This window comes from Arachis hypogaea, chromosome 17 (assembly GCF_003086295.3).
Source record: "Arachis hypogaea cultivar Tifrunner chromosome 17, arahy.Tifrunner.gnm2.J5K5, whole genome shotgun sequence".
NCBI lineage: Eukaryota > Viridiplantae > Streptophyta > Magnoliopsida > Fabales > Fabaceae > Arachis > Arachis hypogaea.
The window spans coordinates 44,296,911-44,368,999 of NC_092052.1; the positions used below are offsets into that span (position 1 = coordinate 44,296,911).

At 35.6% G+C, this 72,089-nt stretch overlaps 2 protein-coding genes and 1 long non-coding RNA gene across 4 annotated transcripts; 1 reads left to right on the plus strand and 2 right to left on the minus strand.

The window, feature by feature from the left end:
- Positions 1-13,981: 13,981 nt before the first annotated feature.
- Positions 13,982-15,012, plus strand: LOC112766155 (lectin). The gene has a single exon (XM_025812029.3). It carries the CDS (start codon positions 14,058-14,060, stop codon positions 14,775-14,777), a length of 720 nt encoding a protein of 239 aa, XP_025667814.1. The 5' UTR covers positions 13,982-14,057; the 3' UTR covers positions 14,778-15,012.
- A 681-nt stretch (positions 15,013-15,693) lies between these two features.
- On the minus strand, positions 15,694-19,442 carry LOC140180948 (uncharacterized). The gene is made up of 3 exons (XR_011875195.1): positions 19,258-19,442; positions 18,852-19,023; positions 15,694-16,232 (listed from the first exon to the last, which is right to left on the minus strand). It is a non-coding gene; the product is annotated as an uncharacterized lncRNA (long non-coding RNA).
- A 12,258-nt stretch (positions 19,443-31,700) lies between these two features.
- LOC112766928 (uncharacterized) lies at positions 31,701-47,627 on the minus strand. 2 transcript variants are annotated; one of them, XM_025812822.3, is made up of 6 exons: positions 47,005-47,627; positions 46,737-46,835; positions 45,995-46,036; positions 45,748-45,877; positions 32,079-32,180; positions 31,701-31,912 (listed from the first exon to the last, which is right to left on the minus strand). In XM_025812822.3, exons 1-6 carry the CDS (start codon positions 47,233-47,235, stop codon positions 31,854-31,856), a joined length of 663 nt encoding a protein of 220 aa, XP_025668607.1. In that variant the 5' UTR covers positions 47,236-47,627; the 3' UTR covers positions 31,701-31,853. The 2 variants fall into 2 exon arrangements, 1 of the variants encoding a protein (XP_025668607.1); XR_011875194.1 differs by lacking the exon at positions 45,748-45,877 and having other exon boundaries at positions 47,005-47,395.
- Between the last annotated feature and the right edge of the window lie 24,462 nt (positions 47,628-72,089).

Here is a 72,089-nt window from a genome sequence, read left to right on the forward strand (position 1 = left end):
ATGCTACCTGAAATAAATCAAATTGTAAAACAATTCAAAGTAGCATGCATGATGGCTGAAAACACCTAAATCTTGATTTAATTCAACCAATTCACATGCAAATCACTAAGAAAAGATAAGAAGGATGCTCACGCATCATAATGCAGTGGAGTGATTCTACTTGCCACAGTAGAGTGATTCTACTTGCTCATGAGTTAATGAGAATGAGTAATTGATAAATGAATGGGGTTCATGAGCCTTGTAATGTATGAAACAAGTAAGCAAGATTAATGTTAACTGAGTTAAGTTGTCTCGGCAAGGACGGTGGTTTAATCCCGCTTGTTCGTGGTTATTGTGCGTATGCGGGGATGGTGGTTTTATCCCACCTGCAGTGAGAATAGAGTTTTTATCTTGCTCACGTACTAATGAGTTGTGTAGCAAGGACAGAGGTGTGATCCCACTTGCAGATTGGATTGTGTAACAAGGACGGAGGTGTGATTCTGTTGGCATATTGTTTTGTATTTGGAAAGGGCAGCGATTTAATTCCACTTGCAGATTGAGTTGTAAATGTAACACGAGCAAGGATGGAGGTATAATCATGCTTGTTCGAGGCACCCAGTCCCGCTTGTATGTTTCGGGCAAGGATGGTGGTGTGATCCCCACTTGTTTATGGAACCTATGGGTAAGGATAGTGGTTGAATCCCTCTTATCCGAGTTGGATCTGGCAATATAACCAACCCGTGAGCTAATGGCCAGTAGGACAGGAATACATCATTTGAATTTATTTGACTTGTTTGGATTTGCTACTTGTCATGGTTTGCTTAATTGTTTATACACTACATGACTATATACTAGTTGTGTATTACTTGTCTGCTTTGCTTGTGTATGTATATCTGAGAGGTCCCTCATGATTGTATCGGTTGACATTGAGGGCTGTTTTGTTTGAATGTTGGAAGATTATGGAGAATTGTGGAAATAAATGAGATGAGAGGGTTAGATTAGAATCCCTTAAGGTAGTTGCATGATTATGGATTAATGTGAACTTAGGAAATGGAAATGGTGAAATATGGAGTTTAAAAATGCTTGGTTGCATTTCCTATTACCTTGTATTTATTTGGTATTTTTACCATACTGGAAACCATGGGTCTGGGGTTCTTATTCCGTATATATCCACTGTTTTTCAGATGCTGGTCCTGGTGCTCCGTAGTGAGTTGGAGTTTGTCTGAAAGACGGTGATATGGGATTTTACAATCTTGCATAACTACCGGCAAGAGCACTAGGTCGTACCAAGTAATAAACTCACAGTGAGTGAATGTCGATCCCACGAGGATTAAGGAATTAAGCAAGTAATGATTGATTGAGTATTCTAGTAAGGCAATTCACAGTGTGAGGATGAACAATTGATAATAGAAACATGAAATGTAAATGACTTAAGCAATAAGTAAATAGAAGTAATAAATAACTTGAAAATAAAGAGCATAAATGTAAATTGCTGGGAATTTAAATTGCTAGAATGTAAATACTGGGCAGGTAAATTGCAAGAAAAGTAAATTACAAGAATGTAAAAGAAGTAATGTAAATTACAATTAATTGAAAGCAATTAATAAAGAAATGGAATAAAAGAATAAGGGAAGATCATTGGGGTACAGAGATATTGAATTCTCTGGGTTAAATAGCTTTTCATATCCACTTCAATCATGCAATCATTGATCTCTTGGCAAATCATAAGTGATTAAATTCCAATGTCTTGGTAATTCAATCTCTCTTAACTTGATCAATTGCCAATGTCTTGATCTAATTGCTCATGAGAAGAGATGAAGATTTGTCTCTGATTTAGAGCCACACAATTCCATGAATCAACTCATGAGTTGATTATATGTCACATATCAATCCCGAAATCCAGAATCATCAAATTGGGAGAAAGAACTTCTAGCTTAATTCATATGCCCTCTCTTAAGTTTTCATAGGATTCAATTGAGATTCAAGTTATCTTTTAATAGATTTGAATCCTTGGAGTGAAGAACGAAGATTCTTTCTAAAGAAACAAATAAAAGATGATATGAAGATAAAAAATAAATCACAATTGATCCATTAAATTCAATAGAGCTCCCTTCCCAATGAAAAGGGAAATTAGCCACCCATGGCTTACAAACTGTGAAAAGTTGAATAGAAGAAGAGTGGAGGAAGAGAGGTCTCCATCTCAAATTGATCCTCTATTTATAACCTATCTAAATCACGAATTCAAATGACATTCAAATTACATTAAATTCAAGAATAAATTGAAATTGTATTCTTGGGCTTGATCCACTCTTTTTAGCCTTGGAGAATTGAAGAATGAATAAGGAATTTTTTAGCACTGGAGGTTGGTCTAAGGATGAGCCATTGAATAACATGCAATATAAGTTGAATGACATATTTTTCTTCTCAAATACTAGCCCAAATTGGCCTCTGTTTTTCTTGTTGTGGCACACCAAGTGATTAACATGGGACGCGTGCAACATTGCTTCAATTCATAGCCCATTTTAAGCTTCTGTTTTGCTTTAGCGTGGGATGTCACAAAACTGGCATGGGACGTGGAATGGGGTCATGCGTACGCATGGGTCATGCGTACGTATAACTTTTCTAAATTTACCACTTGTGCATATGCAAGATTTCGCTTATTTTAATAATTGAGAGTACGCACGGGGCATGCGTACACATGAATGTCGTTGGACGCCATGAGGACGGGAAAGCTTCCAGGCCCAAATGTATTGATTTTGGTCTTTGGAAAAAGTGTGTCCTTGACTTTCAAAGTGTGCCCTTTATTCCAAAGCATGTCCTTGGATTCCTCCTTTGTTCTTTTGATTCTTGTTTCATTTCCTACACTTATAAAAGCACACAACAACACCAAAGAGCATTGATCAAAGCACCAAAGATCTCAATTAAGGAAAAGGACAACAACTAGGACAACAACTCTTTGAATTCTTTGACACAAGTTCACCACAAGCATTTAACTAGGACAACAACTCTTTGAATTCTTGTTTCTTTCTTAATCTTCCTAGTAATTGATGCTCAGAGTCTTAGGCCTTGTTCTTTGTTTTTCTTTTTCTTTTTCTTTTGTTGTTACTGCTTCTTGGTTATATATATTTTTGAGAACCTCCATAATACTTCTCTAAACTTGATTTTATGTCTTAGAGCTCCTATGCAAGTATTCACAAGCATGAAGTCCCATTACACAATCACACAATCAAAACCTCCACTTCTCTTAATCTTTGCTTGCCCCCAAATTTTTAAAAAATTCTTTTAACTTTTTCCTTTCAAAAACATTCTTTGTTGCATACTTATAGATATTGGGTAATTTCAAGAGTAAGGTGGCATGAAAAGAATTGAATCATGATTATTAATTAAGGACAAGAACATATATAAAGAATTAAAGCTCAAAACAGAGTTACCCTCTTTTTGTCCTCCTAGGCTATGTTTACATAGCCTCCATGCCAAACTTAGAATGATTGCTTGACCTCAATCACCAAAGAACAATGGTGGTGATAAAATTAGAATAATCATAATTCTCTAGTGAAAGCAAATAAGTGATGTAGCACTTTATTCAAATCAAATAACCAGGGAGGGGAATGCTCCAGAAAGTCCCTAGATGTGACACAAGTACCTGGAAAATTTAAAAACACAAACTAATCAACTTCTTCAAATTAACACAATAAAAGCATACTAATTAGAACAAAACAAATAAAAGAAACTACTATTTAATAAATTAACAAATTTATTAGTAAAAAGGATGAAACACCCACTGCAAAACTAAGAAACAAAACTAATAAAGACAACTAAAATGATGCATAAATTCACTAAGAAATCCATAGAAACAGATTGAAAATGGAAGCCACAATCAACCAAGTAAAGCATGAAGCTCGTTATGCATGCATGCACAAAAAAAGCGAATGAAACACAACATATGATGCACGGGGAACACATTACCGTGCCACGCCAAAGACATGGAGTGCCACGGCAAAAGATAATGCAAAAAGCGAATGAATAAATGAGTCCTCAATGCTACACGCGTGGAACGGCAAGCCCATGCCGTGGGATACCAAAAGCAATGAATGAAGTTAATGGCCTCATAATGCGTGCACCAACGTTACAAACGTGGGACGCCCTAAGTGTGTCGTGGAACGACAATTGCAAATGTAACACCCTTGATATTGAGATTCATGTTGATCTAGAATTTCTCAATAAATTGAATCACTTCATTGCAAGCATAGTCTAGACCAACAATGGATCCTCCATCAAAGTTTAGTTTGGTTGTCACAAATTCAACCCAATAAAAATAACCGAGAGTATTAGTCTTGGGTCGTTCTCCCTAAGAATTACAATTGAGTGCTCAATTATTGGTTATGAGATTCACGGGATGGGTTGATAAAACAAGAAATTAAAAAAGGCAAGAATTTAAAAGACAAGAAAATAAATCAAGCAACTAAAGATAACAAATAATAAAGATGCATTCATGGCAAGGATTGAGAACCAAGGCTTTCTATCCTAGTCATTAATTATAAAGCAATAATTACCAAGAGCTAGTCCTATTTTGTTATCTCCAACATCGGGAGAAAATCAAATAAGCCTAGTTAATCCTAATCCATAAGTAATGTTAATGGAAACAAGATTAACTAATCACTCTAGATCACCAATCTAAATTGGGTATTAATGATTCAATATTACCTAATTTCTCCTTCCAAGCCAAGAATGCTCAAAATCTACTCTAAACCTAAGCCAAGCATTTTATCAAATACTTGGAAGGCATAAAAAGAAGGTAAGGTAAATTGCAAGAAATATAAATTCTACAACTACCCAAAGCAAGAAAATAACAATAGAAACTCAATTATACATTGAAGAAACATAAAACATAAATTGCATTGATGGAAACCAAAACTAACAAAGTTCATAGGCATAAAAGCAACGAAATAAAGAAGATAACAAGTGAAAGTAAAAGAACAAAGATGCAAGAACAATAAATTGCAAGGAAAAGTAAATCAAAACAAGAATTAAACCTAAATCTAAGAGGAAAATTAACCTAAAAATCTTCATTCTAGAGAGAAGAGGGAGCTACTCTAATTGCTCCCCACCCCCTTTCTCCTTCTTGATTTTGCCTCAAATACTTCAGAATTGAGTTGGATTTGGGTCTTAGTAAGCTCAGAAATCTCCCCTAGCATGTTGCCTTTAATGAGGTCACGTGCCGCTTGTCACACGTACGCATCAGTCACACATACGCGTCATCTGGCAACTTTTCTTATCACGCGTGCACGTCAGTCATGCGTACGCATCACCTTGACGAGTTTCTTCTTCATGCATACACGTCGCCTTGAATTTTCCAAATCCTTATTTTTCATGAATTCTCCATCTTGCATGCTTTTCTCTTCACTTCTTTGATCTATTCCTTACCTCTTAAACCTGAAATTACTTAGCAAACATATCAAGGCATCGAGTGGAATCAAAGTGAATTAAATTTAGCAATTTAAGGGCCTAAAAAGCATGGTTTTACTATTAAGCACAATTTAGGAGAAATTCACAAAATCATGCTATTTTATTAAATAAATGTGAGATAAGTTGATAAAATCCTCTAAATTCAACATAAGATAAACCACAAAACTAGAGTTTATCAAACCTCCCCACACTTAAACTAAGCATGTCCTCATGCTAAAACAAGAAAGATAAGAAAGGGGTAATAACATTTATTCAATGCAAATAAACTATCTAAATGCATCCTATATACATGCATGCAACTACTTTATCAAAATAAATCAATTCCCAAGAATACATATGTGAACACAAGGGCTAAAGCAATCACAATCAAATCAAATCCACAATTGAATTGAGTTATTGAAAAGAATTTAAGAACTTGCAAGAAAAGGGATGATCATAGGTGAAAACGTGTAATTGAGCAATCGAACCCCTCACCGGATGTGTATCCGCTCTAGTCGCTCAAGTGTATAGTGTTTATTCACTCAAAATTCTCCTCTAATCATGCTTTCTAAGATTTTTTTTTCATCTAACAATCAACAGTTATTCAATGCATGCATACAAATATCATGAGTACTTCTTAAACGTTGTAATGGGGCTAGGGTAAAGGTAAGGATGCATATGGTCAAGTGAGCTTGAAATTTGCATCTTTGATTAGCCTAAGCTCTCACCAAACACATATAACATCCTATATAATTCTAATGCAAACCTAACTACCCATTCTTCATTTTTTCACACTCACGCATTCTCTTTTTTATCACAACACATATGCATTGATTATTATTGAACTTTCCTTTAGGGAATTTTGTCCCCTTTTTATTACTTTCTTTTTCTATTTTTTTCAATAATATAATATGTACAAAAGATGAATGCATATGGTTTAAACATTTAATGCATGAGTATCTTCCCAATTCTCAAGATTTTCAATAAAACTACAAAATACACTTTTATCATCCAATGTTCCCAAGCTTCTCCCACTTGAATGATACACACTCTTACTAGCCTAACCTAATCAAAGATCCAAACAAGGGACATTTATTGTTTTCCACTTAGGGGTAGTGATGTGCTAAAATTAAAAACAAAAGGGATTAAAATAGGCTCAAAGTTGGCTAACAATAGAAGATAAAAGGGTAGGCTATTTGGGCAAGTGAGCTAAATGAAATGATGGCCTCAATCATATAAATACATTCATACACCAAATAATAGACATAAAGAATCAAACAAATCAAAGATTACAATCATAGAAAGAGAATAATACACACAGGAATGAAAATAGTGATTATATGATGTAACCACCCAATTAAGCTCAAAAACTCACAAGCTTATGTGTTCTTCGCTCAAAAACATGTTCCACATTATATAATTCAAGCAAGTTCAATGAAAAAATTTTTTTACTCAAATCAATTGTGTAACACCCAAACTATCAAAATGTCACGCTTCCGGTTGCGCCACTCTAATAGCTCAGGTATTACGACGACTCTTAAAATATTTAAATACTAAAATATGAGCCTGTTAAAAACTTAAACCGTATTTCTCAAGATACCGCTTAAAACAAAACACAAATCCATACTTACAACCATACACATACATATATATAGTATTAACTTACAAGCTTTACATAAGACAAATCATATCCCTCTTACAAATTGTGAAAAGTTAAAAGGCGAGGGAAACATACATACTAAAACAATACAAAAAAGATATCGTCTAAACAAAAATGAAATAAGCTCTTTTGAACTTCGTCGTTCATAACCTGAAAGAGAAAAGACCTGTAAGGGGGTGAGAATGTCGTCCTCGCTGGTCCTCACTATAGGGTTAGAGAATTTCTATAATAAGATACGTAAAATAAAACTGTTTTCATAATACAGTGATCGATGCTCGTCTTATGAATCCTTTTAAAACCAACTATTAATAATCCAAACGATTTTCAAAAACCTTTAGTTAATTGCCCAAAATCTGAATTTATATTTGAATTTGTCAAAACTGCAATTATACACATTATCTTGTAACATATCATGACAAGTACCAAAGAAGTAATTTCATCAAACTTACACTGACCCATCCAATCATAGCCTCCGGCCCAAATGTAGCCAAACCACATCACATCCTCTGGCCCGACACAAAATTGATCAACACCCAATTCACCAAAATCCGAATCAACAATCAAAAACAAAAATAATGAGGTTCAAACACAATCAAGTACAATTACATCAGATATAGCAGTTAGCAGTTACACTGAATTACTCACATAGGCATACCAAGTATAATATGCACGGCCAAATAATGTCACATAAATACATATGATGCATGCCTTTCCTACTGGCTGTGAGCTCACGCGTCGGTTATGCTGCCAGACCCGACTCGGATAAGCGGGATTAAACCACCATCCTTATCCATAGGTTCCATAAACAAGTGGGATTAAACCGCCATCCTTGCTCGGAACTCGCAAGCCGGATTAAACCACCTTCCTTGCCTCCACAGTAAGCGGGATTAAACCACCATCCTTACTGGGCACACAAAACAATATGCAAGCGGGATCACACCACCGTCCTTGCTAAACAATTTATCAATACGTGAGTGGGATAAAACCACCACCCTCACTGTAAGCGGGATAAAACCACTTTTTCTCAAATCAATTTCCTTTCTCAACAAAGTCACTTTTTGCAACATCTTTCCAAAACTCCCAAACGACTTCAAAACCATGCCAAATTAAAAATCTCTTCTGAACTACTCAAAATCATTCATTTTCAAACCATTCGCTCAATAACATTAAAATCAAAAAATTTTAATTAAAATCCACGGCAAGGTCTCAAGACATTAGGGGAAAAACAACCGACCTCATTTTCATAAATTCAATAAAGATTCTTAAAAATCATTGTTTCCTTAATTTGAGTTATTCAAAGGAAGTTTCTAAACCAAATCAAAACCAAATCATGTAAATTAAAAAAAAAATTCCAAACCAAGTTAAAATCCAAAACCAATTCCAATTTCATTCTTGTAAATTCATTAAAACTCCTCTGAACGAATTCCTTAAGTCCAATTCAAAACATAAACCCTTTTTATAGATAAAATCGACCTTAGGACATAATATTTTTCTTAAGTGATTTAAAATTGTAAAGTAATTCTTTTTCTGAGTAAATTGAACTCAAGACATATGTTTTTTCTCAATTAAATTAAATTCAAAACATACTATTTTCTTAATAAATCAAATAATACGATTTCTCAAATTTAAACTTTCTAAATAACATTTCAAATAAAGTTTTATATTTTATAGAAAATTCGGCAGCACCTCCCCTAAAACTTGGATTTTGCCACCCTTTTTGGATCCCAACTAAACCAATCCTCAACTCTTTCCAACAAGTTCAAGACCAAATCAGTTACCAATAAACCAAAACTCAGAATTTCAAATATTAAAAATCCTTTCAAATCAAACCAATCAGAAATTCCCAATTTAACAAAATCAGACAATATCCCAGTCAAACAAATAATGAAATTCCTCCAAGACAAATCAAACAATTCATAAGACTTACATCATCACCAGAAAGGCATTTCTCATATCATATCTATTTATAAAAATTCAAATTTTAAATAAATTAGTTTTTAGAAAAGCCCCTACCACAAAGTCGAACTCCTTAAAGGTTAATGCGTCAAGAGCCATCTTTCTATTCCTAACTTGCGGCAGCAAGCTCATTGATTCCCAGACAATATCAACAGCGACAATCAAGGTTCACAGCAATGACGACTTATCTGACGTAAATTGGGATTAATGCGAAATGGATATTAAATGAAAGTAGAACATAATTGTTAATAGAGTATCGCAGTAACAAGAACGAAACCAATTAGTCTAACCACGAGAAACGAAGTGAGAAGGCCTCGCAATAGCTTTTATTTTTTATCATACAATTTCCGAAACTCAACCCTGAGATATTAACATCGCGAAATTCTCAATAATTTATAACGGAATACTAACAGTGAGGGTTTGAAATAAAATATACTTATGGTAATAGTAGAACCGACCAGCCATAACCCCAAATTGACCCGGCAGCAGCTCCAATAGCGGCCAGAAGCTCCGGTGGATCAACTATAACAACCATGCAGTGTCAAAAATCTTGAAATCCAAAATAACAGAAACCAAAATTAAAACCCTTACCGGCAGTGTTCCCCGGCGATGGCAGCTGTGTTCTCCAGCGGCAGAGTCTCGGCTACCCACCTCTAGCAGCGATGACGGCGGCTAGGCACAGCGGCGACCCCACACGTGACGGTGACAGCAACGGCTTCACCTCCTCCCACACGCATCAATCTCCCATCAGTCTCTCTCTCATTCTTCGTGGGATCTCTCTCCAGCTCCAATGGCAGCAACGGCATGGACATAGCAACAGTGGAGACGGGCTTCACCGCGAGGGCGACAGCGGCGACATGGGCCCCGCAAATACAACGATGAGCACGAGGGCAGTGGTGGCTTCTACTCCCCTGTACGCTCTCTGCTTCTCCCTTCCATGGCTCTGGTTCGTGCTTCTCCTCCTCCAACGGCGACACATGACGGCGCGGCGGCAGTGATACCCGCCGACGCCGTCCTCCCTCTCTTCTCTTCTCCTTCTCTTCGCAAGCCTTCCCTTCCCCAAGCATGGAACGGAAATTTAAGAGAAACTAAAGAATGCATGAACTAACAATGGATCAAAGGACAATTAATTCTAATTAGAAGAAAACAAGATCAAAACTAGTGAAAATGTGATTAATGCATAAAAGAGCCTTGACTTAAGAATGAGAGTTATCCTTGTCATAACCATAACTATGGCAATTACAATGAGTTAATCTTACTTCGTCAACCCTAACATCGAGGATAAGTTAAGTGAGCATAATTGGCCTTAATCCACAAATCCCAACTAACTTACTAATTAACTTAGTAAAAAGCTAGCGTTAGAAAACAAGAGCAACTAACATCCCAAAATCACCACTAAATATTGGACTTTATGACTCTAGTATCCTAGATACTCATTTCCCAAGCCAAGGAGTGAAAATCTACTCAATATCCATAATTGGCGTTTTCACAAACACTTGGTGGGCATAAAAGCAAAACATAGCAAATTGCAAAAGATAATGAAAACTATATCCAATCTATGAACAAATCAACAATAGAAACTCAATTAAGCATATATAAATCATAAAATACCAAATTCATCTATAAAAACTCAAAGATCAAAAGTAATGAAATTAAACCAAAGTAACTTCAATTATAAGAAAATAAGAGTAAATGTAGTGTAATTAAAGAGAGAATTAAAATCTACTTACAATAAGAGCAAGCTATAATCCAAGATCAAAATTGAGAATGTAAAATTCTACTATAAACCTAAATAAACCCTAGGAGAGAATTTTCTAAAACTAAACTAAATCTACTCCTACTCCTAATAATGTTGTGCATTGTGTGTAATAATTCCCTCCCCATTTGTTATGGAGTGTTGCCCCTTTGATATAGCCTCCAATTTAGCTTCAGGAACTCCAAAATTGGGCCAAAAGGCCCCCAAAATCGCGAGTCACGTGACTTGTTAATGAAGTCACGCGTCAGGACTTGTGTGTACTCACAAGATGGTGTGCGTACACACACTGCGATGTGTGCATCTCCTTTGTTTTCTTCATGAAATCTCCTATTTTGCTTCCTTCCACTTCTACCTAGCCATTCTTGCCTATTGGACCTGAAATCACTCAACAAAACATATCACGGCAGTGAATGGAATAAAATTAATTCTCTTATTTCACAACCAAATTTGTGCACTCTTAATTGCTAGTCCGAGGGAAGATGACCCGGGATTTAAAACTCCCTACTATTTTGGTTTGTATTATGAGACATTCTTTATTCTAAACTTGGATTGTGAGGATTGATCATCAGTTTGGACTATGATTGCAACAAAAATCTATTGAGAAAATTTAGACCGGCATTAAACTTTTTCATCAATACACTTAAATGCAACCGAAAGAATTTACGTTGAAAACCAACTGACTACTTTACAAAACAACGACGTTCTGGTCCAGCTAATAACCGAAAAACTCTGCCTCCAAACTCACCAATAATTAATACCTAACAAAACTATTTCAAAGCCACTATATTGGTTGCAACTATCCTAAGTAATTACCATAAGCGGCTTCTTAATTGGGTTAATTTAATACTGAAACTAAAAAAAATAACTCTAATCTCTCAACACGGGTCATAAGATATCAATTTGATCTCTCACACGAGCCATGCCATAGTCCTCTCCCATCTGATCTCTCACATAGGGTGTGTAACAGCCCTCTAACCTATCATACAGGCCGTGTGATAGCCGTCTGATCTCTCAAATGGTCCGTGTCAAAGCGAGCCGCTTTCTCACACGGGTCGTGTGACAACCATCTGACCTCTCGCACAGGCCGTGTTAAAGAGAAGCACTTTCTCACACGGGCTGTGTGAAAGCCCATGGAACCTCCTGGGTGTCCCGTCTAATAGAACTAACATCAAACACAAATTAAATTGATAAAACCCTAAATCAAATACAAATTAAATGGATGAAAGCCAAAAATTGGCTGTGTAAAACTGCTCCATGTTTTTTTCCACCAAACTCCGTTAACAATTGAACTGAAACTCTAAAATCGTCAAAATCACAAGTATTGATATAATCGTCTAATCAAATCTTGAATCTCAAAATTGATTTCAGCCAGGTAAAACAACAAGTATCATAAAATAGCGGAGGGTCGGAGATTACATACCTCAAAGGGAATAACGTAATCGTCAGGGGAGTCAACTATCACATCCTAATTTCATTGTGGCACTGTAATTTTGTTGTGGCATTGAGGAGGATAAACAGTACACTTAGCTTTACATTTCGTAGAGAAAGAAAAAAGAGAATATATTCTTTGGGTACAAATCAAAATGGACGGAATTTAAGTTTTGGGGAGAAACGAGTTTTGAAGGAAAAAGGTCAAGAGAGAGGTGAGAGAGATCAGTTTGGTGAGAGAGAGGTGAGAGAGTGCGTCAGAATGGAATAAACCCATCAAGGATAATTCAGTCAAACACCAATCACAATACCCTACGTATTCATAGTTGGCAGCTAACTACGTATTCTGTTGGTAAAATAGCAGAGATTATTTTCAAATTATACATTTTACATCTTCTTCATCCTAACTCTCCAACCTCCTTCAGCACCATTACCCAACCCTTTAACTCTACTTCACATTGCACACTCGTCACTCTTTCTTCAGGTGCCCATTCCTCAGCCACGCCAAAATTAATTCCGCAAATCGAAGAAGATCAAAACTATTGCTCTTCGTTCCAAAACAACTTTGACACAACACACAAGTCTAGCCATTACCGCAAGAACGATAAGACTTTTCTATTCCAACTGTCGTGCTTAAAGGTCTCACATTTCTCCTTTTCCTGTGACCAACAAAAACGTCATTATGTTCCACTTCCAATTCCATTTAAAATTAAATATGGGTTTGGCTTCAATGTTAATGCTAGTAGGTTGAAAAATTTAAGCTTTCAACGACTTGCTCAGCATCACGTAAAGGATGGTGATGGTTGGGTTAATAAACATGTTTTGACTAAGAAATTTAGATATGGTAGGGACATCAAGGATGTAAGGCCTCCACCGGTAATGTTGCGTTCACCACTTGATGATTATAAAAGATCAATTTGTCCGATGATTTATGTGACAAAATGTTGGATACCCATAGTGAAATGGAAAAAATGATAATAAACTAGTTTGTAAAATTTTAGAAAAATTTAAACACGTCAACTCTAAAGTTAATAATAATTAGTTTTTTTTAAGGTGGAGTGCTAGGGGCAGTAACTTTTGTGATTTGTAGCCATCAAATAGCCATCAATGATGATTTTAATGGTGTGAGATTGGTGTGAGATTTCATCTAATGGCTCACTTTTCTTTGCTGGTTACATGCTGGCCAGAATTTGAAAAAGTTGCTGGCCCCTAAACTTTTTCTTTTTATTATAGAAAACTAAGAAAAAAAACGCAGAATATTTTATAAAGTAGATATAATCTTTGAAGATAAACAAAGAAATAAAACACATGCTTTTATAATAAATATTATGTTCTGATAAATTTTTTTTTTTTTGAAAGAAACAACTTTTTAAAATAATATATAAAAAAATACAAAAATTTATTGACACAAAAAAACATAATTTTGTGGTGATAAATATAAAAATTTAAAATAATTTGTCATTCGAGTTCCACTGGAAACAAGTATACATATAACATAAATGTATTTTTTATAGGCCTTTATTTTTTAGAAAAACTAAAAAATTTACAAAATTTATTATTTTTAACCAACACTTTTAACTATTAATTTAATATTTTTAGTTTAAAGGTCTAACAATATATTTTTAATTCACTTTTTTAAATATTACCGAGTAACTACTTAAAAAATAAATAATTTTTTCTTACCCGTTGCATTCCACTTAAATTTTTTTAGAGATTCTTTGTTGGTTTACTCTTTCCACCGCTATAAAGACAGTGGAGGGGCACTAAACCTTTTATCCCAAACTCAACACATTGCAAACCATATAGTAAAAATCATATCCAACAGTCCAAACCATGTCTTCTGTCTCATTCACCTTCAATAAATTTGAGCCTAACCAGGAAGACCTCATCCTCCAAGGAGACTCGTCCATTTCAAATAAAAATGTCTTACACCTCACCAATGTAGACCAAAATGGATTACCACAAAATGGCAGTGTAGGCAGAGCATTATACTCTGCCCCTATTCACATCTTTAGTAAATCTGCTTTGGCATCAAGCTTTGAAACCACCTTCACCTTTAAAGTCTCACAAAACGGATCCAATGCTCCCGGTGACGGCTTTGCCTTCTTCATCGCTCCGACCGACACCACCATCCCTCCTAATTCCGGTGGTAAGTTCCTCGGTCTCTTCGACGGACCAGGTATAATAACCGATACAATTGTTGCTGTTGAGTTTGATACCTATGTTAACCGCGAGATTGAAGATCCCGATTTTATCCACATCGGAATTGATATCAACTCTATCAAATCATCTGTGACAAACAAGTGGATTCTCCAAAGTGGAGTGGTAGCCACTGCAAAAATATCATATAACTCTGTCTCAAAGAGACTAAGTGTTATATGTTCATATCCAAATGCTGCTCCAGTAACACTTACTCATGATGTTGACTTCAGTAATGCCGTTCCTGAATGGGTTAGGGTTGGGTTCTCAGGTTCCACTGGGCAATACGCTCAAGCAAATGATATTTTATCTTGGTCTTTCAGGTCAACGTTGACCACCAACAACATTGTGTAAGAACCACCATGGATGTGTCATTGTTGTGATTTCCCATCTTTTATGTTCCAATAAGGACAAAATATAGTCCATTGTTTTCTTTTGAGTCTCTGTTGCGATTATGTTGTTTTGTTCGGATCCAGTTCTGTTATATGAAGAAAAAGTTTCTAGGATTATTGGGGTATCAATATCATCTAAGTGCTATTATTGTGTTTTAAGCCTTCTTTGATCTATGAATGAAAGCTACTTTATGAGATTTTGTCTGACTTATACAAACATTAAATGCTTAAATAAGATTTTGGTACTCATAAAATTGTTGGTTAAGTTTGGTCCTCATAGTTATCTTTTCGATACTATTATTATTATATGAATGAAGTTTTACAAGCATATAAGTTAAATCAAATTGGTTCAATTAACTTAATGACCTAACAAACGCTTCTAATACAAATATGAATTCACTCATCTATTGCTACTACGTTTACTTTTTTGTTTCTTTTTCTAATTATTTTTCTTTTACTATTGTGCTGTGTGTTTTTGGCTGCTTCTTTTGTGTTGTTCTTGCTTCTTTTTCTTTTATGTTTTGTTTTTTTTTTCTCCTATTTTTTTTAACAGAATAAAAAAGAGAAACAGGAAAAACGTATAAAAAAAAAAAAAAGAAGAAGAAGAAGAGAAATAGAAATAAATGAAGATGATGAAGAAGGCAATGAGTAAGAGAAAACAATGCAAAATTTCTTTTTTTTTTTTAATCCACAAACTTGTGTCTTTTAAAAAAAATTAACCATTTTTTAAAAAAAAATTTCTCCCCAAAATTAAAAAATGTAAAACAAAAAATTCAATAAAATATATAAAATTTTGTGAAGTTGCACACATAATAGTAGTTTTGAAAAAAGAGGTTGCGGGTTCGAGTCTCCTATCTTTGTTAAAAAAAAATAAATAAATAAATAAATAAATAAACAGTAGTTTTGAAAAGGGATAATCCCAGAACGAAAAACCATACTCTAATTCTATATTCTTACTACCTAGGTAATGGACACATCTATTGCCTTTTTCTATAAGTTTGTACCAAACAAACACGCCATTCCTTCTTTTTCAGCTCATTTATCCTTCTAACCAGGGAATTTGGGTGTCTTTCAAGCTTTTTACTCCTGTTCAGCAGATTATTATTCAACGTTACGCAGGTCACTTCCTCACAAAATCCTTCATCCACCTTGGAGCTATCTTAGGCAAATCACTCTAAGCTCTCAACTACGGCCCAATTCCTTTCTCTGAAGTTGATGTTTCCTCACTTGGGCCTCCCATTTCACTCCTTCCCTCTTCATCAGTTGGCTCTCTTGGGTCATTTGGGCCTTCCTTGAGGTATTCTTGCCAAAAGTTTGCCCAATTCAATTGCATATGCTCAACGTTGATTTTGACTTCTAAACAACTTGTAATTGCTACAACAATTTCTGTCCAAATCAGCCCCAAGTAAAATCCAATCTGTCATTGCAATTTATATGTAAATAACAATTTTTTTTTTCTTGGTGTACATCTATCTGAATAACGTATCCAATATAGTTGATGCCATTTACCAACAGAACAAAAATGTTATTTTTCTGGAAATTAGGACACATAATTCATTAACTTTAATGTTTTATAAACCTAAAAACCCTTAAAATTGATTCTGTTATTTATATAGGAGCACAAATCATCTTTACTATTCAAATAAAGATATGTGAAGTATAGAAAAACAAATCCTCTTGACCCAACATAAGCAAGAATATAGAGGATAATACGGGACAAAGTATTTCACGTTACAAAGAGTCCTAGAAAAAATTTCAACTAAAAAATATAATATGAATAATCTAACCTAATACAAATATCATTAGTTAATTCTACTGCTTGATTTCATTCACGTCTCATAAAAACAAGTCAAAATCTACGCACTTGAAGGCTTTCCCTTCATTCATCAACCAACCATTATATCGGAGCATAAAAAACAATGTTAAAGAAACAGAAAGTCATGGAAACAAATTATCCAATGGACTTATGACATCAAAGTTGCAAGATCTAGCATAGAGAAAACATTCATAACAAAAGATATTACTTTTAACAACTTAAACTCTCATGTAATGTTTAGTTAGTATCTATATTCACAGGAGATATAGATACAATAATATATATTCCTCGTGACAAGAATAAAACACATAATTTTTTACTTTTAAGAATTAGAAAAACAACACCCATTCACAAATAAATGGTAGCAACAGATTAACACACTAATACAACAAAAAAAAGCATAAAAAATTGAAAAAATAGAGATAGCACATCAAGACTTTAATGTAGAAAATCTCTTTAATGTGAAAAGTAAAAATCACAAGTCACCAAAATTAAAAAAATAATTTCACTATGATCAAAATAGAAAACAAGAGAATCACAAATTACTGTACAAAATACACATACAACAAGCTAAACAACTTAAACATCAAATCATACAAACAAAAACCAAAAAAATGAAAATATCACAAAAACAAAGTTGATACTGTGTGACTAGTATCTCCAACTAGAATAGGCTCTCACTTTCATAATACAACTTCGTGCTAGAAGTACCATAAAAATATCTCATTATCCATTTTATAACATTCCAATGCTCTATTCTTGGGTTTAAAACAAAACGGCTAATACAACACTGCAAAAAATTTGGTCTATGGTCACAGCAAAAAATTGTGACCATAGATCTATGGTCACTATTTTTTACTTTAGATCACAGTTTTTTCAACCGTGACCTATTCTGACGTAGCCATAGATCTATGATCACAGCTTTTTTATCTATAGTCACTGTTGTAGTGTTTTCTATCTGATACTTTAAGCCACATTTTTTAACCGTGACCATAGAGTAGCGTAGAAACCATGACCATAATTTGTTCTATGGTCACAGTATTTTAAATCGTGACCACATCCTAATCTATGGTCACAATTTTAGCGTGAGCATAGTTTATTTATGGTCATGCACTCATGCTATTTTAAAACCGCGACCATAACTTACTCTGTGGTCACTCTAATTTTAAATCGTGACCATAGCCTAATCTATAGTCACGGTTTTAGTGTGACACTTTTTTGTAAAACTGTGACCTTAGCCTAATTTATGATCATAGTTTTAGCGTGACCATATTTTAAAACTGTGACAATAACTTACTCTATTTTGTAAGATTTTTTTTACAGCATAATCATATCCAAAAATTATGATAATCACAAAATAAGTCTAAAAAAGACAAATTCAAATAATCTAAATCATAAAATTTACATTATAAGCTAGATATGTTTTCAGTCTAAACGACACAAATCAAAATATATTATAAAGTCTCATAAAAAAATACATAAGACATCAAAATATTATATTTGGATAACTAAAGTATATAAAAAATCCATCCCATGTCATATTTTTATAAAAAATTATATTTTCTTCACATCACATCCTCGTACTAACAAAAGAAATAAACATTTTAATAATATTCACGTTCACAAATAGACCTGTCATAAAGGTTTACAATATACGAGAATAAAAATAATCTGCAGATAATAACATCTTAAATATCAATTTCTACATAGAAGACTTAACTCAGAACAGACAGTAGCTTCTATCAGAAAATAGAAAAAAAAAAGGTTATAATTTATGAGGTACACTTGAGTGCAGAGCTAACAAATATTAGATCATATCCTCAACTTAGATGCTTTTTGTTGCTCACTTAGATTTAGTTCAGAAATAACAAAGTGAAATGGCTCTTGTAAACTGCTTACATTTTTACCAACTGTACTGTGTACTCATAATGCAATGTACACTAAAGGATCATAAACAGCTATATTCTAGGAAAGACTTACCATCTACATGGTCATGGTGATGATGAGTAACAAAGACCACTAGTCTTCTTGGCAAAGTAGTAACAACTTTCTCTAACGGATGATTATAGAGTCATAAGTTACGATTTAGTAAAACAAATTTGATAATATAGAAATTAATTATTAGTCCAAGCCACAGATCCATAAAAGAAATAGGAAACAAAGGAAAAATAGAAAAGCATGTTTACACATAAATTGTTCAATAGTCATGTGAAAGTATACCTCTCCATGGAATCTTGATAAATATCCTGGATCAACAATTAGTGCATCTCCACATGCAATAAAATTATTATCCTCACAATCATTTGAAGCATTTATAGGTGCAAATACAACCAAGTTTGTTGTGATAAAAGGCTTTGCTGTTCTACTTTCCATAGGTACCAGGAGGGTACTCCTGAAAATGGAATGAGTTTTCCATTTTGAACCAGCATATAAAGAGAATGACTTTGAAAATTATAAGAAAATAAAAAAACAACCATTTGTATCTATAAACTTTATGAATGCTGACAAAAGTATCTATAAACTAAGAAGACTAATATTATATCCATGAAAGATGAGTTCTACGTAACAAAAATACCCAAATCATAATTTTTTTTATTTTTTAATAAAATTTTTAAATTATCCCCACCTTTTATCTTCAACCTCAACTCCACCACCAAAATAACAGCGGCCAACCCAAATACAATGGCGAAGGCGCCAGAGCCCTCCGCCTCCACCTCCACCACAGACAACGAGGAAGGCTGCTGCCGCTCCCTTTCAAAAAAAATTAATTGAAAACATCAAATCAAGCATTTATTCTGCACCTTGATCATTTTTCTATGCTATTCTATAACTTGAATTTTTTAACCAATTAGAACTCGCTTCCAAGTTCCAATGGAATAATTCAATAAATCCATAAATCAAAGCAAACATTCCTATGGTTTCTATTTACATACATCAACCGTAATTGGGGATATAAAGAGGTTTAAGGACATGAAAAAGTGTTGACAGTATTATAGTTTTAAATTTATCATATATAATAATGACATTCCTTCATTATGATTTAAACCTCTAAATGGCAGACCTCACATTACAGTTGAAAACTAAAGCTAGTATTGGTGCTCTTACGTTCATACTTTGTACTCATCAAATGACATTGGTGGTGATGAGGCTTCTTACACGCTGAAGCTTCGGAAGGCTCTATCCCAGTTTACTGTTTCTTGTTAAATTTGGAAACTCCTTGGAGGGTCCCATTCCTGAAATTTGCCCCAAGTTGCAAGTTTTAAAGCTTAAAAAAAAAAACTGACTTTTTATCAATCTGACAACATTGGTGCAACATTATTTCTTTTTTTTCCTCAAAGTCTAGTAGCATTTCATTGGACGTTTGCTTATAGAAAATTAACTCTTCCCATGTCCACATGGAACTCTTCTTAAAGTCCTCAGTGAAAGAGTTAAGTGCAGGCTTTAGACTCAATTTATGATCAAAACACATAATCCTAACAGATGTAGTTTTCTTGGCATCCAACTGAAACTAAATATCATCACCAATATTCAATCTAGAAACACCAATAAGGAGGATTATAAGTCACAGACTTAACTATCTAGATATAGCCAACAAACACATCTATCTAATAAAAATATTAGCAGTAAAATTTACTTCATTTTAATAAAACAATCAACAATCTATGGATATTATTAACAGAGCACAATCATTGTTACGTATTATTTCACATTCAAACTTTGAGAAGCCAATGCAAGTGGTGTGATAACAACCTCATTAGCTCTTGGTTGCAATACAAAGAAAGTGCATCATAATATCAGGCAATAGCTGCAGTGCAAGCAAACAACTTAAAATGTTAAAATATTTGAAGTCATAATACCATGTACTAAAATATAATTCAATGACAAATAGATGCACTAAAAAAGGGATTAAAAAAAGAATTGAGGTAACAACTACCCACCCTTGCTTCTGCTTTTGACTTTACACGAAATCTTTACTAAAAGTCTTCCAAGATGATGTCAATAAGGGATCAAATGCTTTGTTCAGGCTTAAGGTACACACATTTCATAATAGCTTTTATTCACTTTCTAATGATAGCTTAGAAGATCAATGAAAAATATTCCTCTCTTTTGATCCACTTTCATAGCAGTATATGCTCCTTTTTCTATAGAGACATTTAAGCTAGCTCTAAAAATTTATTCATATAAACAACTTTTCACAGTTTAAAAAGTTAGGAGAGGACATTTCCTATAATCATGTAGTAGAGTTAACGTAAACATGGAATTCTCAAAGTTTGATTTGAAAGCAATAAGAAAGAGAGGACTAACCTCGCCAAAGTAGTTTGGATGGTGAGAATATTTCCAGAGATCAGAACTGCACCAGTTTAAAAGCACAACTTCTAATAATCTGTCGTACCTCCAAATATTTAACCTATAGCCCACAAATCCACTCTATCACGTCCTATATGAAAAGCCATAATATATTAACAAAAAAGAACTATCTCATTGGTAAATTGAATACTAAATTTGTAGAATATCTTACTTGGCGACCATGAGGCATTGTAGGATCAGGCAAGGAAAATCTGCCTCGTACTATCACAGATTGAAAAAGCCATAGAGAAAAAATACAATCTTGCCAGAAAAAAAAACATAAAGATACCAACATGAGTATACACACCAACTCATATATTCTTTTGGGAATTTGGGGGCAAAGATGGTGGCATACTAATCCAATCAATAATAATATGATCTCAGTTTTATAATAAAAGAATATATCACATTTACCAACTACATTACTTCAAAGAAACATGTTTACATTGTCCAATGTCCACAACATACACTCGTTTCATTAGTCTATTACAACAAGACAATTCTAAATGTAAATTAAAAATTAGCCTAAATAATTTTGCAATTAAAAATGTAAATTAATAGTTAACAATTGCCAGAACATTGTCCACTTATAGAGGTCAGTTTCTTCCGGTCTTAACCGACCCTCTTTGACTTTATGGTGATTCAGTCATAAATTACTAGTATATGTTATTCACCTTCAATCGTTTGAATTGTTCTCATCAAAAGCATCAAAAAAGAAACAGTTATTGAGAGAATCTCTTTTCCAAGAGTTTATTGTTCAATTGTTACCAAGGTTTAATATCTAAGGAATAAATAAAAAAAGCTAGATATCATTGACTAAACATTCCAATTCTAAATTAATTTGAATCATTTTTGTTTTTATATCATATATATTATTTACAACATTTCTTTTTCTTTTTAATTTTTTTTACACTTTACCACATCTCTTATAGCAAAGGACAAGTTAAATGTTTTTCTAAGAAGTTCCTTCCATGATACTAATGCAAAAACAGATAAACAAACCCATGAGAATGAAACTTTCTACCACATGCCAATTAAAACATAATAAGTTAGCAACACATATGATAACTCTCAATGACATAGAGATCAAAACAGAATTAAAGAGTAGCAGAAACTTCTGCTTTATTTAATAAGAAGCATCTCAAAGGTATTTGCTAAACGCTAGTAATAAACCAAAAGGTATTTTTCTGTACCAAAAAAGTGAGCAAAAGAAATAATTAAGGATGAATAATAATAATAATAATAATAATAATAATAATAATAATAATAATAATAATAATAATAATAATAATAAATATGAACACAAACATCAACAAAATAAAAAAATTTAAGTCTAAATTGTTAGAAATAAGAGAGAGATCTGAGAAAAGTATTTCGTGTATTATTCAGGTTGATGAAAGGTACAATATACAAGGGGTATATATAGGTGCTAAATGAATCAAAGTAATAAAGGCATAGAATCCTATAATTAATATACAGATATACTATATAAATATAGATGATATTAATTGGTCTAAATTGATGCTAATGATTCTCTAACATCCCCCCTCAAACTCAAGTGGGAGCTAAGGATACCAACTTGAGTTTGGATAACAAAGTCCGGAAACGAGTCGGGTGATGAGCTTTCGTGAAGATATCAGCAGTCTGATCTAGTGTTTCAACAGCAATGAGATGAACAACATCAATAAGGATACATTGCCAAACAAAGTGACAATCAATCTCAATGTGTTTGGTGCATTCATGAAATACATCATTATGGGCGATCTGAATAGCACTGCGTTTATCACAAAAAACATCAGTAGGGGACGACTGAGGAGCACCCAGATCCTCGAGAAGCCAACGAACCGAGATAACTTCAGCAGTGGTGTCAGTGAAGGCACGACACTCAGCTTCTATGCTTGAGCGAGCAGTGAATGTTTGCTTCTTAGCACGCCAAGAAATGAAAGCGTCGCCAAGAAACAAACAGTAACCAGTAGTAGAACGATGATTAGTGGGATCACCAGCCCAATCAACATCGGAGTAAGCCTGAAGAGACAAAGAGGAATGGGCAGAAAAATAAAGGCCATGAAATAGAGTGCCTTTGATGTAGCGAAGAATGCGAAGAACTGTCGCATAGTGAGTAGTACGAGGAGCTGACAAGAACTGGCTAAGTACATGAACCGGATAGGCGATGTCTGGTCGGGTGACAGTCAAGTAGACGAGACCGCCAACTAACTGTCGATAGAGAGTCGGATTATCCAAAACAGTGCCATCCATAGGGGTAAATCGAACATTAGGCTCAAGAGGAGTAGACTCAGTGCGACTATCTGTAATCCCAGTACGAGCAAGAAGATCTGAAGCATACTTAGCCTGAGAGAGATAGATGCCATCATCGGTGGAGATGACCTCGAGACCAAGAAAATAGCTGAGAGAACCAAGATCTTTCATCTCAAAGGTTCGAGAACCATCAACATCATCCCCAATAATGATCATGTCATCAACATACAAAAGTAGAAGAACAACTCCACGTTTGCTTTTACGAATGAAGAGGGCATTCTCATGAGGGCTAGAAGTAAAACCAAGACTGCATATGGTAGTGCTGAACTTGTCAAACCATTCACGAGGAGCTTGCTTAAGTCCATAAAGTGCCTTGCGAAGGAGACAAACCTTATTAGAAGGACAAGGATATCCCGGAGGTGGTTTCATATAGACTTTCTTTTTCAAATCCCCATTAAGAAATGCATTCTTCACATCCATCTGACTGAGAGACCATTTTTTAACTGTGGCAATGGCAAGAAGAGCTCTAACAGACGTAAGACGAGCGACAGGAGCAAAAGTCTCTTCATAATCAATACCATACTCTTGCGTACAACCTTGAGCAACCAAGTGGGCCTTATAACGGTCAATAGAGCCATCAGAGTGATTCTTAATCTTGTATACCTATCTACTGCCCACAACTTCCTTATCAGAATGAGGATCAACCAAATCCCAAGTGTGTGCTTTTTCAAGTGCCTGTATTTCTTCCCGCATTGCTTGTTGCCAATTTGGGTTTGAGGAGGCTTCTCTGAATGACTTAGGTTTATGTTGATGAAGGATAGTAGAAAAGCAATGATAATCAAGAAGATGAGGAGGTGGATTCTTTACCCTAGAAGAACGAGCGGGAGGAGAAGGCATGACGGTAGGAGCAGGATCATCATCCGGTCTGGAATCATCGGGAGATGGAGAAGGTGGAAGAATAGGAGACTGTGGAGGGTCACTCGAGATAGAATCTGAAGAATCATCACTAGGAAAAAGATCAACATTGGGGTTAGTAAACAAAGGTGACTGAGTAGTAGGAATGGACTCAAAGGATGAGAACCGAGAAAACATGTGGTGCTCCCAGAAGACAACATGACGAGATATACGAATACGTTTAGAGAGAGGATCCCAACAACGATAACCCTTGTGTTCAGTGCCATAACCAAGGAAACAACACATACGAGCCCGAGGTTCAAGTTTACTATGTTCATGAGGCTGAAGAAGAACAAAACATACACAACCGAAAACTCGAAGAGAACTATAATCTGGGGGGTATGATAAAGATGCTCAAAGGGAGTAACATTACCAAGAACAGAAGAAGGGAGTCTATTGATAACATGAACAACAGTAAGAATAGCTTCACCCCAAGTACGCTCAGGACACGAAGAAGAAAGAAGCATTGCACGGACGGAGTCAAGAATGTGACGGTGTTTGCGTTTAACTCTACCATTTTGTTGAGACGTACCAGGACAAGAAAACTCAGACAAAGTACCCTATCTTGCAAGAAAGGCTAAGAGTTTAGAATCACAGTATTCCATAGCATTATCACATCGGAAAACCTTAATGACTTTGGAAAACTGAGTTTTAATCATAGTAGCAAAGTTGATATAGATTTGAGGTAACTCATGGCGATTAGTCATTAAATAAACCCAAGTAAAACGGGAATAATCATCAATGAAAATGACAAAGTATCGAGCTCCGCCCATAGAAGCAGTGGGAGTAGGCCCCAAACATCAGAGTGAATGAGATCAAAAGGAGAGCAAGCAAGAGATGAATTATGGTGAAAAGATAAAGCAGGTTGTTTGGCAGTTTGGCAAGAAATGCAATCAAAAGATTCATTTGGAACCTGACCTAAAACACCCTAAGACACAAGAGGACGCAGTTTTCCTAAGGAGGTGTGGGCAAGACGTTGATGCCATAAGTGAAGGGTAGAGGGAGAAGAAGCAGCACAGAGATTTGGTACAGGAGGAATATGAAGATTCTCGAATTCAAACAACCTTCCGACCTTACGTCCAGTCCCGATGATTTGTCCCGTCTGAGGATCCTGTACACGACAAACAGAAACAGAAAAAGTGACGTCAAAACCCAGATCAACAAGTTGACCAACAGAAATAAGATTGAAGTTTAATTTGGGAATATAATAAGTATCAGGAAGATTAAGAGTTGACTGGGATATAGAACCCTTGTGTGTTGCGTGCAAGAGGGAGCCATTTGCAGTATTGACAGAAGGTCCATTCATAGTGGTAGACATAGACGAGAAAATATTACACAACGGAGACATGTGATTAAAGCAACCCGAGTCAAAGTACCATTTAGAATTACCTAGAGTGGTCGATAAAGCAGCAGGGGTATTACTAGAAACAGAGAGAAGACGCTGAAGAAGAGATGCAATATCAGATAGAGAGATAGGAGACGAGTTGAGTGGATCAGGACGTGGTGGGCGTGTAGGACAGGCAGTAATTAAATGTCCCGAGAGCTTGCAGTAACGGCAGAACAACTGTGAACAATGGTAGCTAATATGACCTGTCTGGTGGCATGTGCGACATTCAACAGAAGGACAGTCGGGGAAGAGGTGCCCAGAACGGTTACAGTTTCAACAGAATTTATCCTTTCTGTCGGTGGCAGCAAAAACATCTGGCTTTTCCATGATAGTGGTCACAAAGATCAAAGAGAGGAGAGAAAACGGCAATTTCGGAGCAGAAAATGAGAAATCAGAGTACAGAATCGGAAAGAGCTCACCAAAAAATCTTAGGGAGGGTCCCGCTTGGCTGCCACGTTAGTGCCACATCAGCAGTGACATCAGCGCCACGTCAGCAGAGCAATGACACGTGGCGGCGTCTGATAGGAGCGGCATGCCACGTTGGTGATGAGGTGGAATGCGGGTGGGCAATCGGACTAGGTCGGGTCGGGTCGGGTCAATCGCGGGTTGGCGGGTCGCTAGAGAAGCTGACGGCGTGACACGTAGGCGCTCCAGGATCGTCTGATCAGTAGCAAGATCAAACGGCTACTGAAGCATCTGGGATGAGGAAGAATCAAGGTGGGCAGGGAGCTTCCGGCGGCGCGTGACGGCTCGTCCGGTGGCCTCAGGCGACGATTCTGGCAGCGTTGGAAAGCTGACAAAGAGATGAACACAATGATGCCGGAGGTGACGAATCAAAGTGTCAGAAACAGATCGAAAAATGAGGGCAAAGAGGCACAGGTGGAATCTGGAAGGAAGATCAACCTGGTCGTGGCAGCGTCTTTCGGCGACACGTGGAGGCGCGTCTGGCGGCAGATGGCGACAGTTTTGGTTGCGATGGAATCACGGCGACAAGACGAACAAGATAGTTACAGGAGTGACGAACCAAAGCGTCGAAAAGAGAACGAAAAAAGAGGCCAAAGAACACTGTCGGAAAGGAAAAAAAAACAATGGGGCTATGAACTAATATTCATTGAAAAAAAAAGGCCTAAGCTCTGGATACCATGTTAGAAACAAGAGAGAGATCTGAGAAAAGTGTTTTGTATATTATTCAGGTTGATGAAAGGTACAATATACAAGGGGTATTTATAGGTGCTAAATGAATCAGAGTAATAAAGGCATAGAATCCTATAATTAATATACAGATATACTATATAAATATAGACGATATTAATTGGTCTAAATTGACGCTAATGATTCTCTAACATAAATTACTAAGAAATCTAAGTCCAGATACAATCCAATTTGTATTAGAATAATAAATTTGATTTTCATTTTTTTAAATCATGAAAACTATACAAAAGCATCCCATAATTTCCATTTTAATCCATTTACCAAACTCTTTTTTTTCTTCTTTAATTTTCTCCCTTTTTAAGCAAAAAAGAAAATACTTTTGAAAGTATTAACACCAGAAACTGAAATGCTGACAAATAAAGTATGCAAAAAATGAGTAAAACTAAAGGTGTATAAGAAAAATAAGTATACAAATAAATAAAAATGGTACACTGATGGAGTAAATTGATGATGATATCCATGAGACAATTAGATTCAACCAAACAAAATTAGTATAAGATGAAAATAATTCACCTTCCTTTATCCTCACCAAGTCTTGGAGACAATACAACTACTTTGACATAAGAAGATGAAATGCACTACCACAAAATAGAAGATACATGATGGAGCGTTAATAGCATGTGAAACTGTACAATAGCTAAAACTGAAAAAAAGGGCGTCAGCAATCATCAAATTGGATTTTCAAAAGGCCTATAACAGGGTCAAGTGGAATTTTGTTGACATTGTGCTAGAAAAGATGGGGTTCGATACTAGATGGAGGGCATGGGTTGCAGAGTGTATTAGGTCAGCATCTATCTCCATAACGGCCAATGGGTCACCATCGAAACCTTTCAACATGGAAAGGGGGCTGCGACAAGGGGATCCCTTGTCACCCTTTCTTTTCGTCCTTGTTGTAGATGTCTTGAACATGATGATTGGGGAGGCAGTAAGAAATAGGAGAATATTCCCTCTTCTAGTCGGAAGGGATAATATAGAGTTATCGCATCTGCAGTTTGCTGATGACACTATATTGTTCTGTCCACCAGAGGAAGAAACAGTGAGAAATTATAAGAGACTCTTGAGGTATTTTGAAGTAATGTCTGGACTAAGCATCAACTTTGAAAAGTCTAGCTTGATATCGGTAAATTGTAGTCAGGAGTGGGTGGATCGGATGTGCGAGTTATTAGGGTGCCAGGCGGCAACTCTTCCAGTGAAGTATTTGGGTACTAATCTAGGGACTAATCCACAATTGGTAAAAACATGGAAGCCAGTAATAAACAAGGTAGAGGAGAAACTTAGTCTGTGGAAAGCAAAGGTCCCCAGTAAAGTAGGGAAGTTGGTTCTCATTAAGTCGGTCATCAATAGCCTACCTGTTTACTATCTGAGTTTGTATAAAATGCCAGTTGCGGTGGCGGAAAAATTAATTTCATTGCAACAGAGATTCTTTTGGGGGAAGGATGATGGAAGAGCTGGGTTGGCTCTTGTAAAGTGGGAGTTGATACAGGCACCGAAGAAACTAGGAGGGCTAGGGGTGGGAGATGCCATGGTTTGCAACACTGCCTTATTGTTCAAGTGGTGGTGGAGATTTTCTAAGGAAGAATGCCCATTATGGAAGAAGGTTGTGTGCTCGTACAATAATCTGAACCCGAACCAGTTGTTATCAACCCAAGCTTTACCAGTAAAAAGGGGCCCGTGGAAAGATATATGTAACCTGCAAATAAAAGAGCAAATTGTCAGACAGAAGATGATTGATGGACTTACTACGGAAGTAGGAGATGGTAGAGCAACCAGATTTTGGGAGGATACATGGTTACAGTCGGGGAAGTTAAAAGACTCCTTTCCGAGGCTTTTCTTGATTTCAAATAACAAAGGATCTGTAATTGGGGACTATGGATTTTGGGATGGGTTAGAGTGGGTGTAGAACTTCCAATGGAGGAGGAAACTCCGCCAATAGGAGAGTGAAAGTTTGAATCAAATGCTAGATATCTTGCACGCTGTGAGATTGATAGCAAGTGTACAAAATAGAGTGGTGTGGAAATTTGATAAGGAAGGCATTTATACTACTAACTCATTTGTGCAGGTCTTGCAGGAACATACTTTGAAGGATGATATCCTTAGATACAAGTACACAAATAGAATCTGGAAAGGACTACTACCCCCTCGAGTGGAGTTGTTCACTTGGGTTGTGCTAGTAGGTCGAGTTAACACAAAGGATCATTTGAGTAGATTCGGCATTATTGATCAGAATGATAATGTTTGTGTAATGTGTAACAAGGACCTTGAATTTGTGCAACATTTGTTTGTTACGTGTGAGTATGCTTGGCAGGTATGGTGCGCATTACTTATGTGGATCGGGCTTGGTGTATTCCAGGATCCATTAGAGAACTCTTTGAGAGTTGGAAGACGGTGCAGTTGAGAAAAGAGGAGCGCAAAACATGGTTAGTGGAATTTTTCTCCGTGATATGGAATATCTGGTTGTGTAGAAATGAACTTATTTTTCAGAATAAGGCAACGGTCGTGGTGGAATGCATAGCTAGAACGATTTGTAGCTCTAAGAAATGATGTGAAACAACTTCATGTGGTTGATGGCTTTGTCGGAGATGACATAGGAGTTGCTATGTATTTTTTCTGTTTGTTGCTTCACCTAGTATGTTGAGCTTATTTTGACTTTCAAAAAAAAAAAAAGAAGATAACGGCGGATAATTAGCGACTGGTTTGGCAACTGCCACTATCTGGTGGTGTTTTTGTGATTTTAGCCGTGCACGGTAGAAGCGCAGCTATTTTTCTTCCTCTTTACCTTAGCCCACTTTCCTCCTCTTTTTCAGATTTAGCCGTTACGTCACTAACTCTATCGCATTACTTCTCTTCTTCCTCCCTCTCCTACCCATATTCCATATCTGCGTCGTCGTGACTCTACCTCCATTGCACCACTTCTTCTTCTTCCTCTCCATTGTTATTGATGCCGCCTTTTCTTATTTCTATCAATCGCTATTGTGTCGCATCTTTACCTTCATCGCCAATGCTTCATCTTTTTCGCCTTTGTCTCTGCTTCCTTTATCTCCATCTTCGCTCCCTCTTCTCTATGCCCCTCTCTTTTCTTTTAAAAAAACATCTCTTTATTAATCTTTGTTTTAAAATATTATTAAATTATTGTTAATACGATGTGTGTGTACGTATGTTTATGGCTTGATTAGTATCCATGTCATACGCGACACAATAAATGTTGATCTCTCCTCCGTTAATGCCAACGTCGTCGATGGCAGTACCTTTTTCAAGGTACCCTAGATCCCTTGATCTCTCTCCATCATCCTTCCCTTGATTTTTTTTGAAAAATAAATTTTGAATGTTTTTGTGATTTGATTACTTATAGTTGTTGTTAAAGGATGATGTGATTATGGTTGTGACAGTGGAGAAGGAGGAAGGTGGGCTGAAGGGATGGAAGGAAGTAGTTGATGTTGATGCCGTTATAATGGTGATAGTGGTGGCGGTATGGAGTAGCAGAGAAGAGAAAAGGTGATTAAGGTAGTGGTAATGGAAGAATGTAAAATTTTGAAATTTAGGGGAGATATTGTGGAGTGAGGTTGAAGATAAAACATGGGGTAATTTGAAAGTTTTATTAAAAAGTCAATAAAACTTAGGATTTGGGTACTTTTGTCACAGAAAATCCATCTTTTATCGGTATGTTTGTTTTCTTCTTTGACGGTACTTTTGTCGGCGTTTACAAAGTTCATGAGTACATATAGTAATTTTCCATAGATATATTATCCCCCAACTCGACAAGTTAACGACTTATTTGTCGCAGATCTAAACTCAATCAATTTAAGTGTGAAAACCAACTAATAATAATTTCTTAGTAGAATTCAACTAGGGAACTAATTATTTTTCAGTCAATATCAGCCAACTTTTTAAAAGTTATTCTTTGAACATAAATTTTAAATCATAATAAATTTTAAACTTTAAATTTTAAATTTAAAAATAAAATTAAAAAATAATTTTACAATAAAAAATAATTAATATTAACTACTTAAAATTTATTTTTCTATTTTTAAAAATGATTTTGACTTTATTCAAAAAGAGAAGTGCTAATGGATACTGAAATTCACTGTAATAATTAATCTTCAACTAATGAAAGACAAAACACAAAAATAATAAGATCTCAAGTGTAATTTATTACTCCCTCCATTTTAAAAAAACTATTGCTTTTATTTTTTGATTTATTAAAAAATTAATAAACCTAGACATACTCTTTATTTCTATATACCTTAATTTTTCAATCAACCTAAAATAGAAAAGCGACCGTTGAAAATATTTTAATTTGCAAATCTTCATGTAGAATCGCACAAGCAGTTTCGTTTGGAGTTTGTTGGTCACAAATATAATTCAAGCTATTTCGTTACTAAATATAAATTCCACTGAATCTTGCATATTGGAAAAATAGCTAAAGCTAGAACGAAAATTATTGATAAACATTATAATGCTACTAAGAATATGTAGTTTAACTTATAAAACATGAGCACCTAGTTTAAAGGTCTGCTATAATACATGGACACTGATACAAACACAATATGATATGAGATATATAGACACGTAAATTTAAAATTTTTATAAGACATAGAAACACAACAAATATATAAAATATAAAATATTGTTTAAATAAATTGTAATAATATTTTAATATTTTATTGATATTAAAATATAAAATATATTTTTGTTTTAATAATTAATAATATATATTATTTATAAACTTATTTTAAGAATACATGTTAAAAATAAGACTGAACACGTTGACACGTGATAGTATTTAAGTGTTCTAAGTGTGTCTAGATAAGAATTTTTTATTTTTTATTAAGACACGATTGAACACAAAAAACAGCGTATCAGACGAACGTCGATGTGTGTCGTGTCTAAAATATATCCGATACAGAAACATGATAAATCAAAAAATTATCCATCCTTTATAGATACTCTATTTTTTAATATTTCAACAACTTTTTTTTCTTTCAAAAATTACAATAGTAATTTATGCAGAAATTAAAATTGTATCAACCGAAAGTCCTTTTGAAGTTCTCTAAATCCATCTCCCATTTTCATATATCTTTTTTAATTTTTTCAATGAAACTCATCATGGTCTTCAAACTCTCATCATCTGGAAATGAAGAGAGAAAAATATTCACATAACTGGAGGAGTACATATATAACATAAGATCACACATTTGAATGATAACCTATACAGTATCAACATGGATTAATACATACCAAATACATAATAGAAATAAAAAAATATATATGGCAATTTATAATTAGCTACGTACCTAATCTAGGTATTGTATGTCCTTTTGGATGGTGAATAACCACAGGCTCAACACAAGATTCTATTAGTTCACTCCCATATTGCCTCAAAAAATCTGTCTCCCCTGCAGTACGCATGAAAAAATGTCAGCAATTTTTTTTAAAAGAAAACCTTAACGAAAAAGAAAATACTCCATATATATAAGCCTACAGGAAAGACACAAAATCCTGGTACATAATTATTTTAATAAATTGTAGTTTTTATTTAAAAATCATCTTATAATTTTTTTAATAGTAAAAGTTACTCTTTTTAGATTATCAATGTGCACATATAAATTCGAATTTTATTTTTTCAACAATTTATGAATAGAAATTCTGTTTTATTATGCATTTGAAAAAGAGACTAACTTATCATTTTATTCATACCAAAAAATATAAAACTAACTGTTCATATTTTGGTCAAAAAATAAAACTAGGCCCAAGATGAATAAAGGCCTAACAAGGAGATCCTATCTTGCCTACATCTACCCGACTTTATAGAGGTCGGGTTCGACGACAGGGTTCCAATGTTATCTATCCAAATAAGTAACTAACTCCCAAGATATTTTTATTTATCTAAAAGGGAGATCTCAACAACTTTTCTAAAAAAAGGGGATCGTTATCCACCATTAAAGGTGGAACTACACTAAAAGGTAGTTATCTATTTTACTATAAATATACTGACAATCTCAAGTATATTCAGGACTCAATCTACTAAAAAAGCTGCTTCAAACCCTTGCTAACTTAAGTATCGGAGTCCCTTGCAGGTACCACCCCCACCTCCTTACGAAGAACTCGGACGACGGCACTTCAACACTAGTGGAAGTCGGACGCTATCTTAGAAGGAGTTTGGATCTCATATTCAGGCATAGAAACAACCCAATTTCAGGTAACCCTCGGAACATTGGCATCGTTGGTGGGACCTGAAAGTTTACACCTAATACAATCAATTCAAAGGCGACCAAACAGCATCTGTGTCAGAACCAGAACCTCATAACGATGACCGAGCACTCATGATACCTCCACGACATGAAAGACCAAGTGATCCCCACGGAAGGGGTACATCAGGAAATCCTCCACTGTAGCGAATCCATTCAGAAGTTCATCCATCCGAGAATGAAAATCTCCCTCATCCAACAAAGATCATGGGACTTGTACACAAGCACCATGGCCAATTAGAGCAACTTGACCAGGAGATTGAGCAACAAAGAAGTAAAAAGAGATTTGCAAAAAAAGATACGACGACGAAGAGAGCTGGAAGAAAAGCTCTCGAAACTAGAGGCCAACCTTCGAAGTCGGAGTAATCGGGCAAATCCGGAGAAAAGCCCTCTTGGAGGAGAAGATCCGTTCATTGAAGAGATCATGCTGGCTAGGGTTCCTAGGAACTTCAAAATTCCCGACATAGACCTCTATGATGGAACGACCGACCCGAGACACCATCTCAACAATTTTAAAAGTCAGATGTACTTGGCTGACGCGTCCGATGACGTTAACCAAAGCGGTGATGAAGTGGTTTGATAGTCTACCACCTAGGTCGGTAACTTGTTTTGACAACCTAGCAAGAAATTTTCTCACCCGCTTTTCGATCCAAAAAGATAAACTCAAACATGCTCCTAGCCTACTGGGGGTCAAACAAAAGGAAAAACTCTCCGAGTTTACATGGAAGGATTCAACAAAGTCTGTTTGGAGATCTAAAATTTACCCACAGAAGCAGTGATAATGGGGTTGGTTAACGGCCTCAGAGAAGGGTCATTTTCTCAATCTATATCCAAGTGACATCTGACCTCTTTTTATGAATTACAAGAACGGGCGGAGAAGTACATTAACATGGAGAAGAATTTTCGAATTAGAGAGCTAGTTCCAAGGCAAAACCCTCCCTATCGAGCTTGGGACAAACATAAGGTAGCGAAGAAAAAAGAGGAATACAACTTAGACAAGCCTCGAAGATATCATAACTACATCCCACTTTGAGTTTCTCTTGTCGACATCTACAGAAAAATCTGCCACACAGAAAAACTTTCACCTTCTTGTCCTATTAATCACAAAAAAGTTCGAAGTCGAACGAAATATTGTGAGCATGATAAATTATATGGTCATTCTACGAATAATTGCTATGATCTAAAAAATGTAATAGAGAATCTGGCCAGAGAAGATCGGTTAGAGAGGTACCTCGCCGAAAAGTCGAACCATCCGAAAAAAAGGAAGAGAGGTGATGAAAATAGGGGTCTACAAGATTGACCACCACAAATCCCTGATAGGCAAATTCACATGATATTTGGCAGATTTTCAAGAGGACAGGTAACCAAGTCTTCTCGCAAAAGACATCTAAAAAAGTTTACCAAGTTAGTGAAGATGCGAAGTTTCCGACTTTTCCACAATCTCATTAACCAAAGAAGACGTTCAAGGAGTAACCCCAAGGCATGACGATCCTGTTGTGATTACAATGATACTTGCCAATGCAAATCTCCATAGAACTCTGGTAGATCAGGAAAGCTCGCCCGACATCTTAGTCAAGTCTGCTTTTAACAAACTCTGGTTAGAAAAGAAAGAACTAAGAGCAAATTCCGACAATCTTTTTTTGTTAGGAGACACACCCATCCAACCCCCTGCTTCATCCCCTTGCATACCACTTTTGGTAAGGGGTTGAAGTTCAAAACTTTGAGCATAGTCTACATTGTGATAGACATAGTATCAGCCCACAATGCATTGATAGATCGGATAACGTTAAACCGACTAGCTGCGATTGTTTCCACCCCTCATCTCTGCATGAAATTTCTGAACTTTAGAGGAAATTGCCACCATAAGAGGATATCAGAGGTTCGCACAAAAATGCTATAATGAGAGCTTGAATTTACGGGTAAGCATAAAGGGTAAAGCAGTCAACACTATTGAGCTCAGCGGTGTCCGAGCACGAGAAGAGTTACGACCATAACTTGGTGAAAAAATTGAAGAGGTACAAATTCGAGACCAGGCAAAGAAAATAACAAGTATTGAAACCAACATCGGGGAAGAATTAAAAGAAGACCTCATTAAGCTCTTACAACAAAACTCCGACCTCGTTGCCTGAAAAGCCTCCGATATGCCGGGATAAACCTTGACCCAGGCTCATGACCTATTGAACAGAAGCGACAGAAGCTCAGCCCTGAAAGAGCACAAGTCATAGAAGAACAAGTACTAGCCTTATTAGAAGCCAGGTTCATAAAGAAGGTAAAATATCCTTTATGGCTAGCGAATGTAGTCCTGGTAAAGAAACAGAATGAAAAATGAAGAATGTGTGTTGATTATACCAATAACCTCAATAAAGCTTGTCCCAAAGATCCATACCCTCTTCTCAATATTGATGCCTTCGTAGACTCAGTTTTAGGATATAGGTACCTGTCCTTTATGGATGCATACTCGGGTTACAACCAAATTGAGATATACAAGGCAGACCAAAAGAATACCTTTTTCATCACTCCAAAAGCTAACTATTGTTACGTAGTAATACTTTTTGGATTGAAAAATGATGGAGCCACATATCAACAATTAATGAACGAGGTGTTCTCACCTCACCTTGGAAAAATAATGGAAGTGTGTGTGGATGACATACTTGTCAAGACTAAAGAAGACAACAACCTCTTGTCCAACTTAGCTAAAGTATTTAACATAATCAGGAAGCACGTGATGAGACTAAATCCCTCAAAAATGAACATTTGTAGTGGAAATCGAAAAGTTCTTAGGTTTTATGCTCACTCAAAGGGGTATTGAAGCCAATCCGTACAAATCCAAAGCAATATTGGAGATGAAAAGTCCGAGTTATTTCAAAGAAGTCCAACAATTAAATGGAAGGTTAGCAGCCTTATCTAGATTCTTGACAGGATTAGCTCTGAAGTCTCAACCCCTGTTCTGAATACTCAAGGAAGGGAACCAATTTGAATGAACTCAGAAATGTGAACAAGCCTTTCAAGACTTCAAAAATTTCCTGAGTCAACCACCAATCCTCACCTGACCTGTTTCAGGAAAAAAGCTTGTGTTGTACTTAGTAGCTGCAAGCAGAGCCATAGCCTCAGCCTTAGTCTGAGAAGATGAGAATGGACAGCAACCAATTTTGTTAGCAACACTCTACAGGGGTCAGAGCTAAACTATCAAAAGATAGAGAAGTTCGTATATGCCTTTGTTATCACTTTCAGAAAGTACTGACCTTATTTTCAAACTCATACTATAAAAGTCCAAACTAATCATCTTATGAAGCACATCTTACAAAAAATGAATACTACAGATCGATGCTACAATGGGCAATAGAGCTGTTTGAGTTCGGCTTAAGGTATGAAAGTCGGACAACAATTGATGAGTTTGGAAAACTCCAAATTAAATTGGTGATGATCAAATATTATTAATATAATTAAATTACAAAATTATTGATTGAATCTCTAATTCATATTTGCTAATTAATAATTTTGTTACTTTCAGATTTTATTAGGCCGAAAGAAAGAAAAATTAGAAAGCCAAATTGTGCTGACAAATACATTCAGCCTTGTACAACATTGTTATATTGAGAGGCTGAATTATGGTTATGGTTATTGGGCCAGGAAAATATACTTGAAGCCCAACAATGAGGTTGGTCCAAAAATTAAAAATGAAATAGAGCCCAATGGTTAAGCAATTTCTTAACATAGTGAAATCCAATTTGTTATAGTTGCATGCTTCCATCGATACCACACTCTTCATTTGGTGGAATTCAAATATTTATTAAGTGGAGTTAATGCAGACATTGAAAACATGAAAGAGAAAGAGAAATTGATTTGATTGCTTCATTAATGCTACACGCTACTAAGAAAAAGAAGGGAAGTAGGAATTAATTCATTTTGATTTAATTTGTTCAAATCTATTGAATACTTTTTTTTCTACTCTTTCTTCTCTCTCATCTTTCTTCTTGCTTTCGATCACTTCACAGAGGAAGTATGGAAGCTAATGCAAGTTATCAGAAAGAAGAAGAAGCTAGTAACAAGGCCATTGTGATGATGGCATCAAGAAAAAGTAAATCTGAAAAATGGTGTGGCTGAGATCTTTACCACTTATGGTAAGAAGTGGTGAGGAAGTCTCAAGCTCTCCATAACCAAAAATGGTGGAGATCCACTTCGGTCAGAGGAAGAAGATCCTTGAAGGCATGGCTCATCTCTACTGTTGCTCAACCACTACAGGAGGTAGCTACTGTAGCTACGTGGAGGAAGAGGCAGAAGTTAGAGCAGATGGAGCTGTCATAATCAAGAACTCATCAAGGGCTAGGAATTCTTCTTGGAGTGCAAGTCAAGATCGAAGGCCTGGATTGATGAAGCTTGGTGTAAAGGGAAGACACAGAGGTAATTGCATGTTGGGTTTTACATTCGGTTTCCTCTCCTCTCTCTCTCTGGCCAAACCGGTTTTGGTTTGAAAAAGAAGAAGTTTAGCTTGGTTTAACAGTTTCAACCGTGGAGGCTTCCCCTTCTATAAATAAGGGAGAACAGCCAGAGATTGAAGCAAGGAGTGAGAGTGCAAGGCACAGAGTTCTCATAGCTACCTAAGCTAACAGAAGTTCTTCTCCTTCAATGTTCTTCATTTTGTAATTTTTCTGTTTAATTTTGTCTGTCTTGAGTCTCATGGAAAAAGGCAAACAGTGAGGTTTGTAAGAAAAAGCCATAGAGCGGAAAAAGACAGAGTGCACAAAATTAAAAGAAAAAGCCATAGATGTCCTTAGAGGTCCTTTGTACATCTGTGTTGTGTTTCATGATTCTGTGGGAATTCCCTTGCAAGTTGGGTCAGCACTTAGCAGTTGAAACCTTGGTAGGTGACCAAATCAAGTTCAGGATTGGGGTTAGATTCTGGACTTGTCCCGGATAGGAAAGGTAGTTCCTAGGGAGAATTGGTGTATGTAATCATGAAGATTATAGTGAAATTTCATCATTGTTGTGATGGAGACTGGATGTAGGCTGCATTGCACTTGGCAGCTGAACCAGGATACTTCGTGAAGTGATTTTCTCTCTCTCTTCTACTCCATTTCTGTTTTTGCTGCATAGGAGATAAAACTGAAAAATATCTCTTGCCTGGTTACGAGATAAAAAGAAAAAGTCTCGTGGCTAGGTACGAGACAAAAAGCAAAAAGTCTCCAGAAGTTATTTCAAAGGCCAGCAAGTGTTATTAAGCAAAAAATGGGCTAAGATTCAACCCACCCTTCTCTTAGCCACTAATAAACCATCAATTGGTATCAGAGCTTGGTCTCAAAGAGATCAAGCTTTGCAACTTGGAGAAAAGATCTAGATAGCAGAGAACAGTGGCTCAAATTTGGTGTCCTACAATCTGACAGAAGGACAGTCAAGTAACAGACCTCCTCTTTTCAATGGGAAAAACTACACCTATTGGAAGGAGAGAATGAATATTTTTGTGCAAGTAGTAGATTACAGATTGTGGAAGATCATCCTGGAGGGTCCTCAATATCCAACCACCACAAGTGCTAAAGGAGTAGTCTCACTTAAACCTGAAGCCAGTTGGACCGAAGAAGACAGAAAGAAGGTGGAGCTCAATGCCAAGGCTATCAACTTGCTCAACTGTACAATCAGCTTCGAAGAGTACCGACGGGTATCACAATGCACAACGGCAAAGAAAATCTGGGACAAACTTCAAGTCACTCATGAAGGAACCACCATAGTAAAGAAGACCAGGATAGACATGCTGAACAGAGAATATGAAATGTTCTCAATGAAGGAAGGAGAATCCATAGATGAAATGTTTGAAAGATTCAACATCATCATTGTTGGGTTGGATGCTATGGGGATTAAGTATCCTGAATCTCTGCTTGTAAGAAGAGTCTTGAGGTGTCTCACAAAAGAGTGGAAAACAAAGGCATTGATAATATCTGAGAGTAGTGGTCTTGATTCCATGACATATGATGATTTGAGAGGAAATTTACTTGCATTTGAAAACATATATCTGAAAAAAGATACAAAAAAGAAAGGAATAACTTTCACATCTGTTACTAACCCCCTGAATGATGAATCCAGTGATTATTCTTCTGAAAATAAATTTGTTTTGTTTGCCAAAAAATTCAAAAAAATGGTGAAACTCAAGGAAAGAAGTAAATGAAGCAACTCTAGGAAACAAAAGAAAGATTTCAGTAAGGTGATCTATTACAACTGTAAAGAGACTGGCCATTTCAAATCTGATTGTCCTAAGTTGAAGAAAGAGGAGAAGTCGAAGAAGGGAAAGAAGAAAGGACTGATGGCTTCTTAGGAGGACTTAGAAAACGACTCAGAAGATGATGAAGAATTAGAAACCAAGTCCCAACCATGTCTCATGGCAGATCACGTTGAACAGGTAGTCTTTTATAACCTTGATACTGAAGATCTTCATCTTATGATAGACCACCTTTCTGAAAAAAGTAGATGCCTCTTGCTTGATAACCAAGATCTTGAATCACAAATCACCATTCTTAAAGCTGAAAATGGTTTTCTCAAAGATAAATTAAAGGAGACTAAAACTGTTGTTGAACTTATTGAAAAAAACAAGCAATTAAAAGCTCAACTTAAGAGTTGTGAAAGTAATCATTCTGTGGTAGCATATGTAAACTGTTTTAAAAAAAATGAAGAGTTGCTTAAAGAGGTCAAAAAGCTTAAAGAAGACTTGGCCAAGTTCACTCAAAGTTCTGAAAATCTAAATCAAATCTTGACCCGTCAAAAACCTCTTTATGATAAAGCTGGTTTGGGTTTTCACAAAACTTTCAAATCTGTTGAAGAACCTTCTTTTGAAAACGTGGCTTCATCTTCTAATGATACAAGGTTTCAAAACCCAACAAACTTTAACAAAACAGCAACTCCAAGATTTTGTAGACTATGCAACCGGAATGGTCACTTTCCCATTCAATGTTTCTTTGGTGAAAGAATGATTGGTAACAAAGTTTGCAAAATTATTTTTGATTACAATGGATTGGGACAAAGAAGATGGTTTAACGTGAAAGGATCCAAGAAGATTTGAATACCTAAGGTCACTTGAGCTCATTTTGTAGGTGTGCCTAACATCCAAGCGGAAGGACAATATGTGGTATATGGATAGTGGATGCTCTAGGCATATGACCGGAAAGGCAACCTTCTTCATTATGCTTGATGAGTATGATGGAGGGTTTGTCACTTTCGGTGATGATGGTAAAGAAAAAATAGTGGTCATTAGAAAAGTTCGTAAAAGCTTCTCATCTTCTATAAATGATGTTCTTCTTGTTAATGATTTGAAACACAATTTACTAAGTGTGAGCCAATTATGTGATATTGGATATGAAGTTATTTTTAGAAAATTGGTGTGCTTAGTTATTTGTAAAAAATCTGGAGATATTTTGTTTGAAACTAAGAGATGTAATAATGTATATGGATTGACTCTAGAAGATTTAAAAGATAAAAAATGTAACATGCTTTACCTCTCTTGAATCTGAAAAATGGCTATGGCATAAGAAATTGGGGCATGCAAGCATGTATCAAATTTCTAAACTTGTTTAAAAAAACTTGGTAAGAAGAATTCCAAACATTAAATTTAATAAGAATATTACTTGTGATGCTTGTCAATTAGGCAAACAAGTAAAAACTTCTTTTAAACCAAAAGATGGAATTTCTACCAAGAGGCCATTAGAAATGTTGCACATTGATCTTTTTAGTCCCACAAGAACTCAAAGCTTATGAGGTAAAGACTATGGCTTAGTAGTGGTAGATGATTACTCTAGATTCGGTTGGGTACTTTTTCTTGCTCATAAGAATGATGCTTTCCATGATTTTTCAACCCTTTGTAAAAGAATTCAAAATGAAAAAGATTTGAAAATTGCCCACTTGAGAAGTGATCATGGAAAAGAATTTGAAAATCAAGACTTTGAAAAATTTTGTGATGATTTTGGAATTGTACATAACTTTTCATGTCCTAGAACTCCTCAACAAAATGGGGTAGTTGAAAGAAGGAATAGAAGTCTTCAAGAGATGACTAGGACTATGCTTTGTAAAAATGATGTTCCAAAATTTTTGTGGGCTGAAGCTGTAAATACAGCTTGTTATATTTTGAATAGAACAATCATTAGAAAGGGTTTAAAGAAAACACCTTATGAGCTATGGAAAGGAACCCCACCAAATCTTAAGTATTTCCACATTTTTGGATACAAATGCTTTGTACTTAATAATAAAGAGAATCTTGGTAAATTTGATCTAAAATCCTATGAAGGAATGTTTGTTGGATACTCTACCACTAGCAAAGCGTATAGAATTTACCTCAAAGATCATAGGACCATAGAGGAATCCATACACATTTCTTTTTGTGATACTAATGCAATTCCAGTGCTTCTTTTTGTGATACTAATGCAATTCTAGTGCTTCTTTAGCCGACTTTGTAGCCAAATACACTGAAGCTCATAGAAGCCCTGCAGCCAAGAACTTATATGTAGATGGATCATCCAATAAAATTGGAAATGGAACTGGAGTTATTCTGGAGAATGTGATGAAAAGTCATCTTATGCTAGTTTCACAAGCATTTTTCATTTGTTTCATTAGGTTTTATGCACTTTCTTGCACAATAAGTAAGTGGTTGGAGTGGAATTTTATGATTATTGTGATTCAATCAAACATCATTTATTTTATACAAAATCATGAGATTTATGCAAGAACTAAGTGATTATTATGATTGATGCAAATTCTTGTGATTTTGGTGAAACTTTTATTGCTTGTTTGGTTACTTTCAGGTGAGAAAATGAAGAAAAGAAGAAGCCATACATTATAGCGTTGCGTTCAAATAATAAACGCCACGCTCACTTGCGACACGCACGCGTATGGGACGCTCACGCGTCAGGGCAATTTTCGAAGATCCAAGCGTACACGTGCATGACGCGTACGCGTGGAAGTGGTTGGCGCTCGTTTTTGAAGAGAGCGCTATGTTTGATTACTCAGCGTTTTCGGACACATCCAAATTTGGAGGCAAAGTTTTGTAATCGACGCGCACGCATCGATGGTTCACCTGGGATAAAGTACGCGCACGCGAAGCTGGCGCTGAAACTTGAATTGAGATTTTGCTACCCGCGCGCACGCGCAGAAGACGTGCACGCGTGGGCAGCGTTCACTAAGCCAACGTAGCGCTCACTAAGTTAACGCTATCAACGACGCGTACGCGTGAAAGGGGCGCGCGAGCATGTTTTGAGCTGAAGACTGATAGTGACGTGCATGCGTCGGTGAGCAAAGAGGCAAAAAGACGCTCACGCGTCTGAGACGCGCACACGTCTGAGACGCGCACACGTGGATGAATGAATGCTGCGCTCACTTAGAGAACGCAACGTTCCACTAGGAGCAGCAATCAGGAGCCATTTTGATCCACATCTTCATAGGCCAAAAAGCCCACTCCAAGTACTAGATGCCACAATTGGAAAGTGTATAAATAGATAGGAATTTGATTTCATTGCAGAGCTCTCTTTTAGTTTTCATTTTAGAATTTTAGAATTGAGATCAGATCTGAATTTTCCTTGCTGTTTTCGTTTTCTCTTTTCTGCAACCTTTTACTTTCTGTTTTGGATCTGAGAACTTGGATTGGAGAATTCTTCTGAATTTCTTCAATTTGAAGTTATCTTTTACTTTTTCTTTTTGTATTTTGAAGAATTGGAGATCTAATCTTAGCTTTCCTTCCACTTTTATTTCATTTGCAATTTCCTGTTTTCTGTTTTGTTAAGAGAGAAATTGAGATCTAAATTTTCTTTTGTTATTCTTCTGCAATTGTCAATTTCTCTTTTAAGATTTTAGAATTGATTTAAGTTTTCATTCTGATTAGACTCTTCTGTTTCCATTTCTGTTTTGGTACTAAAATCCTAACTGATCTGTTTTCTGAATTTCTTCATCTGAGCATTCTATAGTTTAGATGCAATTTACTTTTCCCAGTTCTGTTTTGATTTCCAACACCCAAATCCCTTTACTATTCATGCAATTTAAGTTTTCCAGCAGTTTAGATTCATCAATTTACATTACTTGCACTTTAAGTTTCAGTTATTTACTTTTCTTACAATTTAAGTTTCAGCTCTTTTAATTTCTTGCACTTTAAGTTTCTGCAATTTTACTTCTTCTGCATTTAAGATTCTACAAATTTCCTTTCTGCTCTTTAGTTTACTTGAAATTTCACTTCTGTTAACCGAATTTCACTCAAATCATAAACTATTCGCTTAACTAAATTCGTCACCAAACTAAAGTTGCTCAATCCATCAATCCCTGTGGGATCGACCTCACTCCTGTGAGTTATTACTACTTGATGTGACCCGGTACACTTGCCGGTGAGTTTGTGTGGAATCGTTTTTCCCTCATCAGAAAGAAAAAGGAACTCAGATAGAACTTTTATTGAATTCGAGTTTCCAACCTCCAATAATCAAGTCGAGTACGAAGCCTTACTTGCTGACTTAAGGCTAGCCAAAGAAGTCGGAGCAATAAAGTTGATTGTATTTAGTGATTCTCAAGTAATAACATCTCAACTTAATGCGACTTATCAGGCTAAAGATCCCAACATGAAGAAGTACTTAAAAGAAACACGAGAACAATTAGCTCAATTTTCAGAAGTAGAAATCCGACATATAACTCGGAAATCCAATAGTTCGGACTCAAGTAGGGGTATGTTCATACCCTGGCCCACAAACAAAACCAGACCCAAAATGAATAAAAGGCCCAACAAGAAGATCCTGTCTTGCCTACACCTACCCGACCTCATAGAGGTCGGGCGCGACGATAGGAGTCCAATTTTATCTATTCAAATAAGCTACTAACTCGCAAGATATCTTTCATTTATCTAGAAGGGAGATCTCAACAAATTTATTAGAAAAAGGAAATGGTTATCCACCATTAAGAGTGAAACTACACTAAAAAGTAGTTATCTATTTTACTATAAATACACTGAAAATCTCAGGTATCTTCAGGACCCAATCTACTAAAAGCTGCTTCAAACCCTTGCTAATTTAAGTATCGGAGTCTCTTGCACAAATACCACCCCACCTTCTCACGAAAAACTTAGACAACACCACCTTCAGGTTAAAAAACAACTCAATTTCAAATAACCTTTGGAACACTAACCATATTTATTGGGTCCTTCACTAAACACTAAGATGTCCCCTAATTAGCTTCCAATATGAAGCGAATAGTTTAAGTTTCAAACTAAAGATATAATTTGGTTTAAAAAAAAAATGTTTCAGTTTCAAGTAAAAAACAAAGAAAAAAGGTTTCGGTGTTTTGTTTTCATAAAATATCAGTTCTTACACATTTGTATACTTTTAAAATATATATATAATTTAAAAAAATTGTAAACATTAACTTTAGCTCTTTTTTATAAAATTAACCAGGGTAGTTTTTTCATCAATTTTAATTTTAAATTTCTTTTAACTATATTAAAATCTAAAAATCAGTTACCATATATGGATATGTATTTGATGTTAATGAAATTCATTAAAAAATGATTATATTATTGTATAAAAGTTGGATTATTTTGATACGATAAACAATATATTACAAAATCCAATATATTACCAAATCCAAAAATTTTGTTGAAGTCTTTTTTAAAATAAAAAGAAAATGAACTTTAACCACCAATTTCGCATTCGAATTATCAAAATGTTGACAAAAATGGCTTCTATTTTTATTAATAATAAAAATGTCTTTAAAAATTTTAAAACGCAATAAGAATATCCACTTTTATATATATATTCTTAAAAAAATTTTAGAAATTGGATGTTGACGTCGTTTTTTACAAGCATTATTAGAAAAATAATATAGTTTTATCTTTAAAATTTAACAATTTTATGCTAATTATATTTTTTTTACAATTTATTTTTATCAAAGACCAATAATATTTTTAAAAAATCAAAAAATTTTAAAGGTCGAATTTTTATCAGATTTTTTGTATAATACTCTTATAAAATTTTTGATTAAATACATAAGCAATTTGCTAAATATAAAAATTATTTATCATTTATAAAAAATATTATTTTAATTATTTTTATGGTATTTTATAATATTTTGAGATTATTTTTTTGTCGTTATAAAAAATGAGTTATTTTTGCCTGTGTTTTTGAAAATTGGGTGCGATTTTAGTAGTTTAGCCAACAAAAGTTAAATTTTTTTTTAAAAAAAAAAAGGGCAAATGTACCTAATTTCAGACCAATAAACTAAATAATTCATCTAGGCTGTGTTTGTTTACAGAAATAGGACACTAAGATAAAGATATAGAGACATAAAATTGTGTTTGACAAAAGAAACATGGACAGAAATAATATATTTAGAGACACTGAATTAGTATATTTTGTATCCATCCTGACAGGAAGAACACAGAGGCACTAACAAAAGACACAACTTATTTTTTATTTTTTATTATTTTTATTAATTTTTTATAATTATATTTTTTTATTATTATATTTTTCATCTCAAATCTTTTAAATAAAAATAAAATAAGAATAAATTAAATTTTTATAATTTATTTTAATTTATCACCAAATAAAATATTAAAATATAAAATTTTATCAGCCTTAATGATTTCCACTTTCGGCAAAGAATTTCTACCAACGGAAAAAAAGGAGCGAAAGATACAGTACACAGCATGCTATGACAAGAAATAGAAATTAGTTAGTATCACCGACGAGAAAGAGAAAGACAATAATAAAAGTACCAAGAAAGTGAAGGGAGGGGCAGCGAATGGGAGAGGAATATGCCTTCTCAGCCACCCATGGTGATCTAAACTTAGCTCCTCCAATTATTATTAGAAATTTCACTTTGGGAACCTTCGTCAGTGCCACACCCTCCAAAAGTTTAAACAAATTCAAATTTTAATATATAGCTGTATTAAATTAAATGTAAATTAGTCTAAATCAGAAACTATGAATTGACCATAAAGTTTCATTTTAATTTCCAGATACCTTGTCCTGAAGATTTGGCAGTGCCGCTGATAATATTGCCCCCTGATTTGTAAAAATAAACAAAAATATATAATTAATAAATATTATTATTTTTTATCAACACATAATTAATAATAATTTATACTTATATTTATAGGTATTTTATATATAAAAAATATATAATTTATATTTATATTTATCAAAATTTTATATACATAAATTAATATAATTTATATTCAAATTTTTTAAAATTTATATATAAAAATTATTAAAATTTATTTATTAAATACAATTCAATATTTGTGTTAACTAAATAATGATAAAAGTATTAAAACTTATTAACTTAAAAAAATTTCGCAAACATAAAAACGCAAATATTATTCTAACTCAGACAGCAGTTTAAGTACACGAAAAATCTTTTATAGATGAGAAGAAAGAAAAATTAAGGTTTAATTATTTCATTGGTCTCTATAGTTTTGCGAAATTTTCAATTAGGTCTCTATAATTTTTTATAATTGGGTCTTTATACCATTTTTTTTAATTAAGTCATTTTTGATAGCAATTAGCTTAATTGTATAGAGACATCCAAATAAAAAAAAAGTGTAGGAATTCAATTAAAAAAAATGAGTACAAAAACTCAATTAAAAAAAAAGTATAAAGACTCAATTAAAAATTTGAGGAGAGTATAGACAGAGTAATTAAACCAAAAATTAAAGTATATATTTATTTATTTAAAGCTCTTTTTCTTTTCAAGTTTTACCACCTGTGAGAAACCTAGAAGACCATCAAAAGGACCGTGCTTGATCATGTAATCCTCGATATATTGCAAGCACTCATCAAAGTTGGTGTACTCTGTGAATTCCTGAGTGAACCATAAACACATGAACATACAAATAAACAGTAAATACTAAATAGTTGTAAAGTAAAAAAATTCTGAAAAATTACATGCCCAAATCAATCAACATTATCAATTAACGGAATAATTATTACATGAATATGCAAACTAAGCCCATTAAGAGAATTGAGATAACCTTGTTGAACTGGAACCACTCGTAATAGGGAGGATCAAAGATTCCTTCAACATCGGATTTGCCTTGGCAGGGAAAAGGAGCGTCCAAGAAAACGAGATCGAGTTCGTTAATCACCGATTGGGGCCATTTATGAACCTGTTTCTTAAGGATTTCAGCACTTGTTCGGAATCCATGAAGGCATAGGAACCTTGGTTTCTTTATAATTCTCTTCTCATCCCCTTCGCTTCCCATCACTACTCGCTTTCAATTCTCCAAACGAAGATGAATGATCACAAGAATATTAATAATGAAACAATTCACGGAATATGGGAATGGGGGATATGTGAGGATGGAAATTACAAAGGTTTGGAGATTGTTACAAAGAAGGGTATGTTGTGATTATTGTTGTGGCGCTCATAAATAAGGAAAAATATAGATAAATACTTTCATTAATTAATTTTAAATAATTATAATTAATAATTAATAATTTTATATTTTAAAAAATATTTAAATAATTATTAATTAATAATAATTAATTAATATAAGATACAGTTTAAAAATATTTATTAATTTATTATTGACTAAATCTTTATTAGTTACCTAATAAGATTAAATAAATAATGCATGAATGAAATTTTAATCACAGATTTTTTATTGTTTTTAATATATTCCTATTTAGTGTGGCGTGTAAGGGTGCTTCTTCACCTGAATTGAAGAGATGGGCCCGTACCCGTTATTTTTATATAGTTTCTCATTAATTTTTGGTGTCTTTAACTAAATGCTGCGTGTATGGAGCTCAGTGATTGTTCGACTTTCACAACTTTGGTCGGTTTCCCAGTTTTGATGTTGGACCCGTGTAAATTAGAGTCTAGGACTAAAGAGTCTAGGATTGGATTAATATTTAAAATGGTTCCTTAAATTTGATTTACGATGTAATTTAATCTTCAAATTTTCAATTGATTCAAATTGTACTCTAAAATTTTGATCCGTACCTCAATTTGATCCTTCCGTCATTTTTCGTCACCAAAAAATTGACCTAGCAAATTTTAGGGACATATGGTCAACAATTTGGTTTCAATTTTTATTTTCTATTTTCACTTTCAATAATTTCTATTTTTAAAATTTTATTAAAAAAAAAGAAACAAAATTATACTAAACCAAATAGTAAAAATAGACACCAATCAGCCCCGGGTTTTCTTAAATAAAATTATACTTACCAAATATAGTTGATTTTAATGAAAATCTTATTGATGAACTCTTAACTCTTAGCTCCCGGTTTTATTTGTTGTTTCTACTTTGTTTTTTCAAAATTGCAAAACTACTATTGCTATTTTTTCCAGCATGAAAATTTATCACCTTATTTACCTTTTCATGGTATACAAAAGGTGGGACAAGCCTCAATTGAGGCAAATTTTCTATCTGAATAAATCTCTCATTTTTCTGCAGGCTGTTCAAGATCTCAAACTGCAAAACCATCACTAAGGTTAATAAAATCTCCAGAAATTTATGACCTTGATATATAGTGATTTGTGTGTAAATACCCGTGATATCTGTTGATGTCCATAAGAATTCTCTACTATATCATTTTCATGCGGAAGAATAGGGCTTCCATGTGGGAGTTGGTGTCTTGTAGAAAATCTGCTGATCAAGCCATTGTCAACGATGGCTGATTTGTTTCTAGACCTCAAGATTTAAGGTCATAATGCAAGTAACAAGAAGTTCCAAATGTGATAAAATAAAATGGTTAAATAATAAATACTTAGCTAGATAAAAGTTAATATTTGGTACCACTAAACATCTGGAGCACCAAGAGGTTAATAAGATCAAAAGGATCTATGTACTCACTTAGTGATATTGAGCGCTTTCACAAAGTTCTAGTACATATGCATCCCAGTCTGAATCAGGCAGTATTTCCAAAAGTGCAAGCACTTGTTTTTCTTTATTTTTTGGAGTTGAACCATGAACCAAGACATTTGTTGCAGAGTACCTCTCTGAAGTCAAATATTCAAATATTTGACACAGTACATCCTTTGAGATTTTAGCTCTTTGGAGAGCGACATAATAGGGAATGAACTCAAACAGATAACCCATGTCCTTCAATGGCCACTCTTTTATCAACTCATTATCACCACTACTAGAGGTCGTGTCTGGTGAAATAGATTTTATATCAATTAATTTAACAAGAGCATCTACTGTGTTCTGAACCAAAGTACTTTGATGTTCTGTAACACCATTTTCTTCTTTTGCTTCTTCAATGGATTGATCAACCAAGTTCAGTGAAAATGAACCAGTAATTGAAATTTCATCTTCATCAAACGCACATCTAAGAACATCTAATATAGTTTTAGTGTCCAACTCTAAGAGAATATATACATTCAGACAGGGTTGTTTTGCAACTAAGTTTGATTTTGCCTATGATTTCGAAGCATTAGAGTCTTCTAACAAGAACTTTACAAGTTCCTTTTTAAGAGTTTAATTTCAGAAAGTGGGTTTAAGTCTCGCCGATGCTGTGCGCATATGGTGTTGCTGTAGGCCAAGTTGGAAGGTTTTCACACTTGTTTACCTAGCACTATGCAGATTAGGGTCACTCAAAATTTTCTAGCACAAGCAGCGGAAGATTCAGAAGAGGAGTGGAGGCAGACGACCAACCTAAGCACCGCGACGGCGAAGAAGAACCAGAATACGCAAAGTCAGAGTAAAGGCAGATGCTAACCCACAACTATGACGGCAACGATAACTAAGAGGCTGAAGCAGAGGATGGCGAATGCTAATGGAATAAAGAAGCACCAGAAGAGGCAGATCCAGAGGACATGCTAGAGCTACGTGAGGCTTACTCCTACGCCCCAATTCACCAGAAACACAATGATTTGGGAGATATGGGGGTTGCTAAGTTTTTTTTTCAAATTATTGGGGGCTAAATTGATGCATACAAATATTTTGCCACGTCAGACGACCGTTGAGGCTACCAGGTGTTAACTACATGTGCCACGTCAGTTTTCCGGTGACGAAAATAGACGGAAGGGCCAATTTGAGCCACGTCTTAAAATTTCAAGGTACAATTTGAGTCAATTGGTAATTAGAGGGTTAAATTAAGTCGGAGGTCAAATTTTAGGGTCAAATTAAGTATTAACTCTTCAACTAGAAGGCCACTTTAGTTTGACTACACGTGGAATTTGAAATAATATGTGACTGCACTCGTCAGCATAGGCAAGCAATATGCGGATCGCAGATGGATAGTTTTGTTCGATATGGCACTTGGATTGGTGTAACGCCGGCTTATGGAAGACAAGGGTTTTTTACACGGTTGAGACGGCGGTTAAATGAAAGAAAAAAATCGGACAGTTTAATTAGTTGGAGGTGAGAAGATACACAAATCGGACCGTTCGATTTGTGCTGGGCTTAATTCTTTTTGTAAAGAAATCGGACCCACCAATTTCAGAAAACAAAGATTTTTTGGTCCAAAGAAATTGGATCCACCGATTTTAAGGCTGAGATTTTTTTTATTCAAGTGAAATCGGACCCACCGATTTGAAGCACACAAAATCTTTTGGCGGGCTGTTCTTATAATCGGACTATCCGATTTGTTTTCCAAAAAATTTGAACCTGTCAAACAGGCGGTTGGATGGTCCAATTTCAACATTATATATACCGATTCCATCACCGAGCTCTCCATTTCATCTTCTTCTTCTCACCATTTTCAAATCTCCGAAGCTCATAGCTGCTGTTTCTCTTTTTTTTTCTCTTCTCACCTTCTTGTCTTCTTTTTATCATGGATGATAGAGTTACATTAAAAGTGTATTATCATGGTCAAATTTTATTACAAATAGTTGAAAGAGTAAAATTTGTATGTGAAAATCCATTAGATATTATAATTTCATTCACACTGTCATTTGAAGAATTAAAAGGTGTGGTTTGTGAAAAGTTAGATTCTCAAATATCCTGGAGAGTGTCGTGTATTCTGTACAGATATCCTATATCTGTATTTGGTGGATTCATTCAATTTCAAACGAAATACGTGACCGATGAAGCGAGCATGCAAGAAATATTTTCTGTGTATTTTGAAAGTCGCTCCCAAATATCATTCATTGAATTATATATTGAGTTCGAACAATCTGCAGCGGACCAAGATATTGAATTAGAATATTACAACAGTGATAGCGAAGAAGAGTTTGAAAGTAACTATGATGTCGTTGATCCGGGTGTAGACAAAGATCAAGCAAATACACTAACTAACCAGTAGCCATTTGAGGAGCCAACTTTCATGTGGTCGTTAGATTTGGAGGCCATGCATGCACCGGAGTTTTCTTAATATATAAATGCAGGTATGTAATAATTAGTAATTGTTTAATTTTTAATTATCAAGTAAGCATGTATGTTGAATTTAGTATTTCGCATTCTTGTGTGATTACTAATTTATTAAATAGCATTTATTGGACTAGTTAATTAATTTATTAAATTTTAAATGATTTATTATTGATTTAGGGATTATAGATAGATTTTGTTAATGACACACGTATTTAAGAATTATTTATTGAAAGATAAATTTTGTGGTGTGAATGCAGCAGAGCTTCCTGTTATGATGGATGGTGAATTCACCGTGGGAATGGAATTTAGTTCTAGGGAGACAGTAATTAAGGCGATGAAAGATTATACCATCCGTAGAGGTGTAGATATCGGGTGCATGAGTCGGAACCGACGACATTCTATGCTAAATGTATCCAGTATGGCACAGGTTGTGATTGGCTAATCAGGGTTAGTAAAATGTTCAGGAAGTACTGCTGGGAGGTAAGGAGGTACAATAGTAGTCACACTTGTACTAGGGCCACTATTACTCAAGATCATTCGAAGTTGGATTCCAACACAATTGCAGTAGCAATAAAGCCATTGGTAGAAGTTGACCCATCTATAAAGGTGAAATCAGTGATTGTGGAAGTACAGTCAAAGTTTAACTACACCATAAGTTATCGCAAAGCATGGTTGGCAAAGCAAAAGGCAGTGGAGTCATTTTTGGAGGTTGGAAAGCTTCGTACGAAACTTTGCCCATATGGTTCGAGGCCATGTGTCACAAGGAGCCATCAGCAGTCGTTCATTTTGAAATGACGCCTGCGTACCGAGGAGATGACTTGGTTTCTGATATTCGTGTACTACACTGAGTCTTCTGAAGTTATTACCCTTGTATTAGAGCATTCAGACATTGCAAGCCAATAGTGCAGGTAGACGGAACTCATTTGTAAGGCCGATTATAATGATCCCAGTTGCGCCACCTGATACCAAACAATCCGTTAATTAACTCTTATCATTCAAATTTAAATAATAAAATGTGTTAAACTATTTCAAAGCAAATAATAACTATATTTACCTGTTTTCAATCGGAAACAGTCAAGGATTGCCAGGAATTGGCGCGAGAAATGATAGACGGATCAAAGCCCAGGTAAGCCACAGTGTCAATGGACCATCAACCTCCTTGCAGTCGACACGTGATGCCCTGCATAATGCTCTATACAGGTGTGCCAAGCATGCCGATCCCCAACTAAATTGTATGATCCCAGCGAAGTTATAGAGCAACGGAAGAAGCTTCCAGTGCACAGCTGCCCCAGACTTGTCTTCAAACATAATTGTCCCAAATAATAACATTATGTGACACTTGACGTACCTCTAAATGTGAATATCATCGGTCAACACTGAACGATCTTTCAGTCATCGGAACCACGTTAACTTTATGAAACTTCCTCTACAGTCTGACTTCATAGGTGCAACACCAAACTGATCTAAGCATTCGGCATCCATGGCCTCAAATCTACTGAGAGTCGGTCCTGTAATTGGCAGACCATTCGTCGAAAGACCAAGAATTAGTGCCACGTCCTCCAACGTTACAACATACTCACCAACCGACAAATGGAATGTGTGAGTCTTAGGGTGCCATCTCTCGACCAGAGCATTAACCAATGCTGACAAACATTGGACAACTCCAATTTGAAAAATGTGATAAAAATCAGTCTCCCGTATATGCCCCTCCACAATTGGATTGTACGGATCCGGCAGCATTAGGTGGTCGCATTCCAACATTCGTGAGCCCTACAAAACATAGCCGTATATAACATTAAAGAAAACAGCGATATCGAAATTTAATTAACAAATTGAATTTGACAAAATCAAATTCACATCACGTAACCAGTAAAAGTTAATCATATTAACAACTAAATTATTAACTGTTCAAAATATACTAAATCTATTTTGCAAACCTTATACGAATCTTAAATATAAATCTAATTATTACTATACATTAAAACAACATTCAATCTATTTATTTTATAATAATAATTTTTATTCATTTTTTTCTATTTATATAACCAAAATAATTTAAAAAAATTTTAAACACTTCAATTAAGTGTATTATTATACATATAAATTTTATACACTGATGAGCGGATAATTTATACGCTTTTTGGCCTTGTTTTTACATAGTTTTCAGTATGATTTAGTTAGTTTTTAAATAAAAATCACATTTCTGGACTTTACTATGAGTTTGTGTATTTTTCTGTGATTTCAGGTAATTTCTGGCTGAAATTGAGGGACTTGAGCAAAAATCAGATTCAGAGGTTGAAGAAGGACTGCAGATGCTGTTGGATTCTGACCTCTCTGCACTCAAAGTGGATTTTCTGGAGCTACAGAACTCCAAATGGCGTGCTCTCAATTGCTTTGGAAAGTAGATATCCAGGGCTTTCCAGCAATATATAATAGTCCATACTTTGCCCGAGTTTAGATGACGCAAACTGGCGTTCAACACCAGTTCCATGCTGCATTCTGGAGTTAAACGCCAGAAACAGGTTGCAAAGTGGAGTTAAACGCCAGAAACAGGTTACAAACTGGCGTTCAACTCCAAGAGAAGTCTCTACACGTGTAAAGCTCAATGCTCAGTCCAAGCACACACCAAGTGGGCCCAAAAGTGGATTTCTGCATCATTTACTTATTTCTGTAAACCCTAGTAACTAGTTTAGTATAAATAGGACTTTTTACTATTGTATTTACATCTTTTGATCATGTTTTGATGATTGAACCCTCCTTGGGAGGCTGGCCATTCGGCCATGCCTGGACCTTGTTCTTATGTATTTTCAACGGTAGAGTTTCTACACACCATAGATTAAGGTGTGGAGCTCTGCTGTTCCTCATGAATTAATACAAAGTACTATTGTTTCTCTATTCAATTCAAGCTTATTCCGATTCTAAGATATTCATTCGCACCTCAATATGAATGTGATGATCGTGACAGTCATCATCATTCCCAACCTATGAACGCGTGCCTGACAACCACTTCTATTCTACCTTAGATTGAATGAGTATCTCTGGGATTCCTTAATCAGAGTCCTCGTGGTATAAGTTAGAATCCATGGACGACCATTCTTGAGATCCGGAAAGTCTAAACCTTGTCTGTGGTATTCTGAGTAGGATCTGGGAAGGGATGGCTGCGACGAGCTTCAAACTCGCGAGTGCTGGGCGTAGTGACAGACGCAAAAGGATCAATGGATCCTATTCCAGTATGATCGAGAACCGATAGATGATTAGCCATGCAGTGACAGCGCATTGGACCGTTTTCACTGAGAGGACAGGATGTAGCCATTGACAACGGTGATGCCTAACATACAGCTTGCCATAGAAAGGAGTATGGATGATTGAATGAAGACAATAGGAAAGCAAAGGTTCAGGAGGAATGAACGCATCTCTATACGCTTATCTGAAATTCTCACCAATGAATTACATAAGTATCACTATCTTTATTTTACGTTTTATTTATATTTTAATTATCAATTCACAATAATCAATTAAATCCGCCTGACTGAGATTTACAAGATGACCATAGCTTGCTTCAAGCCGACAATCTCCGTGGGATCGACCCTTACTCACGTAAGGTTTATTACTTGGACGACCCAGTACACTTGCTGGTTAGTTGTGCGAAGTTGTGACAAAGAACTAAGATTATGAACGTGCGTATTAAGTTTTCAGCGCCGTTACCAAGGAATGAACCGTCACGATTTCCGCGCACCAAGTTTTTGACGCCGTTGCTGGGGAGGGAACATCAATTTCGCATTTGTTTTCGGCAACAACAGTGCCATGTTTTTGGTCCGGCAACAACACCAAGTTTTTGGCGCCGTTGCCGGAGATTGTTCGAGTTTGGACAACTGACGGTTCATCTTGTTGCTCAGATTAGGTAATTTTATTTTAATTTTAAGCTTTTTATTTCTTATTTTCGAAAAATACAAATTTTTTTTTCTTTTTCATTGTTCCCAAAATAATTTTCAAAAAATCCAAAAAAATTTTATAAAATCATAAAAATAAAAAATTTTGATGTTTCTTGTTTGAGTCTTGAGTCAAATTTTAAGTTTTGTGCCAATTGCATGTTTTTAAAATTTGTACATTTTTCAAAAATTCTTGCATATGTTCTTCATGATCTTCAAGTTGTTCTTGATGAATTGCTTTGTTTGATCTTTGCATTTTTATGTCTTGTGTCTTTTCTTGTTTTCCATATGCATTTTTAATTTGTTAGTGTCTAATTATTGAAAATTTCTAAGTTTGGTATCTTGCATGTTTTTCTTTTCTTAAAAAAATTTTCAAAAAAATAAGTTCTTGATGTTCATCATGATCTTCAAAGTGTTCTTGGTGTTCATCTTGACATTCAAAGTGTTCTTGCATGCATCATGTGTTTTGATCTAAAATTTTCATGCATTGTGTCTTTTTTGTGTTTTTCTCTCTCATCATTAAGAATTCAAAAATAAAAAAAAATATCTTTCCCTCTTTCTATCATAAATTTTCGAAAATTTGAGTTGACTTTTTCAAAACTTTTTTAAAATCTAGTTGTTTCTTATGAGTCAAATCAAATTTTCAGTTTAAAAATTCTATCTTTTTCAAATCTTTTTCAAAAATAAAATCTTTTTCATTTTTCTTTTATGATTTTCAAAAATTTTAAATTGATTTTCAAAATCTTTTTCTTATTTTTATTTCATATTTTCAAAATTAATGCTAACAATTAATGTGATTGATTCAAAATTTTTAAGTTTGTTACTTGCCTAGTAAGAAAGGTTCAATCTTTAAACTCTAGAATCATATCTTTTTAGTTTCTTGTTAGTCAAGTAATCAACTTTGATTTCAAAAATCAAATCTTTTTAAATTTCTTTTTCGAATCTTTTTCAAAATAAATTTCAATCACATCTTTTTCAAAATCAATTTCAAAATCTTTTCTAATTTCTTATCTAACTTCTTATCTTTTTAAAATTGATTTTCAAATCTTCTTCAAACTAATCCTATCTTTTTGTTTCAATCATATCTTTTTCAAAACTACCTAACTAATTCTCTCTCTCTAATTTTCGAAAATCACCTTCCTCTTTTTCAAAATTCCTTTTTAATTAACTAATTGTTTTAACTTTTAATTTAATTTAATTTTTTTATTTTCGAATTTTAATTATAATTTTAATTTAAAAACAAAAATATTTTCCTTTTCTTGTCAATTATTTTCAAAAATTCCATCCCTCATCTCCTTATATTTATTTATTTATCTACTAACACCCCTCTTTCACTAAAGAATTCGAACATACTCCTCTCCCTTGTGTTTGGATTCTTACCTTTTTCTTCTTCTATACTTACATAAGGAATCTCTATACTGTGACATAGAGGATTCCATATTTTCTTTTCTATTTTCTTCTTTTTCATATGAGCAGGAACAAGGATAAGAACATTCTTGTTGAGGCTGATCCTGAACTTGAAAGGACTCTGAAGAGGAAGCTAAGGGAAGCTAAAGCACAACTCTCTAGAAAAAATCTGACTGAAATTTTCAAAAAAGAAGGAGACATGGCCGAAAATAATAACAATGCAAGGAAGATACTTGGTGACTTTACTGCACCTAATTCCAATTTACATGGAAGAAGCATCTCAATCCCTGCCATTGGAGCAAACAATTTTGAGTTGAAACCTCAATTAGTTTCTCTGATGCAACAGAATTGCAAGTTTTATGGACTTCCATCCGAAGATCCCTTTCAGTTCTTAACTGAATTCTTGCAGATCTGTGATAGTGTTAAGACCAATGGGGTTGACCCCGAGGTCTACAGGCTTATGCTTTTCCCATTTGCTGTAAGAGACAGAGCTAGAATGTGGTTGGACTCTCAACCTAAAGACAGCCTGAACTCTTGGGATAAGTTGGTCACGGCTTTCTTAGCCAAGTTTTTTCCTCCTTAAAAGCTTAGTAAGTTTAGAGTGGATGTTCAAACCTTCAAACAAAAAGAAGGTGAATCCCTCTATAAGCTTGGGAGAGATACAAGGAACTGACCAAAAAGTGTCCTTCTGACATGCTTTCAGAATGGACCATCCTGGATATATTCTATGATGGTCTGTCTGAATTATCTAAAATGTCATTGGACCATTCTGCAGGTGGATCCATTCACCTAAAGAAAACGCCTGCAGAAGCTCAGGAACTCATTGACATGGTTGCAAATAACTACTTCATGTACACTTCTGAAAGAAATCCTGTGAGTAATGGGACGCCTCAGAGGAAGGGAGTTCTTGAAATTGATACTCTGAATGCCATATTGGCTCAGAATAAAATATTGACTCAGCAAGTCAATATGATCTCTCAGAGTCTGAATGGATTGAAGGAATTATCCAACAGTACTAAAGAGGCCTCTTCTGAAGAAGAAGCTTATGATCCTGAGAACCCTGCAATAGCAGAGGTGAATTACATGGGTGAACCCTATGGAAACACCTATAATCCCTCATGGAGAAATCATCCAAATTTCTCATGGAAGGATCAACAAAAGCCTCAACAAGGCTTTAATAATGGTGGAAGAAATAGGTTTAGCAATAGCAAGCCTTTTCCATCATCCACTCAGCAACAGATAGAGAATTCTGAGCAGAATCCATCTAGCTTAGCAAATATGGTCTCTGATCTATCTAAGGCCACTGTGAGTTTCATGAATGAAACAAGGTCCTTCATTAGAAATTTGGAGGCACAAGTGGGCCAGCTGAGTAAAAGAGTCACTGAAACTACTCCTAGTACTCTTCCAAGCAATACAGAAGAGAATCCAAAGAGAGATTGCAAGGCCATTGATTTGACCATCATGGCCGAACCTACAAGGGAAGAGAAGGACGTGAATCCTAGTGAGGAAGACCTCCTGGGATGTCCAGTGACCAATAAGGAGTTCCCCTTTGAGGAACCAAAGGAATCTGAAGCTCATCTAGAGACCATAGAGATTCCATTGAACCTCCTTCTGCCCTTCATGAGCTCTGATGAGTTTTCTTCCTCTGAAGAGGATGAAGACATTACTGAAGAGCAATTTGCTAAGTACCTTGGTGCAATCATGAAGCTGAATGCCAAATTATTTGGTAATGAGACTTGGGAAGATGAACCTCCCTTGCTCACCAATGAACTGAATGCATTGGATAGGCAGAAATTACCTCAAAAGAAACAGGATCCTGGCAAATTCTTAATACCTTGTACCATAGGCACCATGACTGACGTTAGGATTTTTGCCAGTAAAGAAGTTCATAAAAACAGTCGCGTTGTAGATATAGTCTCTAAACTAACAAAAATCCCTTCGTGCAAACGTCTTGGTTGTCACAAGTTACAAACCCCTTTAAAATTGATAACCGAGTATTTAAACCTCGGGTCGTCTTCTCAAGGAATTGCAGGGAAGTATGTTCTTATTATTGGTTATGAGTTATGTAAATTGGGGGTTTTGGAGCTTGGGCAATGAGCACAGATATATTTAAATGACAAATAAAATAAATAATAACTGTAAAATAAACTTTTGGCAAGGTATGAGAAATTGGAAGTCCAACTTGGTTATCTCTCTCAACAATAATGAAAGTTGAATCTTAATTCCTCTTAGTTAACCTTTAAAGCAAAGGAAAGTCAAGAGACTAATTAGTTTGACCTTCGAATCCTATTTATTTCCTAAGAAAAAGTTGGGATTATTGAAGTTCAGTTCAATTAGCAAGATAGCGATTATCAATTATGCTGAGTTTGATAATGTTGAGTTATTGATTTCTTAACCAAGACCAAAAGGGGAAAATCTAAATTATCTATATAAATAAAAGAAAGCAATCATAAATCTGAAATACCTCAAATAATATTAATTAAGAAAATCATAACATGAATGTAGCATAAGCCAAATAGGCAACATAACTAATATAAACATCAAAGTATCTGAAAGTAAGAGATAAATATAAAGTAAAAGAACATTGAACCTGGGATTAAAAGTCACTCCTAAAACTAAGAGAAGACCTAAATCCTAATCCTAAGAGAGAGGAGAGAACCTCTCTCTCTAAAAACTACATCTAAATCATGAGAAGTGAATTATGAGAGCCTCCCCTATGAATGGATGCATTTCCCCACTTTATAGCCTCTAATCTGTGTTTTCTAGGCCGCAAACTGGGTCGAAAACAGCCCGAAAATCGTTGGAGAAGAATTCAAACACGCTGATTTCCGTCACTGCGACGCGGCCGCATGGATCACGCGGTGGCGTCGCCTAGCGTCAGGGAAACTATATCATATTATATATCAAATCAAAGCCCCGGACGTTAGCTTTCCAACGCAACTAGAACCGCGTCGTTTGGACCTCTGTAGCTAAAGTTATAGCCGTTTGAGTGCAGAGAGGTCAGGTTGGACAGCTTAGCAATTTCTCCAACTTCTTGCATTCCTTCCACTTTTGCATGCTTTCTTCCCATCCTCCAAGCCATTCTTGCCTTATAATATCTGAAAACACTTAACACACATATCAAGGCATCTAATAGTAATAAGAGAGGATTAATAATAAGCAAATATAAGATCAAAGAAGCATGTTTTCAATCATAGCACAAAATCAGGAAGGAAATATAAAACCATGCAAATAGTATGAATAAGTGGGTAAAGAGTAGATAAAAACCACTTAATTGAGCACAATATAAACCATAAAATAGTGGTTTATCAACCTCCCCACACTTAAACATTAGCATGTCCTCATGCTAAGCTCAAGAGAAGCTATAAAGAAATGAAGAGGAATGGTAGAATGTATGAAATGCAACCTATAAATGCAACTACATGCTAAATGCTTTTACTTACTTGGTTAAGAGTAAATAAGTTCTCCAAGAATAAATATGAAGTGGATTTCACTAATTCAAATCATAAAAATGAAGTACAAATAGACTTGCAAGAAGAAAATAGCTCATGAAAGCAGGGAACAAGGAATTGAGCATCGAACCCTCACTGGTAGTGTATACACTCTAATCACTCAAGTGTTTTTAGGTCCGATTCTCTCAATTCTCTATATCCTTGCTTTCTAAGGCTTGCTCTTCATCTAACAATCAACATAAATTTAATGCACAGATACACATATCAAGAGGTCTTTTAAGGGTTGTAATGGGGTTAGGGTCAAGGTAGGATTGTATTTGACCAAGTGGACTAAAATTTGAATGCTTAATTAACTTAAACTTTCCACCTAACTTTAGACAATCCATGTAATCACAATACAAATTCTAACTATCCATCAACCATGTTTTTCACATTATTCATGCATTCTAATTCTAAGTACCGTACATATGCATTGCTTTCACCACTTACTTTGGGGCATTTTGTCCCCTTTCTCTTATTTGCACTTTTTCTTTCCTTTTTCTCTCTTTTTTTTATATATATTTTTTCTTTTTCTTTTGTTTTTCTCAATGCATATGATTAATTTATTGAATTCATGAACATGTTCCAAACATTTCTTTCACATTTTTAGAAAATTCTAACATACTCAATTCTCAAACCAAATATTTCCAAACCCAATTTCCCACACTTAAATCATAAGCACTCTCACTAGTCTAAGCTAACCAAGGATTCAAATTAAGGACATTATTGTTTTTTGCTTAGAGTTAATGATGTGCTAAAGAAAAGAACAAAGGAGTATAATAGGCTCAAATTGGTTTGCAAGGAATAATGAATGGTTAAGGCCATATGGGTATGTAAGCTCAGTGAAACAAAGGCCTCAATCATATAAGTGCATGCATACATCAAATTATGGAAATATAGAATTAAGCAAGACAAAGATCACAATTTTAGAGAGAAAAATACACACATCAAAAATAAAATATTGGTTGAAAAATGCAACCAATTTAAATAGGCTCAAAATCTCACAGGTTTTGTGTGTTCGAGCTCTAAACCATGTTCCAGTATAATATTTCTTCAAACAAGTGTAACAAAAAATTTTATTCAAATTAGTGAAATGTTATAAAAAGTTTCTTGAAAAAGAAAATATTACTTTAACCAAGTGGTAAAATATGCAAAAATCAAACAAATATGCAATCAATCATGCAAATGCAACAATGAACAAACAAATAAAATAAAAATTTTTGGTGTTGAGTCAGGAAATAACTAACCCATGGAGATCGGTATCGACCTCCCCACACTTAAAGATTGCACCGTCCTCAGTGCATGCTGAGATGTGCAGGTGGACGGGTCTTCTCCAACTGATGCTTTTCTCCAAGAATTTTGCTGATGAACTTGTCTGTCTCCCCATGTAAAATGTCTTCCGGCTCCCTTCCGGGTGGCCATCCTGAAAGAAAAAGGGAAGAAGAGTAACCCAGAAATAGAGATAAGAAAATAAAAAAAAGTATGGGTTAATGCCAAATGATAAGGGTCTCATTTACATGGAAGCTTCAACATGTAAGTGAGAAAAGAATAGAAGCCATGGCATACCAATGGTGCAAAATTTTCAACAATGGGGAAAAGAGTGGGGGAGGAGAGATAATATAAATTCATATCAATGCAAAAGTAATACAAATATAAAAGATTGGCATTGATTTAAATAATATTACTCAATCAGAATTAAACAAGTCACTAAGCATCAAGAAAATACCAAAAAAGATGTAACAGTTGAATAAGAATATTTGAACACCAATAATAATTTTAGAAAAAATAAAAATATGCAATGAATGAAAGTATGCAAATAAATTAAATAAACTAGAATGGGAGTGAGAGAAAATAAGAAAGGAAGAAGAAAGAAAGAAGAAAAGATAAGAGAATAAGGATTCGGAGAAGAAAAGATAAGAAAATTGGCACTAATCTGGATAGGTTGTGCGACGCTGGCGACGCGGTCGGGTGGGTGACGCGGTCACGTGGTGCGCGATAAGGTTGGGTGACGCGGACGCGTGGGGCACGCGACCGCGTGACTCGATTTGTGCTAGTGGCGCGAGTGCAGCCTCGCGGTCACATAACTCTCTGTTCGAAACTCTTTTTGCCAAAATTCTGGGTGACGCGATCGCGTGGTTGACGCGGTCGCGTGAGTGGCCATCTTTTGAAAACGACGCGAACGCGTGGGGCACGCGTTCGGGTGGGAGGGCTTGGGCTTCCAGCACGAGTCCAGCCCAACTCCAGCACAACTTTCGGCCAAGCACCCTTTTTACGCCGATTTCAGGTCACGCGGCCGCGTGGGTGATGCGGTCGCGTGGGAGACCATTATTCCCATATGACGCGGTCGCGTGGAGTGATTTGTGCCATTGGCACAACTCCAGCGCTGCTCCTGCGAAACTCTCTGTTTATATTAATATTGTCTTCCATCTCCTTGCGATGCAGACGCGTCGCTGATGCAGTCGCGTCGCGTGATCGCTTTTTTTTTTTTAAGTCTGAAATAGATGCAGAATGCAGTGTTTAATATGAATGTGATGTAAAACTCCAGGTTCAATATAATAAAATAAAGTAAAATTTCAAAAAAAACTAAATAAAAATGAAAAAGGACGACCATACCATGGTGGGTTGTCTCCCACCTAGCACTTTTAGTTAAAGTCCTTAAGTTGGACATTTGGGGAATCCTTTGTTATGGTGGCTTGTGCTTGAACTCATCCAGGAATCTCTACCAGTGTTTGTGATTCCAGTAACCTCCGGGGTCCCAAACTAAGCATGTAAAACCCTTGAGCAGCTTCAAAAAGATTCTTAGGCTCCCGGGGTGTTAGATGTCAGAACAGATTCCAGGATCCCAAACTTTACTTTTACACCCGTTCTTGTCTCGATCTGCATTTTTCCAGCCGGGTGAAAGGTGATATGAATTTTCACTGCAGCGACCAAACAGCTCCCTAGACCTATTCTGTTGAGCTTTATACCAACCTTTGCGTTTAAACTTAAAGCTTCCAACCATGATGAACCTTGCAGGACAATTCTTACCACTGGCCATCTTCCTCTTACTCTTAATGTCACAAAGAGCTCTAAGTTGACCATCCATCTCCAGTAGCCCATATTCAAGTGGGATTAGAAAGCTATGGGATATGAATTTTACCCACTTGAATGTTGTGAAGGATTATGGCAACTTGGGGGGAGGTATTTTCAATGAAATTGCAAGCTCCACTCCCTTGTGCTCTTCTCTGATAATTACCACTTCTTTGCAAGCTTCTTCAATTTCAACCTCTTCCTCTTGGTAGCTCTCTTTCAATTCAATCTCCACTTCATTGCTTTCCAAGGGCATGGGAGGTTGTGCTTCTTCTTCTTGAATCTCCATCTCTTGATCAACCTCTTCCAAGTCTTCAACTATGATATGCTTTGGAGGTTGTACACCCTCCTCAGCATCAATTTCAACCGTCTCGAAAGGAGGCTCTATGACTGGACTTTCCCATGGAGGTTCTGCATCTCCTAAGTCTTCAACCACTTCTTCTTCTTCTTGAACAATGACAGCTTCTTCTACTTGTTCTAGTACGAATTCATTCTCTGTCTTGTCCACTGGGTTTTCTGGTATCTCCTTCATGCTATGCTCTTCACTAGACTGTCCACATGGGGCTGTGGCTGATCCTTGTGTATTTAAGCGTCTAGAAGCCCATTGAAGTAATACTTTCCCCAGTTGTTGAATGGTTGCCTGAAATTTAATTACTGTTTCCCTTAGGTGATCCTCTGCTTCTCGGGTTGCCGGACTTGGACATGATACAAAAGAAAGTGGTGGTGGTTGGGAGTGATTGGATTGGAATTGGGGTGGTTCTATATATGGTTCATATGGCTCATAAGGTGGTTGGTATGGTGGTTGATGGTTAGGGTCATATGGAGGTGAATGGCAGGAAGGGGCTTGTGAGTTTGGTGGTCCAAAGTTGTGTTGAGGAAAGGGTTCATGGGCATATGGTGGTGGTTGTTGATAGTCCATTGGAGGTGGTTGTTGCCATGAGGGTTGATCAAATCCTTGTGGCTCCTCCCATCTTTGATTGTTCCAACCTTGATGCCTGTTCTCATTGTAATTTCTTCTTCCTGCAACATTATTGTAACCAGACTCATAGCCAAAGGGGTGAGAGTTCATAGTAACAAATAAAAAATTAAAAACAAAAAAAAAATAAAAAATTAATTTAAATCAAAAGGTTATTTAAATTTTGAAATTGAAAATTAAATTTTGAAAATTTTTAAATTTGAATTTTGAAATTTGATTTTTGAAATAAGATAAGATAAGATAAAAATTAAAAAAAAATTAATTAAAAATATTTTTGAATTTAATGAGGAAAGAGAAAAACAATAAAATGACACCAAATTTCAAATTTTCAGATCAAAACGAAGAAAACAACTAAGAACAACTTGAAGATCAAGATGAACACTAAGAACAAATTTTTGAAATTTTTTTTATAACTAAATAAAAACAAATAACCTCTTAATTTATGGAAAAGCAAAAATAAAAACAAAAATAAAAAAAATAAACAAGCAAAAATCAAAAAAGTATTTACAATAACCAATAATAAGGCACACGTTTGCAATTCCCCGGCAACGGTGCCATTTTGACGTTAGGATTTTTGCCAGTAAAGAAGTTCATAAAAATAGTCGCGTTGTAGATATAGTCTCTAAACTAACAAAAATCCCTTCGTGCAAACGTCTTGGTTGTCACAAGTAACAAACCCCTTTAAAATTGATAACCGAGTATTTAAACCTCGGGTCGTCTTCTCAAAGAATTGCAGGGAAGTATGTTCTTATTATTGGTTATGAGTTATGTAAATTGGGGGTTTTGGAGCTTGGGCAATGAGCACAGATATATTTAAATGACAAATAAAATAAATAATAACTGTAAAATAAACTTTTGGCAAGGTATGAGAAATTGGAAGTCCAACTTGGTTATCTCTCTCAACAATAATGAAAGTTGAATCTTAATTCCTCTTAGTTAACCTTTAAAGCAAAGGAAAGTCAAGAGACTAATTAGTTTGACCTTCGAATCCTATTTATTTCCTAAGAAAAAGTTGGGATTATTGAAGTTCAGTTCAATTAGCAAGATAGCGATTATCAATTATGATGAGTTTGATAATGTTGAGTTACTGATTTCTTAACCAAGACCAAAAGGGGAAAATCTAAATTATCTATATAAATAAAAGAAAGCAATCATAAATCTGAAATACCTCAAATAATATTAATTAAGAAAATCATAACATGAATGTAGCATAAGTCAAATAGGCAACATAACTAATATAAGCATCAAAGTATCTGAAAGTAAGAGATAAATATAAAGTAAAAGAACATTGAACCTGGGATTGAAAGTCACTCCTAAAACTAAGAGAAGTCTTAAATCCTAATCCTAAGAGAGAGGAGAGAACATCTCTCTCTAAAAACTATATCTAAATCATGAGAAGTGAATTATGAGAGCCTCTCCTATGAATGGATGCATTTCCCCACTTTTTCTGGGCCGCAAACTGGGTCGAAAACAGCCCGAAAATCACTGGAGAAGAATTCAAACACGCTGATTTCCGTCACTGCGACGCAGCCGCATGGATCACGCAGTGGCATCACCTAGCGTCAGAGAAACTATATCATATTATATATCAAATCAAAGCCCCGGACGTTATCTTTCCAACGCAACTGGAACCGCGTCATTTGGACCTCTGTAGCTAAAGTTATAGTCGTTTGAGTGCAGAGAGGTCAGGCTGGACAGCTTAGCAATTTCTCTAACTTCTTGCATTCCTTCCATTTTTGCATGCTTTCTTCCCATCCTCCAAGCCATTCCTGCCTTATAATATCTGAAAACACTTAACACACATATCAAGGCATCTAATGGTAATAAGAGAGGATTAATAATAAGCAAATATAAGATCAAAGAAGCATGTTTCAATCATAGCACAAAATCAGGAAGGAAATATAAAACCATGCAAATAGTATGAATAAGTGGGTAAAGAGTAGATAAAAACCACTCAATTGAGCACAAGATAAACCATAAAATAGTGGTTTATCAATGACCTTTGAGAAGGCTCTGTGTGACCTGGGGTCAGGAATAAACTTAATGCCACTCTCTGTAATGGAGAAACTTGGGATCTTTGAGGTGCAAGCTACTAGAATCTCATTAGAGATGGCAGACAACTCAAGAAAACAGGCTTATGGACAAGTAGAGGACGTGTTAGTAAAGGTTGAAGGCCTTTACATCCCTGCTGGTTTTATAATCCTAGACACTGGGAAGGAAGAGGATGAATCCATCATCCTTGGAAGACTCTTCCTAACCACAGCAAGAGCTGTGATTGATGTGGACAGAGGAGAATTGGTCCTTCAACTGAATGAGGACAACCTTGTGTTTAAGACTCAAGGATCTCCTTCTGTAACCATGGAGAGGAAGCATGAAAAGCTTCTCTCACGGCAGAGTCAACCAAATCCCCCACAGTCAAACTCTAAGTTTGGTGTTGGGAGGTCCCAACAATGCTCTGAACATCTGTGAGGCTCCATGAGAGCTCACTGTCAAGCTATTGACATTAAAGAAGCGCTTGTTGGGAGGCAACCCAATGTTATTTAATTATATCTATTTTATTTTCCTTGTGTTATTTTGTGTTTTATTAGGTTAATGATCATGTGGAGTCACAAAAACTACTGAAAAATCAAAAATAGAATGAAAAACAGCACACCCTGGAGGAGAGCAGTCTGACATTTAAACGCCAGAAACAAGCATCTGTCTGGCGTTTAACGCCAGAAACAAGTACCAAGCTGGCGTTTAACGCCAAAAACAAGCATCTACCTGGCGTTAAACACCATAAACAGTCTACATTTGGGCGTTTAACGCCAGAAACAAGCAGTAGTCTGGCGTTAAACGCCAGGATTGCACAGCAAGGGCGTTTTACACGCCTAATTGGAGCAGGGATATTAAGTCCTTGACCCCACTTGATCTGTGGACCCCACAGGATCCCCACCACTTCTTCTCTCCTCTTCACTCCTTTTCATAATTCTCTTCCCCAAATACCCTTCACCAATCACCTCAATCACTCTTTCCCATCACCTCTTCACCACTCACATCTATCATCTCTTCCCCATAAACCCCACCTACCTTCAAAATTCAAACTATTTTCCTTCCCAAACCCAACCCTAATGGCCGAACCCTAACTCCCATCCCACCCCTATATAAACCCTTCTTTCCTTCTTCATTTTCACACAACACAACCCTTTCTTCTTCCCTTGGCCGAATACACACCCCTCTCCCTCTCCTCCATTCTTCTTCTTCTTCTACTACTTTCTTTCTTCTTTTGCTCGGGGACAAGCAAACATTTTAAGTTTGGTGTGGTAAAAGCATAGCTTTTTATTTTTCCATAACCATATATGGCACCTAAGGCCAGAGAAACCTCTAGAAAGAGGAAAGGGAAGGCAATTGCTTTCACCTCTGAGTCATGGGAGATGGAGAGATTCATCTCAAAGGTCCATCAAGACCACTTCTATGAAGTTGTGGCCAAGAAGAAAGTGATCCCTGAGGTTCCTTTCAAGCTCAAAAAGAATGAGTATCCAGAGATCCGACATGAGATTCGAAGAAGAGGTTGGGAAGTTCTCACCAACCCCATTTAACAAGTCGGGATCTTAATGGTTCAAGAGTTCTATGCAAACACATGGATCACTAGGAACCATGATCAAAGTGTGAACCCGAATCCGAAGCATTGGCTTACCATGGTTCGGGGGAAATACTTAGATTTCAGTCCGGAAAATGTAAGGCTGGTGTTCAACTTGCCAATGATGGAAGAGAATGCACGCCCCTACACAAGAAGGGTCAACTTTGATCAAAGGTTGGACCAAGTCCTCATAGGCATATGTGAGGAAGGAGCTCAATGGAAAATTGACTCAAGAGGCAAGCCGGTTCATCTAAGAAGGCATGACCTCAAACCAGTGGCTAGGGGATGGCTAGAGTTCATTCAACGCTCAATCATTCCTACTAGTAACCGGTCTGAAGTTACTATAGACCAGGCCATCATGATCCATAGTATCATGATTGGGGAGGAAGTAGAAGTTCATGAGATTATACCTCAAGAACTCTACAAGGTAGCTGACAAGTCCTCTTCTTGGGCAAGGTTAGCCTTTCCTCACCTCATATTCCACCCCTGTAATTCGGCTGGAATTGACATAGAGGGAGACATCCTCATTGAAGAGGACAAGCCCATCACTAATAAAAGGATGGAACAAATAAGAGATCATGGACCTCAACAAGAGCATGAGAAAATTCCCCACCATGAAATCCCTGAGATGCCTCAAGGGATGCACTTTCCTCCACAAAACTATTGGGAGCAAATCAACACCTCCCTAGGAGAATTAAGTTCCAACATGGGACAACTAAGGGTGGAACACCAAGAGCACTCTATCATTCTCCATGAGATTAGAGAAGATCAAAGAGCTATGAGGGAGGAGCAGTAAAGACAAGGAAGAGACATAGAGGAGCTCAAAAGCACCATTGGTTCTTCAAGAAGAGGAAGACGCCACCCTCACTAAGGTGGACTCATTCCTTAATCTCCTTGTCTATTTATTTTACTATTTTTTGATTTTTGAGCTTTATGTTTTATTTATGTTTGTGTCTTTACTATATGATCACTAGTGTCTAAGTGTCTATGCCTTAAAGTTATGAATGTCCTATGAATCCATCACCTTTCTTAAATGAAAAATGTTCTAAAAACAAAAGAACAAGAAGTACATGTTTTCAAATTCATCCTTGAAATTAGTTTAATTATTTTGATGTGGTGACAATACTTTTTGTTTTCTAAATGAATGCTTGAACAGTGCATATGTCTTTTGATATTGTTGTTCATGAATGTTAAATATGTTGGCTCTTGAAAGAATGATGGAAAGGAGAAATGTTATTTGATAATCTGAAAAATCATAAAAATGATTCTTGAAGCAAGAAAAAGCAATGAATACAAAAGCTTGCAGAAAAAAAAAAAGAGAAAAAATAGCGAAAAAAAAAGAAAGAAAAAGAAAAATGCAAGCAAAAAAAGCCAAAAGCTCTTTAAACCAAAAGGCAAGAGCAAAAGCCAATAGCCCTTAAAACCAAAAGGCAAGGGTAATAAAAAGGATCCAAGGCTTTGAGCATCAGTGGATAAGAGCCTAAAGGAATAAAATCCTGGCCTAAGCGGCTAAACCAAGCTGTCCCTAACCATGTGCTTGTGGCGTGAAGGTGTCAAGTGAAAACTTGAGACTGAGTGGTTAAAGTCGAGGTCCAAAGCAAAAATAGAGTGTGCTTAAGAACCCTGGACACCTCTAATTGGGGACTTTAGCAAAGCTGAGTCACAATCTGAAAAGGTTCACCCAGTTATGTGTCTGTGGAATTTATGTATCCGGTGGTAATACTGGAAAATAAAGTGCTTAGGGCCACGGCCAAGACTCATAAAGTAGCTGTGTTCAAGAATCAACATACTGTACTAGGAGAATCAATAATACTATCTAAATTCTGAGTTCCTATAGATGCCAATCATTCTGAACTTCAATGGATAAAGTGAGATGCCAAAACTATTCAAGAGGCAAAAAGCTACTAGTCCCGCTCATCTGATTGGAGCTAAATTTCATTGATATTTTAGAGTTTATAGTATATTCTCTTCTTTTTATCCTATTTGATTTTTAGTTGCTTGGGGACAAGCAACAATTTAAGTTTGGTGTTGTGATGAGCGGATAATTTATACGCTTTTTGGCATTGTTTTTACATAGTTTTCAGTATGATTTAGTTAGTTTTTAGTATATTTTTATTAGTTTTTAAATAAAAATCATATTTCTGGACTTTACTATGAGTTTGTGTGTTTTTCTGTGATTTCAGGTAATTTCTGGCTGAAATTGAGGGACTTGAGCAAAAATCAGATTCAGAGGTTGAAGAAGGACTGCAGATGCTGTTGGATTCTGACCTCCCTACACTCAAAGTGGATTTTCTGGAGCTACAGAACTCCAAATGGCACGCTCTCAATTGCGTTGGAAAGTAGACATCCAAGGCTTTCCCGCAATATATAATAATCTATACTTTGCCCGAGTTTAGACGACGCAAACTAGCGTTCAACACCAGTTCCATGCTGCATTCTGGAGTTAAACGCCAGAAACAGGTTGCAAAGTGGAGTTAAACGCCAGAAACAGGTTACAAACTGGTGTTCAACTCCAAGAGAAGCCTCTACACGTGTAAAGCTCAATGCTCAGCCCAAGTACACACCAAGTGGGCCCTAGAAGTGGATTTCTGCATCATTTACTTATTTCTGTAAACCCTAGTAACTAGTTTAGTATAAATAGGACTTTTTACTATTGTATTTACATCTTTTGATCATGTTTTGATGATTGAACCCTCCTTAGGAGGCTAGCCATTCGGCCATTCCTAGACCTTGTTCTTATGTATTTTCAACGGTAGAGTTTCTACACACCATAGATTAAGGTGTGGAGCTCTGCTGTTCCTCATGAATTAATACAAAGTACTATTATTTCTCTTTAATTCAAGCTTATTCTGATTCTAAGATATTCATTCGCACCTCAATATGAATGTGATGATCGTGACAGTCATCATCATTCCCAACCTATGAACGCATGCCTGACAACTACTTCCGTTCTACCTTAGATTGAATGAGTATCTCTGGGATTCCTTAATCAGAGTCCTCGTGGTATAAGTTAGAATCCATGGATTATGGCCATTCTTGAGATTCGGAAAGTCTAAACCTTGTCTGTGGTATTCCGAGTATGATCTGGGAAGGTATGGCTGCGACGAGCTTCAAACTCGCGAGTGCTGGGCGTAGTGACAGACGCAAAATGATCAATGGATCCTATTCCAGTATGATCGAGAACCGACAGATGATTAGCCATGCAGTGACAGCGCATTGGACCATTTTCACTGAGAGGATAGGATGTAGCCATTGACAACGGTGATGCCTAACATACAGCTTGCCATAGAAAGGAGTATGAATGATTGGATGAAGACAATAGGAAAGCAGAGGTTCAGGAGGAATGAACGCATCTCTATACGCTTATCTGAAATTCTCACCAATGAATTACATAAGTATCACTATCTTTATTTTACGTTTTATTTATATTTTAATTATCAATTCACCATAATCAATTAAATCTGCCTGACTGAGATTTACAAGATGACCATAGCTTGCTTCAAGCCGACAATCTCCGTGGGATCGACCCTTACTCACGTAAGGTTTATTACTTGGACGACCCAGTACACTTGCTGGTTAGTTGTGCGAAGTTGTGATAAAGAACTAAGATTATGAACGTGCGTATTAAGTTTTCAGCGCCGTTACCAAGAAATGAACCGTCACGATTTCTGCGCACCATACACCACTAGATTTATTAATAATCATGAATAATTTATTAAATTCATTACTAAAATTTAGTGTTACTAAATTTTAATTCATTACCAAAATTACACTAAATTAAAATATTCAGTTTTCATTGTTCATGGTACTATGACAATAATAATAATAATAATATATCCTAATTATCAATTTCAATAATTATTCTATCTAACCAATTTTAACATGTCCACTCTCAACATAATAAACAAACAAGCATTCTTAACTAACTATTCCAATTTAATCTAATAACACACAACAACATGTCATTAATCCTTAATAAATTCACTTTTAACAAATATTATATTTAAACAATTTTAAAGTTTTCTTTCCTTTTCACTTCTAACATATCTATAACTATAATTTTACCATTCTATCACTACAAGAAACATCGTTAAAATCGACGGCCAAATCGACTGCTAAGTCGACGGCAAAATGGACGGCGTGGATGGTCGCTATAAAGTTTGTCGATTTTTTAAAATTCTAATAAAATCGACGGCTCACGTAGCCGTCAATAATAATTTATAAAATCGACAGCTTTTTCATCTATAATATGAGTTTGGAAATTTTTCCTTCTTACTAAAATCGACAATGTTGCCGTCGATATTATTATT

What these genes read in the sequence shown, in the direction of transcription:
- LOC112766155 (XM_025812029.3), top strand. Translation starts at nt 14,058, where the DNA reads ATGTCTTCTGTCTCATTCACCTTCAATAAATTTGAGCCTAACCAGGAA.
- LOC112766928 (XM_025812822.3), bottom strand. Translation starts at nt 47,235, where the DNA reads ATGGGAAGCGAAGGGGATGAGAAGAGAATTATAAAGAAACCAAGGTTC. An exon ending in AGTGGTTCCAGTTCAACAAG is followed by an intron (nt 46,836 to 47,004) that starts GTTATCTCAATT and finishes TGGTTCACTCAG; the next exon opens with GAATTCACAGAGTACACCAA. An exon ending in GTCTTCTAGGTTTCTCACAG is followed by an intron (nt 46,037 to 46,736) that starts GTGGTAAAACTT and finishes TTTACAAATCAG; the next exon opens with GGGGCAATATTATCAGCGGC.